This window comes from Kogia breviceps, chromosome 8 (assembly GCF_026419965.1).
Source record: "Kogia breviceps isolate mKogBre1 chromosome 8, mKogBre1 haplotype 1, whole genome shotgun sequence".
NCBI classification, from domain to species: domain Eukaryota; kingdom Metazoa; phylum Chordata; class Mammalia; order Artiodactyla; family Physeteridae; genus Kogia; species Kogia breviceps.
The window spans coordinates 52,098,044-52,170,132 of NC_081317.1; the positions used below are offsets into that span (position 1 = coordinate 52,098,044).

At 39.8% G+C, this 72,089-nt stretch overlaps 2 protein-coding genes, 1 long non-coding RNA gene and 1 pseudogene across 5 annotated transcripts; 3 read left to right on the forward strand and 1 right to left on the reverse strand.

The window, feature by feature from the left end:
- Positions 1–17,330: 17,330 nt before the first annotated feature.
- On the forward strand, positions 17,331–24,309 carry CDKN2B (cyclin dependent kinase inhibitor 2B). The gene is made up of 2 exons (XM_067041412.1): positions 17,331–17,944; positions 20,637–24,309. Exons 1-2 carry the CDS (start codon positions 17,810–17,812, stop codon positions 20,895–20,897), a joined length of 396 nt encoding a protein of 131 aa, XP_066897513.1. The 5' UTR covers positions 17,331–17,809; the 3' UTR covers positions 20,898–24,309.
- On the reverse strand, positions 19,654–31,393 carry LOC136794760 (uncharacterized). Its single transcript, XR_010841958.1, has 3 exons — positions 30,846–31,393; positions 29,588–29,715; positions 19,654–21,763 (listed from the first exon to the last, which is right to left on the reverse strand). It is a non-coding gene; the product is annotated as an uncharacterized lncRNA (long non-coding RNA).
- Positions 31,115–56,046, forward strand: LOC131760950 (cyclin-dependent kinase inhibitor 2A-like). 3 transcript variants are annotated; one of them, XM_067041413.1, is made up of 3 exons: positions 31,115–31,174; positions 53,272–53,578; positions 55,815–56,046. In XM_067041413.1, exons 2-3 carry the CDS (start codon positions 53,275–53,277, stop codon positions 55,838–55,840), a joined length of 330 nt encoding a protein of 109 aa, XP_066897514.1. In that variant the 5' UTR covers positions 31,115–31,174; positions 53,272–53,274; the 3' UTR covers positions 55,841–56,046. The 3 variants fall into 3 exon arrangements, with proteins under 3 accessions (XP_066897514.1, XP_058927085.1, XP_058927086.1); XM_059071102.2 differs by lacking the exon at positions 31,115–31,174 and adding an exon at positions 31,709–31,796; XM_059071103.2 differs by lacking the exon at positions 31,115–31,174 and adding an exon at positions 49,897–50,025.
- A 13,939-nt stretch (positions 56,047–69,985) lies between these two features.
- The window catches only part of LOC131760808 (LLGL scribble cell polarity complex component 2 pseudogene), a 5,318-nt pseudogene continuing 3,214 nt past the window's right edge, over positions 69,986–72,089 (forward strand).

The following is a 72,089-nucleotide window of genomic DNA, read 5'->3' on the forward strand; positions in this document are numbered from 1 at the left end:
TCTCTTTTCAAGAAGAGCTTTGAGCTTTATGTCTTTAGATCAAGAAAAATAGACTTGAAAATCTACTTTGAGAAAACTGATTACCAAAGTTACAGCTCATGAACCAGTGGGAATTAGAATTCAGGAGACTGCATAGAGTGGAAGGTCCTAGATGGGAAATATTACTTTCTATACTCAGATTATCCACTATCCATTTTGTAATAGAAGGAAGTTTTTGCTTATTTGAATCATGGGGTATTAATACCACAATATTCAGACCTTAGTGATCACATACAAGGTAAAATTTACTTATAAAAAGACAAAGTCAGAAGTAAATACATGAAAATGGAAAATTATAAGTAAATATTTGAAAACAGGCCATTGAAATTTCTCTAATAATATACAGATTAAATTTAGAAGAGATGTCTTCCCATTGCTCTTCTCTGCCCTCATAGCCCTGGAACATGACCACCACTAGCAGTAGGTGTGTGCCTCAGTGGCACATACCATACTGACTACCACAGAGTCTTGTGGGTTGGGGTCTACACCAGATGGGAGGTGCCATCATAGCATGGCCACCAACATTCTCTCTTCTCTGAATCCTTTAAAAGTCCTGGCCAGTATTCCTGCAGAACATCCAACAATCTGGATTGGTTAGACTGTCTCGTCTGTGATTAGATTCACATCAAACGTTCCATCAAAAACACCACGTAGGGCTTCCCTGGTGGCACAGTGGTTGAGAGTCTGCCTGCCGATGCAGGAGACGCGGGTTCATGCCCCGGTCCAGGAGGATCCCACATGCCGCGGGGCGGCTGGGCCCGTGAGCCATGGCCGCTGGGCCTGCGCGTCCGTCCGGAGCCTGTGCTCCGTGGCGGGAGAGGCCACGGCAGTGAGAGGCCCGCATACCGCAGAAAAAAAAAAAAAAAAAAAACGCCACGTAGATGAACCTCAAACTGTACTAACAAAGTATACATCAAAATCAGTAACATTGTTTTATAAACATTATCTAATACTTCACTGTTAAATTTCAAGTGCTAATTTGAGATTAGGGTGCCAAATTTAAAATTCTAAAATTGCCTTTATATTGCTTATGTTTCTGCTATCTCTTTACTTGAATTTGTTTTGAAACTTTCATTTCAACACTGCCTTGATTATAACCACATCAAACACAATTTGAGACTAGAGTGTCAAAATTAAAATCCAAAAACTGCCATCATAATGATACTGCATTTTGGTTTATGAGAATTTTTTTAAAACTTTCATTTCAACTATGCCTTGGTTTATAACTGTATCTAGTTCTTCAACACTGAATTATGAGTACTCATTTAATATGGGAATAGCAAAATTAGAAACCCAAACCCAACATGCCTTATTCTGGTACCTAGGTCTCTTTCTTGAAGCTTTTATTTTAACTCTACCAAGGTTTCTCTAAGATGAATAATAATTTTGCCTTCAGTTTATGATTTTTGTTTAAATGGTTTTATTATTGATTCACTCATATAATAAAAATTCTTTTTAAAGTCTTTATATGATGTAGGTATTGATTTCTCATAAGCCAGACCTTGTATGTTTGAGGGTGGAGTATAAAATATGAAGTATATTCAGTTTTAAAATAACCTCTTTTAAGTGTTATTTCTATAATTTGATTAATTTTACAACAAAAATTGCTACTCCTACTAGAATATAAGAGCCATGAAGATGGGGATCTTTTACTATTTTGTCAGTGATATATCTTAAGAGCCTAGAAGAGTGCCTGGCACATAACACTCAATAAATATTTGTTGAGTGACTATTAGATGAATTGAACAATCAAAACAGACTTGCACACAGAAATGAGCAACCATGAAGAAAAGCATTCCTCATTCAGAAAGGGCATTATTTTTAGATAATTTTCTAATAATATTGCCTTGCTCACTATTTTTTTCACTTAGTAAGAGTGCATATATAAAGAGAAACTTTAGAAGAAACTCTTATCAGGGATATTATGTGGTAAATGCCTTCTCTTGACATTGTTTCTGAGTGTTTTCTATGTAGTTCTCTGAATTTTCTCAATAGATTATTCCAAGTTTGAATTCAGTAGATTATTCTAATATGAATTACAGGCATACCTCATTTTATTGTACTTCACTTTATTGTGCTTCACAGATATTGTGTTTTTTATAGATTGAAGATTTTTGGCAACCCTGCATCAAGCAAATCTATTGGCACCAGTTTTCCAATAGCATTTGTTCACTTCGTGTCTGTGTGTCATATTGTGGTAATTCTCACAATATTTCAAGCTTTTTTATTATTATTATATTTGTTATGGTGATCTGTGATCAGTTTCTCTGATATTACTGTTGTAATTGTTTGAGGCCACCATGAACTGTACCCACAGAAAGAAGGCAAATTTAATAGATATATGTGTGTGTTCTGACTGTTCCACTAACCTGCACTTCCCTGTCTCTCTCCCTCTCCTCAGGCCTCCCTATTCACTGAGACATGACAATATTAAAATTAGGCCAATTAATCACCCTACAATAGTATTCAAGTGGAAGAAAGAGTTGCAGTTCTCTCACTTTAAATCAAAAGCTAGAAATGATTAAGCTTAGTGAGGAAGGCAGGTCAAAAGCCAAGACAGGCCAAAAGCTAGGCCTCTGCACCAAACAGTTAATCAGTTTGTGAATGAAAAGGAAAAGTTATTGAAGGAAATGAAAAGTGCTACTCCACTGAACACATGAGTGATAAGAAAGTAAAAGAACCTTATTGCTGATATGGAGAAAATTTTAGTGGTCTGAACGTAAGATCAAACCAGCCACAACATTCCCTTAAGAAGCCTAACCTAGAGCAAAGCCCTAACCCTCTTCAATTCTATGAAAGCTGAGAGAGGTGAGGAAGCTGCAGAAGAAAAGTTTGAAGCTAGCAGAGGTTGGTTCATGAGTTTTATGTCTCCATAACATAAATGTGCAAGGTGAAGCATCAAGTACTGATGTGGAAGTGGCAGCAAAATACCCAGAGATCTGGCTAAGATAGTTAACAAAGGTGGCTGTATTAAACAACAGATTTTCAATTTAGACAAAACCACCTTGTATTAGAAGAAGATGCCATCTCGGACTTTCATAGCTAGAGAAGAGAAGTCAATGGCTGGCTTCAAACATTCAAAGGATGAGCTGACTCTCTTGTTAGGGGCTAATGCACCTGATGACTTGAAGTTGAAGCCAGTGCTCATCTACCATTCTAAAAATCCTAGGACCCTTAAGAATTATGCTAAATCTACTCTGCCTATGCTCTATAAATGGAACAACAAAATCTGTATGACAGCACATCTGTTTACATGTGGTTTACTACATAAATATTTTAAGCCTGCTACTGAGACCTACTGCTCAGAAGATTCTTTTCAAAATATTACTGCTCATTGACAATGCACCTGGTCACCTAAGAGCTCTGATAGAAACATACAATGAGATTACGGTTGTTTTCATGCCTTCTAACACAGCGTTTATTCTGCAGCCTGTGCATCAAGGAGTAATTTTGACTTTAAAGTCTTATTACTTAAGAAATACATTTCATGAGGCTACAGCTACCATAGACAGTTATTCTTCTGATGGATCTGGGTAAAGTAAATTGAAAACCTTCTGGAAAGGATTCACCATTCTAGATGCCATTAAGAACATTCATGGTTTATGAGAAGAGGTCCAAATCTCAGCATTAACAAGAGTTTGGAAGAAATTGATTCCAACCTTCATAGATTACTTTGAGGGGTTCAAGACTTCAGTGGAGGAAGTAACTGCAGATTTGGTGGAAATAGCAAGAGAACTAGAATCAGAAGTGGAGCCTGAAGATGTAACTGAATTGCAGCAATCTCATGATACAACTTTAACAGATGAGGAGTTGCTTTTTATGGATGAGCAAAGAAAGTGGTTTCTTTTTTTAAAATTTATTTATTTGTTCACTTTTGGCTGTATTGGGTCTTTGTTGCTGCGCGTGGGCTTCCTCTACCTGTGGCGAGCAGGGGCTTCTCCTGTTGCGGAGCACGGGCTCCAGGCACACAGCCTTCAGCCGTTGTGGCTAGCGGGCTCTAGAATGCAGGCTCAGCAGTTCTGGCACACGGGCTTAGCTGCTCAGCAGCATGTGGGATCTTCCCGGACCAGGGCTCGAACCCATGTCCCCATGTCCGCACTGGCAGGAGGACTCCCAACCACTGTGCCACCAGGGAAGCCAAAAGTGGTTTCTTGAGATAGAATCTATTCCTGGTGAAGATGCTGTGAAGAGTGTTGAAATGACAGCAAAGAATTAAGAATATTACATAAACTTTGTTGATAAAGCAGCATCAGGGTTTGAGAAGACTGACTCCAGTCTTGAAAGGAATTCCACTGTGAGTAAAATGCTAGCAAACTCCATTGCATCTACAGAGAAATCTTTCATGAAAGGAAGAGTCAGTGGACACAGCAAACTTCATTGTCGTCTTACTTTAAGGAATTGCCACATCCACTCCAATCTTCAGGAACCACCACCCTGATCAGTGAGCAGCCATCAACATGAAGGTAAGACCCTCCACCAGCAAAAAGATCATGACTTGCTGAAGACTCAGATGATGGTTAGCATTTTTTAGTAATAAAGTATTTTTTAAAAAATATTTATTTATTTATTTTTGGCTGCGTTGGGTCTTTGTTGCTGCACACGGGCTTTCTCTAGTTGCGGTGAGCAGAGGCTACTCTTCGTTGTGGTGCACGGGTTTCTCATTACGGTGGTTTCTCCTGTTGCAGAGCATGGGCTCTAGGCGCGCGGACTTCAGTAGTTGTGGCTGATGGGCATGTGGGATTTTCCTGGACCAGGACTCAAACCCGTGTCCCCTGCATTGGCAGGCAGATTCTTAGCCACTGTACCACCAGGGAAGTCCCTTTAGTAATAAAGTATTTTTAATTAAGGTATGCACTTTGTTTTTTCAGACATAATGCAATTTAGCACTTAATAGACTACAGTGTAGTGTAAACATAATTTTTATATGCACTAGGAAACCAAAAAATTTGTGCAACTTGCTTTATTGTGATATTTGCTTTATTGCAGTGGTCTGGAACTGAACCTACAATATCTCCAAAGTCTGCCTGTATATTTATATCTTGGGAACATGTCCTTATATACAAATAATCAAAGAAAATGTTAAGACTACAATTTTTTAAATAAAAAAGAATTAACAATGTAAAGAAGTGTAAAAAAGTCTTCAGAGTGATTAAGCAAATTTAGGGATGGAAGAGGTGGTATCAACATATTTTATCAAATTTTTTTGCTGGACAAGTTTCAGAATTACTATAACATCTACTATTTTTTTCTGAAAAATAAATGAATCTTCCATGCTAAAATTGTAACATAAAATTTCACTTCTACATTTGTCAGTATAAATTATTCTACATTTAAAATTTGCACTCCTGTCTGAGCTCTAGACTAATATTGAACATCTTTCAGCTCTTTCTAATATTGAACATCTCCACCCTGGATATATCACCATGTCTCAAGTTCAAGCTCTCTGAACTCAAACTTGTGATCGTTACCTCAAATTGCATCCTCATCCAGTGTTCCCTGTTTTGGTAACCATGATCACCAACCTCTTCAGCTGTACAAACCTGCATAACATCTTCCTCTCCTTTATCTTCTATCTCAAGTTTATTGCTAAATACTGTTGGATTTATTCCTTAATTATTAACTATATCTTAAAGCATTCTACTTCTCTCCATCTTGCATACACTTTAGTTCAAACTACCAAAATCTCTCCTCTGAACTCCCAGCCTGCTAGTATCCGCTCTCGCTTCTTCTCCAAACCATTCTCCAATGTGCATCTAAAGTGATTTTTTTCTTTTTTTATGTAACTGAAAATCTGATCACATCACTTCAATGTCTTCTCCTTTTCTTAAGATAAAGATAAAAATTCTTACCATGGCCTATACTGCCCTACAAGATCTTGCTGTGCTTCTTTATCCAACCACAGTAGCCATACTCTCCTCCTCCATCCCTATGCTTAACCATAACTCCTTCAATATGTCCATGTTTTCTCCCACCTCACAGCTTGCCAGATGCAGTTCTTTCAGCCTGGAATGCAACTACTACCCCATTCCTTTGATTAGTTAATACCAACATAATCTTGCAGATCTCACCTCAAATATCCCTTAATTTCCTTGACCACCAGACTAAGTCACTTCCCTCATTATGCATTCACAGAGCATCCAGGACATTTACCTAATGGCAGTTATCATGTTTCGTAGTTAATACTCTCTGATTTGTTCATCACTTACACCTAGCACATAGTATCTGATATTTAGTATGGACTCAATATCAAATTTCTTAATGGATAAGTAAAATATTTTACAGATAGCTAATAGTTCAAGATTTTATTTTAGCATTGTTACTGAAAATATGGTTGAATTAAATGTGGATTAAGAATGTATTTTTACCAGGACATGGAAGCAACCTAAGTGTCCATCAACAGATGAATGGATAGAGAAGATATGGCACATATATACAATGGAATATTACTCAGCCATAAAAAGAAATAAAACTGAGTTATTTGTAATTGAGGTGGATAGACCTGGAGTCTGTCATACAGAGTGAAGTAAATCAGAAGGAGAAAAACAAATACTGTATGCTAACACATATATATGGAATCTAAGAAAAAAAATATGAAGAGATTAGTGGTAAGACGGGAATAAAACACAGACCTACTAGAGCATGGACTTGAGGATATGGGGAGGGGGAAGGGTAAGCTGTGACGAAGTGAGAGAGTGGCATGGACATATATACACTACCAAATGTAAATTAGATAGCTAGTGGGAAGCTGCTGCATAGCATAGGGAGATCACCTCTGTGCTTTGTGACCACCTAGAGGGGTGGGATAGGGAGGGTGGGAGGGAGGGTGATGCAAGAGGGAAGAGATATGGGAACATATGTATATGTATAACTGATTCACTTTGTTGTAAAGCAGAAACTAACACACCATTGTAAAACAGTTATACTCCAATAAAGATGTTTTAAAAAAAGAATGTATTTTTAGGAAGATATGAACATGTTGGTATTATTTACATCACACACACATAATATATTGGTAATATATGAGAGGACGGCTTCATGAGAGGCAAGAAAGTTAAAAGCAGCAAGAAAAAAAGAGTCCATCAGGATACAAAGATGCAGAAAGAAACTACAGTCAGATGAAGACTGAGATTATTGTATCTAGCAACAAGAAAATCATTGGTAACCACTTGCCAAGTGGTTACCCAGATTCTGAATGAAAGCCAGATTACAAAAGATGGAGGAGTGAATGGAAATAGAGATAACATTCCTCTTCCGAGGAGCTTAAATTTTGAATATGTAGCTTCTCTATCAATGCATAAGGTAATGATTTAATTGTGTCTGTGCTGTGTGATTAGATCTACAAGAGCAACAATTTCAGATGAGAAAAAAAAATCCACTTTTCATTTCACAGTAACTCATGAAGATGGAGGCTTGAATGTAGGGCTGGCTCCACAGCATATCATATTAATCAAATCTTCAAGCCAATTCATCCTGCTGAGATATTTGTATATGTGCTTGTACAGGCACATGCATTTTTTTAAACAAAGAAGCCTCGTAAAATTTTTTAAAACGTTCTAAAAAATTACTACATTTTATAGAGAGGGTTTTATGCCAAGAGCCCTGGGGGGTAAATATACTTTAACAGAAATGTATGAATCATGGATTTCCCTGGTGGCACAGTGGTTAAGAATCCACCTGCCAATGCAGGGGACACGGGTTCGAGCCCTGGTCTGGGAAGATCCCACATGCCGTGGAGCAGCTAAGCCCGTGTGCCACAACTACTGAAGCCTGCCCGCCTGGAGCCCATGCTCCAGAAAAAGAGAAGCCACTGAAATGAGAAGCCCACACACCACATAGAAGAGTAGCCCCTGCTTGCCCGTGCGCAGCAATGAAGACCCAACACAGTCAAAAATAAATAAATAAATTTATAAAAATGAAAAACAAATGTATGCATTATACCTAATGAAAGATTAGTACTAAACATAGCTCAGAAATAACATATCTCTGAGGAAAAAAAACACAAATTAAATATGTAATTTATGCCAAATAACAATCTTCAAAAGAAAACTAAGATAAAGTAAAATTCTCAATTCACTGATCTTTTTTAGCATATTTCAAGAAATTAAGTAACTATCTCTACTTTGAGAAAATGTTTTTCAGGTAACTCAACCTCTCATCCCCCCTCCTGATATTCCATCTACAATAGTAAGAGTTTTGAAATTCACCAGGTCCTAACATTAAAACTAGACATCCAATATAAGAGAAAGACAGAGAACTTCATGTCACAAGTAATTACTGACTCCTATATTGCTGTATTATTCAACATATCTAAGTTGAGCAGTAAGTCCTCTGGACATTCATGTAGGTGAAAATGTATGTAAATATTCTGATCTAAGAAACTAATTATGTTTTATTTATAAACACAAAGGCTTAGAAATACTATGACCAACTGAGTAGCAATAAGGTCCCCAGCACTCAGGTTGTGCTTTTTAAATACCATTTCCCACTAAAAAATAATCAGTGCTCCTTTGAGAAATGGTTGATACCACGCATAGTGCAGGAAATGTACCAGATAAGAGTGGAATATATTGTCATACCAGAAATCAAGGATTCTGTCAAAGACTACTGAAGTCATTTTAAAAAGACTCAAGAGCCAACTTGCAGGAGCTCCCAGTGGCCAAAGATAGGGCTTGAGCATCAATAGGAATGATAATTATAGTAAATTGAAACACACCAATTATGTTTAAATGCATATGTTTACAATAATTTAAAAATCAGTAATCACCTTTGGAAGAGGCTAGGGACTCAACTCACCATTTTGAAAACTTGAAAATAAAGTATTCATTCTGTCTCTTATATATACCTGAGGGCAACCAAGTAGATAATAAAGAAAATTTTCTCTTTGTAGAAGTATTCCAGCTAGTGGATGAAGAAGTGTTGATAGGATTAAAATATCACCATTTTGCAACCCCTAAGGAAATATTAGATCTAAGAAATAATTATCAGTGGCTGCTGAAGTCATAGAAAAAGAGACAATCGATTATGTGCCTCTTGGTGGAAGTTTACAATTCTACTTATGAAGTATTTTTGCCAAAATATCAAACCTGAGTCACATCCAAACTCTAGATCTAAATAACAAATGATAAGAAATACAAGTGACAGAGAAAAATGCTACATGTCATCATGAAGAAGCATTCTGTAAAGTCCAGACTTCAGAAAACTACAGAATTAACAAGTCAATTCCTGCAACAAATCAATTGAAAGGGAGAAGAAGAAGGAGGAGGAGGAGGAGGAAGGGGAAGGAGAAGGGAAAGGGGAAGAAGAAGAAGAAGAAGAAGAAGAAGAAGAAGAAGAAGAAGAAGAAGAAGAAGAAGAAGAAGAAGAAGAAGAAGAAGAAGGAGAAGGAGGAGAAGGAGAAGGAGAAGGAGAAGGAGAAGAAGAAAGAAAGAGGGGAACTGATAGATTAGAAGAGACACAAGAGACTCGTAAAAATTTCAATCAATTTCAATGTGTTGATTTTATTTTCATCCTTATTCATATAAATAAATTATTAACAACAGTTTTTAAAAGCAATGAAAAGTGATATGTGTAAAAATTGGAAGAGACTCCATATGGACTGAATTGTGTCCCCTAAGATTCATATGTTAAATCTCTAACCCCCAGTACCTCAGAATGACTGTCGTTGAAGATAGGGCCTTAAGGTGATTAGGTTAAAATGAGGCCGTGGGGGGTGGGCCCTAATCCAATCTGACTAGTGTCTTTATAAGGAGAGGAAATTTGGACACACAAAAGAGACACCAGCAGCTTGCATGCTCACAGGGCGACTATGTAAAGCGGCAGCAGGAGAGAGACCATCTGCAAGCCAAGGAGAGAAAACCAAAACTGAAAAAATAAAATTCTGTTGTTAAAGCCACCCAGTCCGTGGAATTTTGTTATGGCAGCCCTAGAAAACTAAAACAGATGCTAAAATGATATATATGTCCATCATTCAATTAGACTTAGAACCATTTATGGGGATATAGAAGGAGCTATATACTGTGGATCCTGGAGCAATAAATCTCAACTGATGAAATGGAGAGAATCAAGCCTCCTGGTGAGATGGGGGTCATACATAGTTTGAAAAAGCCACGAAAATGATTCTGAATTTCCTTCTCTCCCAACTTAGAATCACTGTCTTAGATCCAACCAACACACACACACACACACACACACACGAGTGAGGACATGATTATGGAACTACTTCTCTTAGTCACTCAACTGATTTTATTCACACTTTTATAGTGAGTTCATATATAGTTTCACCAACAAGAATATAAACATTTTCACTAGGGATCTGAATTATTTATAATATTGAAACTGATTCTATCCCTTCCCTTCTATTAACCTCCTAAATTCCATGACAATTTACTGTTTACTTTCTCTCCCTTCTCACTTGTAAATAATACACCCTATTAAAAGGCACAGCTGTGACTATTCCAAATTTCAATTGCCCACTATGTTCCCATCTATTTCATCTCTTAAATGTGTTTAAAGCATTAACAACAGGTTGTGTTTCACCCTAGAGACAGCTGGGTTTCAGGAAGAGGTAAAACGTTTCATTATCTCACTCTATTGTCCAAGACAAATGTGCTATTGTATTATGTGTGAAAAGTCACCTTTGAAGTCTATTAAGGATATGTTGTGAGGTGAGCCATCTGGAAAACACAGTGTAGACTGAAAAATAATTATAAACTAGTTTATTGTGTTTTCTTTCCAGTTAAGCCTACAATGACAGCTGCTAAAAACCCTATGCAGTGTAAATGGTAGAGGCTCTGAAGCCACACAGGTTAGACTACACCTCCAGCAATGATTAGCTAGTATGCAAGTGACTTAACTTCTCTTTTGTCTTGCCTGTAAAAGTGAGATACGAGTGCATGTTGCATAAGAGTTTTATGAGGATTAAATAAAATAATACTTTTGGGCTTCCCTGGTGGCGCAGTGGTTGAGAGTCCCCCTGCGGATGCAGGGGACACGGGTTCATGCCCCGGTCCGGGAAGATCCCACATCCTGCGGAGCGGCTGGGCCCGTGAGCCATGGCTGCTGAGCCTGCGCGTCCGGAGCCTGTGCTCCGCAAAGGGAGAGGCCACAACAGTGAGAGGCCCGCGTACCGCAAAATAATAATAATAATACTTTAAAACATTCGGAACAGAGTAGACAACAAGTGTAATTTCTCCTCTCATCTTTTAAACATAGAGGATATTTAATATTCTTTACATAGAGAATATAGAAAATCCAATAATATTTGGAAACCAGGTTGAGCATGTTGGTTTTGTAAAGAAGTCCACTGAGCTTCCATGTGGTTTCCTTTAAATTTCAGGGGAGAAAAAGCCCTTGGAAAATCAAGTTTGAAGCTTCCTCAGGAATTCTGTTTGGAGTGGGTTAGGACCACCCAGATTTTGCTTAATAGAGAAGCGCTGTCCGTGGTGCTGGTAACCACGCATACCCCGGCAAAGTTTTTCCCTGCCCAAAGTTCTTTTCCAGTCAATTTGTCTAGTGCAGCTCACATATCTGCCTCTGGGAAGATTATCAATATTTCTGCTCTTTGGGTTTTTTCCTATCTTAACATTCTTTATCTATGTCTCCTTCAACAACAACAACCATTCTCTTCCATCTTATCAACTTCAAATAGTTTTTCTTTCTTAGACACTTTGCCCATACCCACCACTTAAGAAGGTGGCTCAAATATTGGCTCAGGCTATATTTTACTAACCTTTTTGTTAACTTTTAAGGAAATCCAAGGCTCAAAGCAAGAACATAGGAAACAGTTAATTTTCAATGCATTCTTTAGGGACTCTCTTCAGCTGCAACACCTCTAAGGAAATTCCCTTCACTTTTAAAGTTCCCCTCTTTCTTACTTCCAAGGTACCCGGTAGATGTATCTCTCAGTAAAGTTATCACATTAAATTGAAACTCCTTATTTGTTAGTTTTGAGTGTCACTAGAAAGAGATTCTTAAAATCTAGGAGCCTTTTTTATTTTTTAAGCACTGGCCAGCTTGTACCCACTTCACTCTTCCTCTCTTCTCCACCATGTCATATCTACCTATGCTGATAAAGCATGCAGTTTCAGAAGACTAGGCCAGGAAAATTCATTTCAGTTTTTTTTTTTTTTTTTTTTTTTTTTGCGGTACGCGGGCCTCTCACTGTTGTGGCCTCTCCCGTTGCGGAGCACAGGCTCCGGACGCGCAGGCCCAGAGGCCATGGCTCACGGGCCCAGCCGCTCCGCGGCACGTGGGATCCTCCCGGACCGGGGCACGAACCCGTGTCCCCTGCGTCGGCAGGCGGACTCTCAACCACTGCGCCACCAGGGGAGCCCAGAAAGGTTTTTGTTTGTTTGTTTGTGGTATGCGGGCCTCTCACTCTTGTGGCCTCTCCCGTTGCGGAGCACAGGCTCCGGACGCACAGGCTCAGCGGCCAGGGCTCACGGACCCAGCTGCTCCGCGGTATGTGGGATCTTCCCGGACTGGGGCACGAACCCGCATTCCCTGCATCGGCAGGCGGATTCTCAACCACTGCGCCACCAGGGAAGCCCTCATTTCAGTTTAAGGAAAACTTATGATCTTAGATTTCATGCTCAACTGGATTTGTAATTCATGCAGCCATATTTTTATGCAGTCACACAAGTATTCATTTTAGAGTTGTATACTTATATAGTAGTAGTAATAGTCATAGAAATAGTAGTATATTCAAGCACTATTTTCATCCATCCCTACGTCTACCTTTTCAAAAAGCAAATCTGCATGTAATCTGTTGTTTTACATCTGAGTTCTTGAGTACCTTGATTATCCATTGCTAGTAGCCTTTCCTTCAGTTCCTCAATCCTAATGCTGTCTTGTCATAGGACAAAACTCTCATAAGAGTAAATTCTATTCTGATCTCATTTTGGTTGGGAAACCTGAAACTTTACCTAGGTTTCCTCTGTTGTTCTGTTCATGAACTAGGATTCTATTTCATCCTGGATGGCCCTCCTCTGGAACCCAGACATCACTACCTATCTGACCATTGCCAGGAGTGGCTCTGTTTATCATATTTTGTAACCCACATGAGGAATTTATATTTTCCATCCTTACAATTCTAATGTCTGTGGCCTGGAAATCTTGGTTCATATAGAGAGAACAATTTTACCATGAGATGTTGGAAGAGTCCCATTTAAGCTCTAGATGCTGCCCAATCACTTCAGGCTCTTTATGCTAAGAGACCAGTTAGGAAGTAAAGGAGTCATCTCTCCTAAAGAGGATAATCGATCATGTTTATCAGAAAAAGATAGGGCTTCTGAATCTAGAAGCATTCATGGAAAAAGCATTTGATATCCAGGTAATCTACTGGAATATCTCGATATTTATCTGTCCAATTGTGATAGTAAATGGACAAGTTTACCAGCTATGGTCTGAAAAGGGCATGGTTACTAGCTCACAACTCTCAGGAATGGGGGTCTACTTAACCTACTAAGTTAGACACCTAGATAACTAGATGTGCTAAGAGTGAGGGAATCTAGAAAGGGAGTTGAAGAGGGAGACAAGGATTATTAGTAGTGGCTTTGTAACCAGCTGCAGTAGCAAGAGCTGTAGTTGTCTCCCTAACCTTCACAAGTATTCTGACTTGCTGTAGGGGTGAACTAGACTTCAAATTAGAATATACCAAAGGAGAAATTATAGAGCTGAGAAAGAGGAGACTGTTATTACAATAAAAGTGGGAAATACGTTTTTTACATTTATTTAAACTAAAAAAGAGAGAAAGTTCAAACATTTTTCACACACACCCACCCCCTGCCTCTGGTACCACCAATCTGTTTTCTGTATTAATGAGCTTGATTATTTTTCTTTTGTTTCTTGGGGGGTGGGGGATTGTTTTTGTTTAGATTCCACATATAAAAGAGATCATATGGTATTTGTCTTTCTCTGTCTGACTTATTTCACTTAGCATAATGCCCTCAAGGTCCATTCACATTGTCATGAATGGAAAGATTTCAGTCTTTTGCGGCATATATATATATATATATATCAAGTTCTTTATCCATTCATCCATTGGTGGACACACAGGTTGTTTCCATAGCTTGGCTATTGTAAATAATTTATATGTCTTTCTGAGTTAGTATTTTCATTTTCTTCAGATAAATACACAGAAGTGGAATTGCTGGATCATACAGTAGTTCTATTTTTAATTTTTTGAGGAAACTCCAACTGTTTTCCACAGTGGCTGCATCAATTTACATCCCACGAACAGTACACAGGGGTTGCCTTTTCTCCACATCCTCACCAACACTTGTTATTTCTTGTCTTTTTGATAATAGATATTTTAACAGGTGTGAGATATCTTACTGTGGTTTTGATTTGCATGTCCCTGGTGATTAGTGATGTTAAGCATATTTTCATGTACCTGTTGGCCATCTGTACATTCTTTGTAAAAATGTCTATTCAGACCTTCTGCCCATTTTCTAATTGGATTGCTTGTTTTTTTGGTACTGAGTTGTATGAGTTCTTTATATGTTTTGGATATTAGTCCCTTATCAGATATATGGTTTGGAAACATTTTCTCTCATTCATAGGTTGCCTTTCATTTTGTTGATGGTTTCCTTTTCTGTGAGAAGCTTTTTAGTGTGATGTAGTCCCACTTACTTATTTTTGCTTTTGTCGTCAGAGTCAAAAAGTCATTGCCAAGTCCTATGTCGAGGAGCTTACTGCCTATGTTTTCTTCTAGGAGTTTTATGGTTTAAGGTCTTACATTCATGTATTTAATTCATCTTGAGTTAATTTTTGTGTATGGTGTAAGATAGCTGTCAAGTTTCATTATTATGCATGTAGCTCTCCAGTTTTCCCAATACCATTTATTGAAGAGGCTCTCCTTTCCCCATTGTATATTCTTGGATCCTTGATCATAAATTAATTGACCACATAGTGTGGGTTTATTTCTGGGCTCCCAGTTCTGTTCCATTGATCTATGTATGTCTTTATGCCAATACCATATTGTTTTAATAACTGTAGTTTTGTAATGTAGTTTGAAATCAGAAAGTATGATGCCTCCAGCTTTGTTTTTCTTTCTCAAGATTGCTTTGGCTATTTGGGGATTTTTGTGGTTCCATAGAAATTTTAGTACTGTTTGTTCTATTTCTTTGAAAAATGCCATTGGAATTTTGATAGGGATTGCATTGATTCTGAAACTCTGTTGGTTTAAATGCCACTAGGGAGACTTTCTGAAAATCTAGGACCCATATCTTATCCAACTGTGAACTGTGTTATAGGATATGCTGAACTAAGTTTTGTTGAACTAAATTTAATTACTGAATCCATTAGAGGGAAGATCCAACAATACTTCTTTAAAAGGCAACCTGAAAAAAAAAAAAAGGCAACCTGCCTTGTTGCATTTGGCTGTGCACTAAATTTCAGAGTAATCAGGCTGTTCTGCTGAAGATATCCTTGACTGAGCCCATTTGCCACCACACACACCAATATCAGTCTAGTGATTCAGCCCCTCCAGGTAACTGGCAAAGAAGCAATGCCATTCATTTCAAAGACCCTGGCTTCCTACCGTCCATCTTTTCTCTTCCTTCTCCCGTTCAACTGGCACACCTGTAATCCCCAATACACTGTGCATGGGAACTGGCCTCTAAGGCTAGACAAAAACAGCTCATCCATGCTTTTCACCCAGCAGTAGACTTCTATTCTTCTGGCCAGACCATAATAGAATCATCATCAACAAATAAAAAGACAGTTTTTTCCTAGATAAGAGTGGAGGTTCAAATAAGAGTGAAAAGTAGAGGGAAGAGATATGGGGACATATGTATATGTATAACTGATTCACTTTGTTATAAAGTAGAAACTAACACACCATTGTAAAGCAATTATACTCCAATAAAGATGTTAAAAAGAAAAAGAGTGAAAGGTAGAGGAATTAAGAACCTGAAAACTAAGAAATGTGGTGTGGTGAGAGAGAGAAAAATTGTTATTAATGCTGCCCCCTTCCCTTCCCCATCCAGGTTAATTTCAACTCTGTTGAGGCTCAGTCAGCAAATCTTTAGCCATAACCACCACTTCCATGCCACCCCCTACCCTGTCTGTAAAGAGCTCTTCTTTATTCTACAGTAGATTGGGAGGAGGGGAATCCAAGCTAAGATATGCTAGAAGAAACATGTAGAGTCTCTCATTTGCGAGTAAGCAAGCAGTTGCCCTCCCTTTAAGATTGTGTTTTTCAGCACTTTAAACCAAAAATGATGTTATAGATAAGAGCTGTTAAATGTTAGGAGCATTCTCATGTAGCTCCTCACCAAAGTTTTCAGGCAACAGATACATAACTTGTGGTTCTCTTCCTATTTCAGTAGAGCATCACCTGTAATTTTTTTAACCTTAAAAGCAACGCATATGTTAATACAAACTCACTGAAGAAGATTAGAAAGAAAAGTAAACCACTTGGCCTTTAAATCTTCAGAAGTGGGTTTAATGACAGGTTCAGCCTGTTTAATGACAGGTCCAGAACCACATCCCTGTTTTATTATGTTTCATTATTACTGCATAATTTCCTTTATTACCCATGATAAATGGAAATCAAATACTTGCTGAGGTGGGTTTAAATAGGTAAGAGTGCAAACAAAAATAGACTGTTCAAATATCATGAAACTGGGATCTCAGATTCTTAAAATATATATTTTTATTTTTAAGTGAGGTACCAAGCTATAACTCTCAATCTCAAACTAGCTGTGTGTGAGAGATGCTTTTTGGTTTTTCTTGTTTTGTTTTGTTTTAGGATTGTATCCATAATTCAAAGATGAAAAGAATAAAAAGCACATTCAAAGCAGCATTCACAGGATTTTTCACTTAGACTGATTTTTGGCTCATTCAAGTAGGAAGATACCGCCCCCCACACACACACACACAAATTGCTAAGGTTGATGCAAGACGTGAAGCTAGTGAATTTCAAGTACCGCCTGGGGATGAATTTAACCAGCATGACAGGTGAAGAGCTGTCACTTTAAGACATCTTAAGAGAGACGAGGTTATTTTAAATGCCTTTCTCTCAGCCTTTTGATTACACAGGGAGCGACTAACTTCTAGTGAAACCAGCTGGTCCCGGACGGAAGGAATAGAAATCCTCTGCTCCGCCTGCTGGAGGGAGGTGATTAAGAGCTGAGTGCACTGATCCGACCTTTCCAAAAAACGTAGCCTAGGATTGCTGGACACCCCGCAACGAGTTGCGCAGCGGGCTCCGCTCTGCGGTGGCTGGCGCGTGCGGCTGGGCACCTTCTGGGCTGCTCTTCCTGGCCCCTACCCTCGCGGCTGTAAAGTCAGCTGCCTGCCGGGCCTCCCAGCCAGCACAGTGGGACATGCCCGAACAGATAGGGGGCGGAGCCTAAGGTGGTGGGAAGCACCCAACCCGACTGCCCAGCTGGAAACGAACTCAGTCCCTGCCGGCTCTCCACTCCGCCGGAGTGTAGCTCGGCGGTGAGGACGCTGCAACGCGCCCGCACTCTGCGGCCAGTGGATTCGCGCGACGTTGCGGCTGCGCGAGGGGCCTTTTCCTGGGAGCCATCCGGGAAAAGCCCGGCTTAACTACGGGCCTTTCGGCCATTGGACGGACCCCCCAAGCCGTAAAAGGACGGCGAAAGGGGACTGAAGCTGAACTGAGCTCTTTCCGAGTAGGGAGAGCCCGCTAGGGCGAGGTGGAAAGGGGGGGTGGGGCGTATTAAGAAGCTCACGGCCAGCGGTGGATAATCCGGGACACTTTGCCCCTGGGGGCTGCGAAGTGAGCAAGGAGGACAAGGGCATGCTCAGTGGTGGCGGCGGTGATGCGGGCCTTTCCAACGCCGCGGCGCGGGGGCAAGTGGAGGCCGTGCGGCAGCTTCTGGAAGCCGGTGCGGATCCCAACAGACTCAACCGCTTCGGGAGGCGCCCGATCCAGGTAGCTGGGGGCCCCGGGCCTCGCCGGCAGGGGGCGCACAAACACGGCGCCGCGGCCTCCGTGGGAAGCGGCTGGGGACTCAGATCTCCACCTACTTAGTTAGACCTCTGTCTCTTGCTGGAGTATTGAGCTCAGGTGTAAAGCAGGTTTTCACCCACAAAAAACTCTAAAGAAAGGTATTGGAAACCCCACTACTTGTTTGGCTTTCTTTTTAATGGGGGAAAAAAGACCAATATCCCCTCTCCCATTTAATAAGAGATGCAAGGGATAGGTTCAGCTGGAGAGGAAAGGGGAAATGGAGAGGTTATTTGGGGAGGAGAACTGTTTTGTCTTATATGTTTGTCTTTCAACAAACAGCGATCAACTTTCAACGATAGAGATAATTAAATTACAAGGTACACAATTTGGATTGAATTTAAGGAATCATACAAAATCACAGCACATGAAAAAAAATCACCCTGAATCTTTAAGCTGTGATGTGAAATGTTGTATTCTTTCCTCATACAGACGAATTGATACAAAGAAAAAAGACAGGATTCCTCAACCACAATACTTAATTCCTTTTATGTTAGCAGTGTCTCTTGACTGTTACATAAGAAAAAATGTGCTTCTATATATTTTTATTTAGTTATACTGAATGCTTGGATTACATAAGCATTGCTGCAGCTTTGTTAAATGGCAAAGGGTCTTCATAAATAATTAGCCTCTTCATTGTTAAAATTCATTTATTCAATATGTTTAACTATTAATCCCACTTTAATTAGTGCTAAATATATTTTTTAGTTTCTTTAAAATCTAAGGTAATGTTTTGTGTTTTACTGTTGACTATTATGGTCATATTTAGTATTCACCTCACAATCACCTTCCAGAACCAAGCCGTTATTAAGGAATCTTGTTAATTGTGTAGATTTTAAAGAAAATATGTATTCATTCATTTTGAATTCATAGAAAATATTGGAAGAAATGACGGATTGTTTAAAGCAGCAACAATACGTAAAGTAGCTCTTAAAAACTTCGAATTATATTAATTGTAGAAAGAGGTTTGTCGTTTTTAATTCACCGTATTCTGAGATATTAAGAACCACTTTCCCCCCTCTTCTCTATGTATGAAATGCCCTTTACATCACTAATAGAAATCATATCATGGTTTCTAAGGGAGGAAATAGATGTTTTTAATATCCATGAAACAAAAAAAAAAATTTGCTTACTATCTTTTGATTCCGTGGTACATTTTAAAACATAAACTCACAAGAACATATAACATTTTGTATATTTAATTATCAAAAATTATTTTATTATATTTGGAATCTTAAAAAACATGGTTCTGAAGAACCTAGGGGCAGGACAGGAATAAAGATGCAGATGTAGAGAATGGACTTGAGGACACGGGGAGGTGGAAGGGGAAGCCGGGACGAAGTAAGAGAGTGGCATGGACATATATACACTACCAAATGTAAAACAGATAGCTAGTGGGAAGCAGCCACATAGCACAGGGAGATCAGCTCGGTGCTTTGGTGCTTTGTGACCACCTAGAGGGGTGGGATAGGGAGGGTGGGAGGGAGACGCAATAGGGAGGAGATATGGGGATATATGTATATGTATAGCTAATTCACTTTGTTATAAAGCAGTAACTAACACACCATTGTAAAGCAGTTATACTCTAATAAAGATGTTTAAAAAATAAAATAAAATAAAGGAAATCGGAAACTTGAATGGATAAACATTTTTAAAAATTTTTTATTGTTAAAATAAGAAAGTAAATACTTGCATAATATACATGTACACAAATGGATACTATAGGATTACTGCTCCAAAACATCCTTTTTCTAAATTATGCATTGCTCTGATGTGACTGCTAAGATCCAAGCTCTTTTTTAGATAGCGAAATGTTTACTATTCAACATTATAAAATCCTGTACAATGTAAATATGTTTATTTTACATTACCTCAAATATATTATCCTCTAAACGTTAGCCTTTATCTATAATGTTAAATATTAAAAGTGGTGAACCATTCATTAAAAACAAATAATTTGTTTTCATCATCTTATAAAACTATGCATGACTTTACTTCTTCCCTTATCTCCAATTTTGGCTCCAATTGTGGGACTATATTCCCTTTATGAGCAGAGACATATATAACAGTGAAAAGCAAACGCCTTCCACAGGGTATTTACTGCAAGAACTAAACAAAGTAAACCTTGTTTCAGACTTAGTTGTTTCTTATTTTCTCTCCTAAAGCACTGCTCTAACTTCTAAAATAAATATATCAGCTGACTGCCTAGTAAATTTTTTAGACTGGGATTATGGCTGGGGTAGAGGGAAGAAAAAGGAAAATAATTTAAGACTTTAAAAGTCTTTTAATTCCACCCATAAATCATTTAACAAAATAGACTCCCCCGTTTCAATAGAAATTTTAAAGAACTCTCCCACAACGGCGATAAGCAGTTTATCATCAGCTCTTTCTTGTCTTCCCACTTTTGGAGAATAAAATGGAACTAATTAGGGCTGAGTAGAGTATAATTGGGGCTGGGGCAGGGGGTGGGGGGGATGGTATTGCGTCAGCAAATGAAGCTTAACTAGACTCCTGAGGCTTGTAAGGGCGTCCGCACGGGCTGGGGGCTCCACAAATAGTTTCTTTAATCCTGCCCTTGCCCCCACCCCGGTCCTGACCGCTCTGCTCTCTCTGGCAGGTCATGATGATGGGCAGCGCCCGCGTGGCCGAGCTGCTGCTGCTCCACGGTGCGGACCCCAACTGCGCGGACCCCGCCACCCTCACCCGACCCGTGCACGACGCCGCCCGGGAGGGCTTCCTGGACACGTTGGTGGCGCTGCACCGAGCCGGGGCGCGGCTGGACATGCGCGACGCCTGGGGCCGCCTGCCCGTGGACCTGGCTGAGGAGCGGGGCCACCGCGACGTCGCCCGCTACCTGCGCGCGGCCGAGGGAGACTGATGGCGCATGCACACAGCCGCCCCAAACGACTTTTCTTTTCTCTCCAGTTCCCCATCCCAACTTAGTTCAATGAGGTCTGCAAACGTGAAGCGGCAGAAGTCTTCCTGGGCGACCTGATTCCCCGCAGGGAAGGAGAGGCAAACCGGGAAGAATTTTTTTTTTTTCTCTTTTTTTCTCTGGATGCAGCCCTCGACGCTCACCGTGAAGTGAAACGCAGAGAGGTGGGGCAAATGGATTTCCAGCGAGATTTAGGAGCCGAGTGTGGAATTCCCAGGTTTATTTTTCAGGGTTTTCTGGCGAAAAGTGGCACGTGAAGAAATCCGCGAAGGAACCCAAGTGCTGCGAATCTTTACACAAAAGATGCTAGGGCGGAGTGGGAGGCGGCGGTAACTGGCATTCGGGTGGGAGGCAGGTGATAACGTTCGCCCCACTGACCTTGAAGGACCCCCCCCTCCCTGTAAGCCTCCGCTTCAGGCGTTAGGCCCTGGGGATATGAGGGCAAAGCTGAAGACGGGAGGACCAAGCAATGATGACGGTCGTCGTGGGCTCTTTCTTTACAAGCTGCACGGAGCAGAGCAGGTCACGTGCAAAACGTTCCATACTGGAAGCCTTGGGGACTCGCGCCCAGCTCCACCGGATAGTGACGGGGAAGAGAGGACCCGGAAGCCACCTCGAACTTGCCGGCTTATTATAAAGTCCCCAGGGCAAGGTGGTTCTGAACAGCTCTCCGAAAGGGGCACTCGTTTGCTGTTGTTAAATCAAGGTGAGATTCTTGCGGCGTTCCAGCAGTCCGCGCACAGACTGAAGTCGGGGATTGTAGCGAGAGCAACTGTAGGTAGGCCGTTAACTGTAACGATTTGTTTTATCTATGAACGGTAGGATACAGAGAGACCCCTGTAAATTGCCACTTGAAAAGATTTCGTGATATTTTGTACTTCTGGGTGGTTCTTCAGTAGCAGTCTTACTTACGGAGACTTTAAATAACAAAGTAACTCGTGGCCCTTGGGAAAGAGGTAAGGAAGAACTACAGCTTTTATACGAAGCTATGGCACAGTGGCAACGCCCAGATTACTTTGATCCTTAACCTATTTATTTCTTTGTTAAATTTTCTGTTTCCTTTACTACAGTCTCAGGGGGTCAGACAATGAAATATTACAAATGTTTTTTAGAAGATCCATGCACTTACCCAGTAAATTATCTCGGGATATTTCCCAAAGGGTTGCTAAAAGAGTAGATTGAATATAAAACTGTTGAAAATATATGATGATGGCTCGTGGAATGTCTTAATATCTGCTAAACAAACTAAAGGTGTACTGTTTGGGGATTTAATTTCCAGTGTTGCTTGATACATTACAGCATTGGAATAACTGATATTTCACTGTTTTAATGTAAAAAAATTGAGATTGGACTCCAAGATTTTGGCTTAAATCATGATTCCATTCCTAATTTAAATAAGTTGTGGAATGTGATGACAACCTGATATTAAGGGAAACTAAATCAAGAAAATGTGGTTGGGTACTATAGGGTTCTGTGAGATCCACAGCCATATATATATATTATATATATATATTTGGCAAATATATATATATTTGGCAAAACCAAAACATCATACATTATTGGAAAATCAAGGACCTGGTTGCACTGAAATAGTAATTTATGAATACATGTAAAAGTAAATTCAGATTTCAAATCCACCTGGTGGGCAGATTTGGTCAATGTGTTTTATCAGCAGCACAAGTATATACTGTTAAATCTGTTTAAGATTTCACTTTGAAGGATACATGCAAGCAAATATAGCTCTATATACATGAGCCCTGCTTCTGGCTCTATTTTGCAATTACAGAAAAATATACATGTTAATTTCTGTATCTAAATCTAAAATATTACCAAGGTTTGTACACATCTTACTACCTGACCTTCATTGCAAGATCTGGAAGTGAAATAAATTCAGAATTCAATAATGTATTCATTTGGCCTCATTTTATATTTCCTTTTTCAGCCAAGTGAATGGATGAGAAAACAAGGATGATTTACTATGAAAGCAAAATCTATTTTAAATTTCCTGTGTTCTAATGAGTAAATTTAGTAATTTCAGATATAAGGAATGAAATAAGATTCAAACAGAGAGCTCAAGATCCATACAGCTCCAAATGGCTTTGGGAAAGTGAAAGTGTGTTCATAGGAATGCTTTATGATATTTTATTTCTATAGTATGACAAAAGCAATATGAATATGGTGTCCAAGACCAGATTAGTTCATTTTATGAAGCTAGGTAACTGACCTTCAGCAAATAAATAAAACTAATTTAACTTAGACCAACCACATTGAGATTCTATATTGTCCTTCCTTTATGGGAAATGTTAAAAACAAACTACTTGTGTGTTAATATGTAATAGTGAATAGGGATTTTTTTACCACCTCTGCAAGTATCAATTATTTTTAAAAAAACAAAAGAAATGCTTATTTTCCTTTTATGCTTTATCAGAGGCTGATTATTTTTATGATAGCATGTAATTTTTCCAACGTTCAAGTCATTGCCACTCTACCAAAAGAAAAGAAAAGAAAAGGAAAAAGAGCAAGTAGAATTAGTCATCTTCAAAAATGATAGAAGTAATCTTGGAAGCACTCTTGTGGACTTCCTTCTGAAACAAATGCGAAAGCTGGTGTCATCTACAGTCTGCTTTGGTATTTATGTCAGCAGCTAATCATAACCAAAATGACTACTAAGTTTTTACTATCAACAAACTATTTCATTATCTTGTGAAAACTTGAAGAATAAATTTTAGGTTGGCATAATTTCACAGTGTTCAATTACCAAACTTAAAAAGATGGAAAGGGGGAGAAATATATAAGAAAATAAGAACATTTTAATTTTAAAAATTACTTGAAGGAGCAACAAGAGTTGAATCACAATACTTTCAATATCTTCTCTTCTATTTATAATCCCAGGGAAGAAAGAGGGAATGAAGCAGAGAGAAATTAGGACTTGATTGGAAGGTAGAAAACCTGGGTTCTGGTATTAGTTCTTCAACTAATTCAATATATGACCTACTAAATCCTATGACATGATTAGCCCCAATTTCCTCTTCTATAAAAGATGGGAGTTGGACTAGATTACTTTTAAGCTCCCTACCATCACTAAAGTTTTATCGCTTTATATTTGTTGCATACATGACTGTAATGGGGTCTTATATTTTATTAGTAATGATTTTGCCATTTTGCTTGTCTGAGCCAAGAAAAATCTATATAAAGGAATAGAGAGAAGAGATGCATTTTAAAATTCTGGAGCCCTGGGGGGTGGGGGATCTTCATAAGCACCACCTCCACCAGTTAGTTGAGAAGTTACCAACAAGTTTGTGGAAACTAGCACAGAAAAGATGATTTGCAAAATAAATATGTAGTTTAATTTTAAGCTCTTTCTTACTTTGTCTTACCTCTGATTTTTTTTTTCTGTTGCATTTTGCATTTCTCTCATGTGACTCATAGCCACCAAAAGAATTAACTTCTTTAAGTGAGATAAGCAGGTAGACCCAATAAGTTTATTAAAATAATGCTGAAGTAGGTGTTTACAAACTAATGTAAATGCTCTGAAAGAAACAGTGTTTTTTAAGTAAACGTATAACAAGTGATACTGACCTAAATGGGGCTGGTATAGGAGTTGGAACCAAGGAAAAATGTTGGGGTTATTGGAAGGAATAGAAAGTGCAAAGGCACAAGAATGCTAAAATATGTAGAAAAGACATTAGAAGATGAATAACTCTCTGTAAATAGCTGCTGTGGAATTTACAGACCCATTTCTAAAGGTCCGTTCTTTCTGGTTTGTTTCCATTGGATTCCATGAAGTTTTATGTCCCTAAATGTTGCCTGGGTGATAGTAGGAACCCGCTGGTCATGCAAGAGCTCTGTATCACCTCAATATCAATACATGTTGATTTATATTACTGTGATTAATATGTAATCCATGCCAGTTACAGGCCTGGGAATATTTCACAATATTTCACAAACCCCACCAGTGTGTAGACCATAAGCAGTTTGTATTGGTTTTATTTGATTAATTCTGTTAAACTACTGATCCATCTTCCACAAAACACCTCCATTCCTCTCCTCCTTCTATTCCTTTTGTTACTTTCTTTTCATCTCATTCTCTGCCCTCCTGAAGTGGCTGACTTGTATTATAATTTGAAGTTTGAAATCAATATAAACCAAAGATTTTTCTGGGGAAAAAAACCTATGAAGATACCCAGACTGTCTCACATCTACATTTTATTGGAAATTTACAGAAGGAACCCCAAACACCTGTTAATGCCCTTCTCATTCAGAAGCCCCTGACATTAGACCTCCAGTAGTCAGTGCTGGCACATAAAATGTTTTACAACAGAGTTAAAGTGAAAACTTCAAGACCAATTACAGTAATTAAACCATGGCTCGTTTCCCTTTCAAATTTGGCCTTCTCCCAAAATGCATAATCTATTTGTCTATCTTCTCTTTGGAATACTCTATATTATGAAAGGATTGGTGCTACTTCCTTTGAACCCTTTCTTGTGTGACCTCAGGGTCTCCGTTTCATTTTAACCAAACGCCACTCTACCTTCTTCTCACTTTACAAATTTCTTCATCCCCTTCCCTTAGCTGAAAACTGGGTCTCCCTGAGAATTCCACTTTCTTCTGACCAGATAATAGGTACTGAGCTGTGGATAAGAGTGGGAGTCAGAACCAGTCATGAGTGTCTGCTGTTTGGGTGGCTTTCAGTATAGTCCTAAACCAGATAGGTAAAGGTTATTCATTGTTCTTCAGTTTTCACTCATCTCATAGTATAAATAATTGCATTTTTGTTTTCCTTATCAAATTAAGTTGTAAATAATTTCAGTGTGTGCCATTATGTATTTTATAATATGTTTATAAGAGATAACATATAAACATAAAACAGTAAACATTTTTTCTGTTCACAAAGCCACAGCTAGGTCAACAGATTATGACAACACACGGAGTTTTCTTCTGAAGGGTGAATGTTGGAAATACCTATATCCAATGGCTTCTCATTCTGTCTGTGGGTTATGAGTACTAAGCTTTATCACCTTTCCTAGGGCACAGCAGTACGCTGTACAGTCTCCTATATCTGCTCCCAATATGCCACCTTAGAGTTATAAGCTATAAACTTGCCTAAAATATTTTGTCATCCTCTACTACTCTCTAATGTCTAGACTGCCTTGGACAGTTAGAGATATCATATATGGATCCATTCCAGAGCTGCAGGAGCCTTTTGATGTTTAAATCCCACCTTGAACAGAAGAATTTAATGTCATCCCCTTTCTAGGGAAAAATTACATGACATTTCATTTTATATTCACCCTCAGGTATTTATTATGTCTGTACAGTGATGGTGCTGTCCCCATCAGTCATTTGAGACCAACATATAGGGAAGTTGTTCTCAACCCTGGCTCTCAATCATTCATGTTCTAAATTTTGAATTCACTGACCAACTTCAGGACTACAAAATTAGAATCTCTAGTTTTGGAGCCAAAAATTTCCATAGTTGTTACTCTGAAATTCTTTTTCATGGTAAACTTTCAAACAGTACAGAAAGTAAACAGAATTAATATCTCCTGAAACCTCCCTATCCACCATTCTCACTATCCAGGAGTAACCACTATTTTTAAAAACATTTAATCAACTTCCCAGAAATATAGGCACACATAGCAGTAAACAGCCCTGCCCCAACACACACATTTAGGAAACCATTCTGCAACTTGTTTTTTTTGATAGTAGATCTTTGACAACTTGCATTAGGAAATAAAGATGCACTTCATTTTTTGTATAGCTGCATAGTTTTGTATTTTATGGATAAACCCAAATTTTTTAAAACCAGTCTCTTATTGACAAACATGTAAATTATTTCCTTTTTTTTTTTTTGCTACTACATATGCTGCTATAAAGAACCTTTTTTTCATCCTTGTATGAGCAATCTGTAGCAATTTATAGAAGTGACATTGCTGAGGCTAAAGGTACATCTCTCTTTTTCTCTCACACAAACACACACATACTGTATATTTCTGCACATATGTGTGTGTAAAATCTTTCTATACTTATGTGTGTATGTGTATATCTTCAATAATATATATACATGTATATGTGCATATATACTTTTCATACTTAGATGAGTTATAGGAGTGGAACTGCTGAGTCAAAGGGTAATACATATATATATGCATATGTAATATGTATTTCTTCCCATACGTATATACACACTAGATAAACAGTATACATATTTCCATACATCTATTTATGTATGTGTATATTTGCATATATAAACTCAGTGGAATTGCTGAGTCAAAGGGTACGTATATGCACATACAGTTTTAATAAATACTGTAAGGTTGCCTTCCAAAATGAATGTACCAAGTTACAATAGCATGTGAGAAGATTGTTTTCTGACAACTTTGCCAATGTTGTCACTCTTTTTATTTTTGCCACATCTGTCGGTATATGTCTGTTTTTGTTACATTTCTTTACTAACCAGTAAAATTGAATATATTTTCATAATTTTTTGACCATTTGACTATTTGAATATCCTCTACTCTAAACTGCCCATTATATTATTTGCTAACTTTTCTACTGGGTTATTTTTTTACTCATTTATGTATTTATATATTCTAGAAGTTAATATTTTATATGTGTTCAAATAATAGTTTTAAAATCTTCTAGTGTTTTGTGTCTTATACCTTTGGGGTTTTTAGTTTGAGCATGTGCAATATTAGGGAAGTTTCTCACAGAATTTTGATAATCAAGTGATACTTGAGGGAAAAAGTTAGTGTCCTAGGACATCACAGCTAGAGGGTAGTTGGGTGGCGTGGCACAAACAAGGTATTAGTAAAATTCCCTCTCCTACCTCTGCCTGTGGGATGAATTTGCTGATCCAAAATAGAAAATCATTTAAAAGTATATAGAAAATAATTTTCCTCCATTCAAAAACTCAGATCTGCCAAGTCAGTTTTTAGGCCAAAGGAAGAGAGCAAAGAAAAGCTCTGACATTCAGTGATCCTCTTTCTGTAAAAATGACCCATCAATAGTTCACTTCCTATTGACTCTGTTTAGTACAACAGAAGGGGCACAAGGCTTTTAGTCCAAAGACCTTCTTAATGATTCCAGCCATGACAATTACTGGTTATAAAGTATCTAAGATTTGAGTGCCTCTAGGCCTCAGTCTTCTCACCTGTAAAATAGGGTAGTAATCCCAAATTCAAAGAGCCGCTGTGAGGATAAGTAATACAAGCGAAAGTGTGCACAAATAACACTGCTCAGCTTTTGATCATACTGTTCTTGAAGAACACAAAGCCAAAGTCATCTGGAATTCCAAACATGTTTGGAGTGCCACAAATTAGTTGTGTTGCTAAAGATTCATCTTCATAATTGTATTTTGCTTAGTCTAATATTAAAATTAGATAGAATTCCCCTGCATACCACAACTAACAAAACAGAGGTGTTGGGTAGCAGGGGAAAACCAAGATGGAATTTAAGTTTAAGTTTTAAATTTTATATTCATTGAACACAGAGCTTACTGTATAGTAATCTTACTCAGTGCTCTTACTCAAATGGCATTCCTCTGAAGTGGGTAACTCCCCTTATCCCCAGAACAAGTTTGGGCGGAGAGGAAATGGTTATAGGTTAAGCTATACAGGCCCAATTAATACAGACAGATCCCAGAATTTAAACTTGGTTGGAAAACTGAGGCTCAGCAGACCTTTCAGGCATAATAGGATAATGTGAGGTTTAATTTTATGTGTTAACTTGGCTAGGCTGTGCTACCCAATTATTTGGTCAAACACCAGTCAAGATATTGCTGTAAAGGTATTTTTTAGATATAATTAATATTTAAATCCATAGACTTTAAATAAAGCAGATTATCCTCCATAATCTGTGTGGGCCTCATCCAATTAGTTGAAGGCCTTAAGTGAAAAGAAGTTGCCCAAGGAAGAAAGAATTCTGTCTCCAGGCTGCCTTCTGACTCAGAACTGCAACATCAACTCCTCCCTGGGTCTCCAGCCTGCCTACTTGTCTTGCAGACTTCAGACTTGCCAGCCCCACAACTGGGTAAGCCAATTCCTTAAAATAAATCATACAAATGCACTCGCGCGCGCGCGCACACACACACACACACACACACACACACACACACACACACAATTGGTTTTGTCTCTAGAGAACCCTGACTAATAATTTCAAGAAATGTGTAATACAGGTTTTCTCACCCTCACGCACCATGGTTTACTGCCACAGCTAGTAACTCTGCCTGGGTCCAGGAAACCCTTCTCTCTTCCACTTCTCCAGGGTCCTTAAGTGATACTGTGCTGAAACTGGGCAGCATTTCCCCTCAAGGATACTTTCTCTGATCCCCCACCTCCTAAAGTACCCCTCTTCTGTTTGCCATAAAATGAAATCCCCTCACTATAATTGTATGTTTTTACTAGTCCATCTCTCTCCTATGAGGTTTTTTTGGGGGGAGTGGAGGAGGGGAATCATAGGTGTGGTGCAAGACAGAGCAAGACTGGCCTTCCACAGAGTTTACATACTAACTTCTGACAGACAAACAAGTAAACAATTACTTATGATAACTTCTGTATGGTAAGTGCTTTAGGGAAAAAAAAAAAATACGGTGCCTGGAGGAAGAGTCTCTGAGGGGGTGGGGGGGATACCTGAGAAGCGACCTGAAGGAGTAGGAGCTAGCCTTGTGAAGAGCCAGAAAGTGCATTCATTCTGTCACAGAGGAGCGGCAAGCAGCCTCAGCATGGAGCCTGGGTGTTCCATAAATTCTGAGGGAGTCCTACAGGAGAGGGGAGAGGTGCATTTGTAAAAGTTATTTAGAGTGGCTGTTTAAGCCTGGTCCCTAAGTCTCACTTCAGCCGTCGGGTCTGGAGGCTACATCCTGTGCGGAGGTGAGGGATGGGGAGTGGAAGCAGCCTGCGTGCCGCTGGACCCGGTCTCTCAGTTACAGTACGGTGGCTTGCACCATCCAAGATAGTGAGAGGCTTGGCGTCTGCCTCCTCCAGATAGTGAGAGGCTTGGCGTCTGATTCATAGGACCTGTCGTCTGTCTCGTTACGGATCCACTCCTGCAGCTCGGCCAGTAGGCTCGGCCAAAAGTAAAAGAAGCCACTTCGAAGCATACCACCTTGCAGGCTCCGAAGGCTGGGCCTAGTCCCACATCCTCTCTTACACGCCGGGCCAGCCAGGCCGCGCCTCCAGCCCTAGAGGCTCTTGGCCCATCGAGACTGATTACAGGCCCGGGAAGTTGGGGCATCGGGTCAGCACCGCCCGCCTGAAAGAGGCGTCCTGGGCTCGACCACTCGCCTTCGGGGAGGCCGGCGAACCCACGCCAAAGCTCCATCCAGCCCGACAGCCGGGACCCGTCAGTCTGTGCTCTGGAGCCCGGCTCCTGCGTGTCCTCAGGCCGCCTCGGTGTCCTCGACTCACCCCTCCTTTGTGCGGCTCTTCCCTTTCCTTCGACCGCTTTTCCTGTGCCGAGTGGACCCCAGCAGCGCGGGGGGGTGGGGGGTGTCCAGAAAGAAAGGGTCAGTGATGTGGAAGAAAAGAGGGGGAAGAGGGAGGAGGGGAGGAGAGAGGAGAAGGGACCACGCTGAAGAGTCAGGCAGCAAGAGGAAAGGGTGTCGGAGCGCCGGGCGGAAGGAGGAGGAGGAGGAGGCTGCGGGAGGAACGACCAGTGGACGCGGGGACAACGGGAGAGCGGGGAGTAGCCGTGGGGGAGGGGAGCACCATGGCAAGAGGAAAGAGGAAGAAGCGTTCAGATGCTTCGCTGAGCGGGATGTTAAAACCGAAAATAAAAATTGCCCGGTGAATGGACTGCGGGCCTAGCCCAGAGCCCTCCGCAACGCGGGGAGCAAGCAGGGGAAGGGGCGCCCCGATCCAGGAGGGGTTGGGGTTCGGCTCCGCCTACCTGGTCCGGCGCGGGGCCCGCCGCTCCAGCGGCGCCAGCGCCACGCAGTGTCCAGATGTCGCAGCAGTTTCCTTTAATTTCGCTCGTTTCCCAAATCGAGAAGTGGAGCATAGCGCCATTTCTTTAAAAACTGACATCCAGCCTCCTGAATGGCGGATAGACCCATGAGATAAATTTGCTTTTTTTTTTTTTCTTTCTTTTTCTCTTTTAAATAATCCGGTTTGGAGAAAGGAAGAACCCCCAGCGTTGGGAGCGAGGAATAAAGGAAGGGGTACAGGGAAGCAGGGACACGAGCTGGACCGCGGCGGTTCCTGATATGGCAGGGTCAGGTGACGGATGTTGCGAGGGGGCGGGCTGCCTGGAGATGCGTTGTGGCGTCAGGACCTTGAGCTGTCACCGCGTGGGGCGCCCGCGCGGAGGGTGGGAAGGTGGCGGCGCGGGCGGGGGGGGGCGCGGACAGGGCGGGAAAGAGGAGGTGGGCGGGAGGGAGAGGAACCTAGGACGCTAGCTGCCCGCGCGCGCGCCTCCAGGCTCCTCAGCCCGCCTTTCCCGCGCGCGCTGGGCGCAGAACGGTTCTGGGCTCTGAGAAGGTGGGGGATGAGCGGGAGCGCGCAGGGAAGGCGGGTGCGCGCGTGCGGGGCGGGGATGGGCTGGGGGCGGCGCGTGGGTCTCAGTTTGCTATCGGGGGGCGGGCGCCGAGCTGCCTACCTCTGAAGTCAAAAGGCGGCGCAGCGGCCGCCAAACTCCGCGGCGGCAAGAACATGGTGCGCCGACTCTTGATTACAGTGCGGATTCGGCGTGCGTACGGCCCGCCGCGAGTCAGGGCTTTCGTCGTGCAGATTGCGCGGCCACCGCGTGAGTGGGCAGCGCCGGTCGTGCGGGCCGCTGCGGACCTCGTGCTGATGCTAGTGAGGAGCCAGCGCAGAGCGCAGCAACCGCATCCTAGACCAGGTAGGAAAGGCCTCGAAAATCCCGGGCGCAATCGGCCCTTGGGTGATTTTGTTTGATGTAAGCTAATACACAGATAAATCATCTCCGGACGAGGTTGGAGGAGGTTGTTTCGGGGTGGGTGGAGGCTCCTTCCACTTTCTCTCCATACGGGTTACAGCTACTTAGAGGTGCTGTTCTCCCAGTTTGTGGAGCCCGGAGCCGCCTTCACACACCTCCTTAATCCCGTGAAGCTCTGGGGGAAACCGGGAGATTCTAAACCCACTTTAGAAGTCAGTCACTCCTGAATTTCCTGAGTGGGAATCAGTAAACACACACACACAAGGTGTATTTCTAAGGCACGTTATTGCGCCCTGGAGGAAAGTATCACTAACGGTCTTAGTTTTCTGGAGGCCGCCTTTTTTCTCCCCAGTCTTCCTGACTGGTCAACTCTCCCTCCTTCCAGTAGTGGAGGTTCCAGTTTGAGGGTGCGGGCTCGCACAGAGTTTGAATTCCCGAAATAGTAACATTGATCTTGATCGAAGGATCAGTAACTGCTAAGAGGAGCAATCACTTGCTTTTGCAGTCAGTGGAGAGTCAGACTTTCGCAGTGAGATGGAGGTTTCTTCTTTAGCGGCCTGGTGTATCTAAGTACTTGGGACAATGCCCGTATGTTTAGCAGGAGGCAGAACTACAGTGGGGAGTCTAAGGATCGCACCGATCATATTTTAGTCATCTCAGGCCCCAATTAACAGGCCCCAAATGAGGCCTACTTCTTGAAAGACAGAATTCTAGGTAGTTTTGTCCTCACATAAGATAAATCTTTACATAGTCGATGTAATTTCCTATGACGAGGATAGTTGAAATATATATATAGCTACAGTATATAGAGTCCTAATTAGAACTTGGGTAATGAATCCAAAAACAATTTAATGAGGCTTCATTTGTGTGACCTTCCTTGCGGCATTATTTCCCCAGGAATATGTGTTTTGAAAAAGCAAAGGTCAGCAGATGGGGAATTTTTTTTTATTGTAACGTTAATAGACATTTGACATGTAAATGTAAAACTGTTAACACTATCAGTGTTTAATCAGGTGCCTCAATTTCTATTGGCAAAAATCTACAAACAATTTATAGGGAAAATACACATTTTCTTTTTCATATTATTATTAAAGTTCAGGGGGTTTTTTGGAATTAGTAGAAGGAGCTTGTAAAGAATTTCAAGGCATGTTGCTGGTCTTGATTTCAGTTCATTTTAAAACATTAACAGAATCCTTTTTTTAAAAAAACTGTGCTTTATCCGTACCAGCAAGCATTTAGCCACTATGATGTGTTTTTGAATATCTTAGTTTTTAATATTATTCTCTATATAAAGTTATTTTATTTAAATTATTAAGTTGCATCCAAAACTCTATAGTAACAAAGTAGAAAAATTTAATCTATGTAAATACTATAATTATGTGTTTTCTATTTTAGGAATACATAATATAATATTGTGATTATTTTAAGTTAGAGAAATATTCATTTTATAATATATTGTATAAGTGTTAAAAATATAAAAATGATAGATTCATTGAAAATAGCCATTTATTTCTTGTTATTTAGGTATAAATCAATTTTTAGGAATGAAAGTTATTTTTAAATGCATTGACTATATAAAAAGCCCAATTTTCAGCAAATATCTGAAGACAGAACACATGACGTAGATAGAATAGAATATGTCTTGAAAACATGTGCAATTCTCCAACTTCATATATGAAATTTTACACATATACAAACATCTGGAAGTATTAATTATAAGTGACATGTAATTATATATTTCACATTAATATATATTATGTCTATGGTTATACTGATTTAAGAATATATATGGGTAGTAATTACGTTGGGACTCATACAATTCCTTGAGAGCAACAGTGCTAAAAACTAACTTGTATGAATTATTTAATACTAACGCAGACCTGTAAGGTGTTATTATTTTAACATATTTTTAGAGTTTTGCAAACATGTTCATTATGACTTTTTTTATATAACTGGAAACTGTATATATAATAAAATTCCACTTTACTAGTTTCTTATCCACATGTGCCTGATGAATTACACTAATTGACTCGTTACTTCTACCTTGGTGTGTTTACAAACGTCATATTTTTCTGAAATTAAATATTTATTTGTTTACTGTTATGTGGGAACTCTTAGGGTTTTACCCCTCCTTTAACAGCATAGTGTCCTCTCAAGGTAAGCACTATACGGTTAGCATAAACCATTATTCCCAATGTGTACATGATCCCTAGCTTGTATTATGTTCTAAATGAACAATAATTCTTTCAGACATCAAGACTTAATATTCACTTACTTCTTTGGGGACTCTTGAATTTTAAAAAGTCCATTCTCATCCTAAGGTAACAACACAGCCTATTGCTATCTATGTCCAACAGTATTTTACATGTCTGCTAATTACATGTTAGTTCATCACAAGTAACTAACATGGTAGGGTTAAGCTAAACCATTTTCCCAACATGTGAATGACACCTGGTAGTAAAGCGATCTACATCATCTCAAAAATACCTTCTTAAAGGAAGGCTGAACATTTGGCCCAGTGTTTTTGCTCTTTTAAAACCTTTAGTCCTTTTTGAGAAGCATGACAATCTCACTTGCCCCAGTCCATCCTAAAACACCCTAGGCCAGAGAATCCTTCTCTCTGCTACAAAATCCAACCTCATAAAGAGTTTTTATGGTGCTTTATTTCTACAGTTTAAATAATGTAAACAATGGGTATAGTTTCACTTTCTAAACATAAAATTATAATATTGAATAGCTTTTTAACAAAAAAACTACAGTTTTCTAAATTCTGATTTTCACATACCTGATGACTAATATTGTATCTGTTTATTGACTGAAGATTAATGCACTTTCCTAAACACCTCACTGGCAAGAACATTTTTACATTATGTATCAAGAACTTGTAAATTATCCATATACTTTTATTAAGTTTTTCTATATGTAGGCATTATTTTAAGGAAAGAAAGATTCTGACAGAGCAATACAAACAGATAAATAGTAGCAGGAAATTGAAAATTGCCTAAAATTCTAGGAATCACATTGTTAAATTATGTTCAATTATACCTACACTATGGAATTATGGTCTGAAATATTTCAGATCTGGAATATAATAGACAATCATCATGTTTTAGAAGAATATTTAATAGAATGTAAAATTATTACATTATAATGTTAGGTGACTTCCTTTTTTTAAAAAAATAGCAAGATTTAAAGCAATAAACAATTCTTATTCTTGCTTTTCCTCTCCGTCTCTCTCTCTTTCTCTCATTCTTTCTCTACACATAAACATACATACACACACACACACACACACAGCAATGTATCAAAATATCTATAGTGGCTTCCTCAGGATGGTTGGTGATCTTTATTTCTTCGTTACACTTTTGTGTCTTCCAAAGTGCTATGACCATCACCAGTTTTAAAAAAAAGAAAAAAAGTTATTTTCGTACAGTACAGATGAACTAAGAGCTTACTTAGCGTTAGTTGGGGAAGGAGTGAGAAAGGGTGAGGAAAATAAGTTGTACACGTATCCTATATAAGAAGGTGGCTTTAAGGTCTGGAGAAAGTCTGAGAGGGTTCTGACTTCAGACTGTAGGGCACGCTGTGCCTATTCACAACGTAGTTCGTTTTTAAATAAATGATAAATGCGTGGCTATATCTGTTTCCAAGGCGCCTGGGTGTTAGGCCTCTCTGGTCCCATCACTTGCCCCTCCTCAGGATCCCCTTCTCCCACGTCCTCTCTGGACGACTTCAGGTTGGGGCTCTCCACTTCCCAGAGCTGGGCTAGGGTCGCAGCGGGTGTCCCCAGGACCGCAGAGTAGGAAGTGAGACTCGAAGTTGCTCGGACCTCGCCTCCTTCATCTCTCAACTCTAACCACCCTCCTTGACTCATCCCTCACCCTCTCAATTCTTAGAGATGCTTCGGATGCCGGAGATTTTATTGGCCGCTGGGGTAGGCCCACTTATCACCGAACTCCGCGAACGCACCCACCCCTTCTATTTTTAGCCTCCTCTGGGCCTCGCCCCTCACCCCAACTATTTCCGCAGGTAATATTTCATTAGAGTAACAGAGCAGAGCAGGGGTTAAACGCAGAGCAGGATGGGGGCTGCCCTGGGTGAGGAAGGGGTGGGGACAGGAGGAGTCTGAGTGGGCTTCATGGTTTCCAGAGGGGTGCAAGGTATGACAGGGGACATCTCTGGGTCACCTCCCCCAGCGTGAAACTGACTAGGCCTTTTTTTCTGGAAGGGAGGGAGCGGGATGGGACAGGTTCACTCCGAGGCACAGAACGAGATCGTGAGGTGCACTTCCAAGACTAGGCGGCTATTCCATTACCTTCCAGGATAGGTGGTGACCAGAGTATTGAAAGGCCTCGTTTTCTTTGTTTCTCTGTCTGGGGTGCAAGGTGGTATAAATAATGGCCCGTCATATTTTTCTAGTGATGATGTCTCTCAATGGTTTTCTTCTTAGACCGAAGCTTTCCTCATGTTTGAAAACTTTCTCCTTTAGTCAAGACATTCAAATAAAATCATTTATTAGAATGAAAAAACATCACTCAGTATTAAAATAAGGTCAACTTCTATGTCAGTAAGCCAACCGATGGAGAAAACCTTAGGAATAAATAAAGGCTTTGTTCAGTAGGAGAAGGAAGGTCCTTTTAAAGACTGCTCCATCTTAGAAAATGCCCACCAATCTGGGGTCTCTGCAGAGTAACCATATCCTAATTCATGGTATTTCACTGTGTGTTCAGCAATCCCATGTGTATTGACAATTGTTGAATTTACTAAATGTCAATAACATTTGTTTTTTAAAGAAAGGAGGATTGAAGAAAATCTCTGCCTGTCAGTGTAGTTTTATATTTCATAAACCCTGGAATAATTGTTGCAGTTGGGTAGAAGTACATAATCAGAAATAAGTAATAAAGGAGAAAAAAATAAAATGTCAACTACAAGATTTAAAGTTACAGTGCCTCAGAGGTCATTTGAAAAAGCATAAGTTGATTTTTATTTTTTATCACAAATGACTTTTTAATTCTTCTTCAACTAGCTCTCAATTTTCCCCTTTACCTTCCAGAAGAAAATCTCAGAATTTATTTAAATGGTTGCAAAGCCAGTAGGAGTTTTTTCTCAGGTAAAAAAAGTTTTGTAGATTGTAGAGGTTCAGAACTATATGAACAAAGACATGTAGTCTCTTAAACAAATTGCAACTAATAAAATTGTGCAATCAGAGTGGTGTTAAATACATATGGCCTTACTTTCTTAATTTAAGCATGAGAATAATGTGACGCCAAAGAAATAAGGCAAACGTTATCAGCAGCATCCTAACCTGGGCTGCTGTTTAAAATACATATTTTTGGAGCTCATCCTCAGAATATCTGATTCAGCAGATTTGCTGTGGGTCCCAAGAATCTGCATTTTAAAGCACTTAAGGGGGATTCTGTTAGGAGGTGGCTCCATGGGACAAATATGGCCAACATTGCTTTTTTAAACCTTATTTTTGCTCATTTATTTTTGAATTGAGGTTCAGCCTTTTAGATAAGATTTAAAATTTTAGAATCACACTTTGGGTGCCAGGAAGGACACTGAGAATCTGAATAAATCATTGGAGGAGCTATTTTACCAAATGAAGGAGACCCTTTATTATTATTATGTGATCCTTCATCTGAATTGGAAAAGATTATCTCTTAGATGCCAGATCTCTACAATCAGAACACATTTTGGGGCCAAGAATGTAAGAGGATACACTTGTGCATTAAAGCTTGTAGCACCAGCCAGAAAATTTCCACAAAAGACATCACCTTTTTGAAACACTACATACACTTACTGTTGTTTACATAGGATGGATGGTCCTCGATAGATAGAGTAATAAGTAATAAGGGATTTCTTTTATTTTACTTTATCTTCCAAACCAGAAACCAGGCAGTAAACATAACAACGTAAAATTATGTAAGAGAAGAAAAAGAAAACATAAAAGTATTCCACAGATTTAAATTATATTTATTTATGATCAAGGCAAAATTGCAGTAGAACGTAGCCATAACAGAATAAAGCACTTATAGACAAAATGATGGGTCTTTGTGTCTATAAAAGCACATTGAGGAGGGGGAAATATATAGAATAATGTAAGCTAAAGAATAATTTGCTGTTATAAGTAAAACTAAAATATTATGCCTTCCAACTTATAATCATAATTTTTCTGCTTTTAAACTATATTTTTCTAATGTTACACCTATTACTTTGCTTATGTATTAGGGGGAAAAGCTTACGTTTTACTTTCTTTTTTTGAGTGCCACCATTTTCTTGCTCTGAATCTCTCAGGCTGCCAGACCATCTGACTCAGCAATTGTACAACTCTTTCAACCAATTTAAAGAAACAGCAACTATCCAAAAACAATGAATCCCCCCAGTTGCAAATCTTTCCCAACCTGTAGAACTAGCAGTATATTTTAGTTCTGAAATAATTGTTAAATGTACATACAACATGGGACACTTTGAATTTTACTCCATTCAGTTTACATGCTGAATAATTGAAACTGAATATATTTTATGTAACACAATTTTTAAAAGAAGCTTATTGAAACTTTCTTCTAAAAGCATTTGGTCAAGTTTGCTTTCTCTTTTCCCTCAAAATAATTATGAGGAGCTTAACAGTAATAGAGCACATCAACTTACATTATCTTATTTAATTGTCACATTATCCTTATGTTTTAGGGATTTTATTCTCTCATTTCATGGACTGGAGACTGAGGCTCTGATAGGTTGCATGGTCTGTCAAAAGTCATTGACTAGTAACTCATGCCAAATTGAACTAGGTGTGTTTCTCTTGCTCCAAATGCCCTAACTTAGCCCTTTATAACTGCCTCTTGAGTGAATACATGTTTTATATATATATATATATATATATATATATATATATATATATACACGCACATATATATACCTATATGTGTGTGTATATATATGGTTTCAGTTCCATCTCTTATAGTTAGTTGTTGTTTTGTAAATTGCTTAACTCCCTTGGATCTCTGTTTTACTCAGCATCAGCCACATATGTTCTAGCAAATATATATTTGATTAGGTGAATGAAAAGTTCTGAAAAATAAGGCAGTTTAATAACTGAAGTCCTAAAAGCCATTGAATCTCATAATAAAACAAGAAAATTAATTTCTTTCAGAAATTCATTTCTTTCCCAGAATAAAACTAATTCAAAACTCCCTTATAAATTAAGTATAAAATATTCACTTACACTTCAATTTAAGAGCAGTAAATAGGAAACCTATGCACCAGCATAGGAATCACTTGAAGCACGAAGTAGAAATGTCACTTTCTTGGAATATATGATCTGTGATTAGATTCCATTTCCTTTACTTACTAGCTGTGTGGTATTAGGACTAAGTGCTTAAAGCTCTCAATGCTTCCACTTTCTTATCTGTAAACCTAAGGTGGTACCCTATAGTACTCATCCATTAAGAACTAGATAAAATAGTATATGCAAAGATATATTGTAAACTTTCAGTTCATCACATACATTTGTCAATTATTGTTAAAGTGCCTAATTAAACTAATCCTTAAAAGCACATTAGTTTACTTTTATAGTAAATGCCTTCTTAACTATAATTTAATTATTTAGAGTAGCTAGAAATTCCTCAACTCCATTTTAAAGAATATGCATATCATAATAAAAATATATTTATTCAAATCCTTGGCATATTCCAAGGTGTCAGGTAAATCTGTACAAAAAAATCAGTGTAAAAAAATCAGTGTAAACTTGTACAGAAGCCCTATATGATGGCCTTTACAGTGTGATTCTAAATTTTTCTAGTATTCGTAATTACTAAATAGCTATTAAACGATAGTCATGAACTTGTTTTCTAAGAAAAGAAATTAAATTAGTTTTAGAAAACTGAAAAATGTTATTAACTAGCCTTCAATTTATCAAAAAATTCAATAACTCCAAATAATAATTTCTGGAGGGAGCACTGAGATAATGGGCTCTCGATTCCTTCAGAACAGTTGCTGCAGTCTGAATATCTGAATCAATAGTTTCGGCACAGAATTTTCCAAAAATTCCTTAGTGTGAAGAGTGTGCATGCGTTCGTGTGTGTGTGTGTGTGTGTGTGTGTGTGTGTATGGTGGAAGTAAAGAGGGGAAGAAGCATTAAAGTCATCCTCAAAACCTCCAAAATGTCTGCTTTGGAAGGTGGCCTGCAGCTATTCTTATTCACATTTAGTAGGATATTAAAGAGACAAAATATGTTAAATATACTTCCTTAGGCAAAATTGACTTAGGTATATAAAATTAGTGCAGAGAAACATAAAGTATGCTCTGTTATCATTGCCTTTAAAAAATGAAGTCTGGGAGTTATCATCTTAACCATAAGAAAGAGAAATATAAAACTATACCTTCAACCCAGAGACTCAAAGGAAAACATGAGTGGGAATGTTAAATCTGTAAGTGAAAGGGGCTAAAACATGAATAGGAAGCATTTTCTGATTTATTCAGGATTGATGTATATCATCATGAACTTGATTCCTTCCAGAGGAGTTTAATCCCATATTGGGTGAAGAGTGTGCCTCCAGGAAGAGTGATCGAACACAGAAAATTTTCTTATGATCTTTTACAATATCAGAGGATAGTTTGGCTTCAGAATTTTCAGAAGTCCAGGAAAGGTAAAAGAAAAAAAAAATGAAGATAACAGACTCTAGAGCTCCAAGAAGGTAGGCTACTCTTAAGGGATAGTTGTGGGGAGGGTGGTAACTAGGTCTCCCTTTGAAGAGGAAAACTTCAATATAGATGTTTCCCCCAAATTAGAGCATCCTAAATCATCGTTAAACCCAATCAATCAACCATGAACACTCAACTTCCACCAAGAGTGAAAACTGAACACAATATTACTGTTCTGTGAGTTTCACTTTCTCAAGGCAATAATAGCACATACAAGCATCAGCAGGATAGGCAGAAATGGAACACTGTATGTGTTCAAGGTTAGCAATTAAGAGAGCAACACGTGTTTGAAAGGAGAAAATCTGTGCAATCAAGGAGGTAAACGAGGGAGGTTGGAAATAGAGGTTTAGAGAAGGTAAACTTTATAATTTCTCAATTTTGCCTATAGTTTCCCCATTTACTTTCTACTTGAACTGCACTCCAAGGAATGGTTGTGGGTCGCAATGAATGCAGAGGAAACATTGAACACAGTGACACACTCCATTGTCACTTCCCATGATTTCATGAAAGTTTTTGTGGAAGTACTTTTATTATAACACAGCCAACTTTATTACAAAGAAGCTCTGTTTTCATGGGGTTAGAAGTCAAAGAAGACAGAGTTAATCACACCTTTTGGAAGGGAGTTTGCTAGTTCAAACCACAGATACCTGCCAGAATGTATAGTAATGAGAAAAAAATACCCAAGAGGAAATTGACTTTGATGGCCTAAATGAATAAGAAGATAGTAAATGTCATATCCTTTAAAAAAAAAGTAAGTTCCATTTATTGAGAGCCCACTGTGTGCCTAGATTTTTCTATATCTGACGTTCTTTATTCCTTATAATAACCCTATGAACTATGTTTTATTCCCCACTTTGAGAGGTGAGGAAATGGAGGCCCAGAAAGTTTATGTAATTTATTCAAGTCCGCAGAACTGGTAAATGAGGGATGAGGGCTACCTGAGTATGAAGACTGAGATTGTCCCATTACCTATGCTGCATTTGTGTCTTCTCCAAGATTATTATTTAAGGCTGTGGTTGACATCCTCACCAGCCACATTTGTCTCAGCCAGTGTAAGTAGCTGTGGCCACAGAAAGAACATGAAGAGAGGACTGGGTTTAAGACCTGCAGGAAACACTTATTTGCTGGGTAACCATGGCAATGCACTACCCCTCCATTTCCTTATCTATAAATCATAGGTGTAGCTTTTTGAAAAGCAATTTTTCAATATGTGTCACAAGACTTAGACTCTGAAAACCTGCAGTACTATTTGTTGTAGCAATTAGAAATACCTTAAATATATGACAACAGGAGCATCAGTAGGTAAAGCTGGAGCTTTTTTCCCCCATTGGAGTATGTTGTAGCTATTAAAAGTAGTGTTTATAAAGCAATTTTGGAGAATTTGGGAAAATGCTCTAATGATGAGTGAAAGGAGAAACTCATTTCAAAATTGTATTATATCCACAAGAACTGAGCAAGGATAAAAGACAGGAAGGAAATATTTCAAAATGTTGTTATTGTTTCCGTGTAGTATAATTTTTCATTTTCTTTATGAAGCTCATTTCTTACATTTTTTTACATATGTGAACTATAATCAGGAAAAAATCATTCAAAATGAGGGGACTGGATTAAGTCACTCTGAGGGACTTCAAGATCCAAGTTTCTATCACTATGTGTATTTATTATCCAAGAATAATCACACAGAAGCACAGTAATTCCCAAAGGTGGAAATCCTGTCACCTTGGTCCAGAATTTACAACCTGCCTGATGGCACAGTTCTCAAAGAAAAGGAAGCATTGCTGAGTTGTCCACCATGTCCTGTTCAAATCAATCAGCAGGGAAACATAGTGGGGAAAGTGTGCACCTCTCAGACAGAACTGGGAACCTTGAGCTTGAACTCCATCTCCTTGTACCTTATAACTTAAGCACTCTGGGTTTCTTTTTTTCTAATTAATGAAGAAAGGATACTACTCTCTATTCCACACGACAGTCGTGGGATTACAAATGACATATGTAAAGCTGCTTAATGCTTATCACATAGTTGGGGTTCAATAAACGGTAGCCATTATGATTTTGCTGGCAACTCTGAATGAATTTTCTATTGTTTCTGTTTCTGTCTGTCTCTCTCTCCTCTAATTATATGATTTACTTATTTTTTCCCTCAGGATGAGGCTAATTCTAATTCTCCATATCTGTGCATGTAAACAAATTATGCACATATGCACACAAATACATACTGTATCTATTGATATATATATATACATACCATATATATATATAAAGACACACACACACACACACACACACACACACACACACACACACACACACACACATAGTGCTAGTCTTTTAGTTTTTTTCAACTGGCCAAGTAGCCACAAATAGGCATAAGTAATTCAACAAAAGAAACTTCTCAACAAACAAAAACAGACATTTACAAAACAATTGAGTTAGGGAGTGATTGTTTTCATGAGCTTCAAAGATTCCTCATTTCACAAGATTCCACTCTAGAGATATTTTTAAGAGTAAACTCCTTACATAGATTTAAAATTACATTTGTTTTGCACACAATTTAGAAAAGATATCTGCTATATATCAAGTTATCCTCAAAATTATCTTGGGAAGATGATGATAGATACTACAGATTCTATACCCAGTTAATACTTTGGAAAATAAGACTGAAAAATTAAGACTTACCTATAATTATGTATCAGGTTTATAATAAGTTAAAGGGATTTTGAGTTTTGTGCTCTTTGCCCAAGTGCTGTTTGAGCAGGAAGATAAATTTTACAATAACTCTGAGTGAAAGTGAAAAGAGCTATCATAGAGTTCCTAAAAGAGTGCCTTATTCATAGCAGATACTCAATAATTGTACTGTATTGAATTTAGTTAGAGAATAGTAAAAAGGAAAAGAAAATATCCTCCATCTTGAATTTTCCAAAGATCTAATCCCTGTGGGCACATTCCTGTGTCTTAACTAACCTATGACAGAGGTCTGCTCTTTTTCTCAGAGGTATCCCTTTTTTGTTAAAGTTACCTTTTATCCTTGAGGAAAAATAAATAATTTAAGGAAAACCTTGCATTCGTTGCCATTTTTCACCCAAGAAAGTCCTTTTTTCCCATTTAAAATACCCAGATCGGACACTGAGCCCTCAGAATTCTTACCCAGGGGCACTTTGAGGAGCACTTTTCTTAGCTGAACAACAATCTCTTGAGGCACAGTTGTTATTATGCCCACTTTGTAGATGCAGATATCAAAGCTAGAATAAAGTATTACTTTCTCAAGGTAATAAAGTTGGTGGCAGAGCTAGGCCTGTGGTCTTTACTTTGGTAACTCTGTATTAAAAGGGGTACATGAAATTATTCTTCCGTTGCTTTAGTCTTCAAATAATCCTCTACCGCACCCAGCATTCCACCCTAGAGCCCATCTATTCAGGCTTAACCCAGCTATGTCCAGAAGCTCCATTAACAGAGCATACCTGCTCTGATAAGCTATTTCCTAAGGGGGTCTTGTTAATTATTGGATCCTCTCCAGACCCTGAAATACAACATCTTTTTCCTGGTAACACAGGTCAGAAGTGTCAGTTGTCAGAGTGCATCCTCCTTCTCCTATACTGTTAATGTAGGCTTCCCTAAAGTGTGCATTCCAATTCCAGACCAACTTCCTCCTCCAGAGAATCAAACATGTTGATGGTTGTTACCAATTTACCCTCTTGACTAAGGACCATTCTTTTTTTGTATACACAACTTAAAGCCAAGTGCCTGACATATAGTATGAACTCAGTTACTCTTTGTCAAATAAAGTTATGAATGATGGTTTTCAGAAAAGCAATGCTCAATGCTTATTTGTCTAATAAAATGTATTATGTTTACTTAATTAATTATATGGCTAATACATGCATATAGTACAAAATCCAAACAATACAAGTTGTAGAGTGTGACAAGAAAATCACATGCCCATCCCAGTTTCCCATTTCTTTTCCCCACAGTTAACAGACTTTTCTATATCTGTCCAGAGGTATTCTATATATTTTTTATTTTTAACCTCAAATTATATTTTGAACAATTATTTTATAACAATACTAATATTAAATATGGTAAACAGATGTATGCTTTTGTGTGTATTGCCTCACTTGATATAATAACCTCATGAGATATAAAGGTAGAGTAAGATAGAGTCAATTTTAAGGATATGGACATTGAAGCTAAGAATAGCCTCAAAGGATTTCACAATCAAAAAGCATGTTGATAGACAGTCAAATCAGGACTGTCACTTGGTCCCAGTTCAGAGCTGTTTATCCAATACCCTTTATTTTCCTGCTAAAATGATGTTAGTTGACATATGATGTATTTGCATATCATGCATATCATACCTTGCCAATCCTGCAGTGCCTTGTAAGAACCAGAACCTAATTTCAGAATACTACCTTCTCAAATATCTTTCTTTCTCTTTCTGGTGATGTGTTAAATTAATGTTCACATCTAGAATTACTATTCTTGGATTTGTAGGGTCACAGGAGCACCATCATTGTAAGGCTTCCTTTAATTTAAAGAGTCAGGTGCACCTGTAGTGTCACCTACCCTCAGCTGGGTTCTCCAGGCTGATGAAAAGCCTTCTAAGTCCGACTTAGCCCATCCCTCTTTCCTCATAACAGATATCCTAAACCTTCACCACTCTCACTTCCTAACCCACCATCTTATCATCACTGAAAACAAGCCAGCCTCTTTGTTCATGGAAGGAAGTGTTTCAACTTCCTCCCTGCCCTGACCTTTTCTCCCTTCTCAAATCTAGCTGAATCTCCCGCATCCAAATTTGTGATGACTCCCTGTGCCTTATATTCCTTTGCTTCTTTACTTTTTAGGTGGCTCAGGTCCTCAGAAATACCCTATTTTGCCTATGTCCTCAGTTTCTCTTTTTTTTTCTCTCCTAACTGTTCTTCCTGTCACCTGGCACTCTTCCTTTAGGGTACATGTGTGCTCAGGCCTCTTGCACCTCCCCTCTGCCTCCCCTCACCACTCACTGCCTTGAGCTGTCACAGCTAACCTGTGAAAGAGTAGCCTGCACAGAGTGTCCCCACTTCCTCAGCATCCCACTCACTCCTGGTTTTCCTCCTGACAATCTGAGCAGCACTTAGCAGACGCCTTTGCAGGCTTTTCTTCCAAAAGTTTATTTTTCCAGTTTCTCACCATGCATCCCAGTAAATTACTTTCAGTTTTCCCAAACTTCTTTGCTCTCACTTCTGCCTGGAACATCTTTCTTCTTCTTTTCCATCTTTATACTCCTACACTTTTCAAGACTAAGGTGAGCTTTCAGCATTCGTGAAGACTTTGCCTAAGCCACCAGAATGAGTTTGGTTCCATTTGCATTTTCTTGTGTCATCCTCTGCTTCCCTTTGCTCTTCTACACACATTACATATAATGCATCATTTAATCCCTACAACAGCTGTTTGCGGCGAGTACTATTATCCCAGTTATACAAATGAAAAACCTGAGGTCCAGGTACATTAAGTTACTTTGTTATAGAGCAATTAAGTGAAAAGTCTAGATCTGAACCCAGGCATTCCAACTCAAGCCCATATGTTTAACATCTTCTACCCACCCCTTGCACTTAATACTCTACCCTTAACCTGTGAGTTTGTTGAATGAACATTCATTTTTTAAATGAATAATCTTAAAAAACTGATCAGAATTGAGACAGATTTTTATTTCATAGTATAGATTTTCAAAACTGCCAAAACAGCACAAACCTAAATAAGGCCATGACATCCTCAGGGAAGAAAAGAAGAAAGAAAGTTTGAGGAGGGTAATGGAAATAACCAAAAATCTTTAGAATTTTTGAAGCTTTTTGACATACATCATCTTATTTTATCAATCCATGAAATATATGATGACTCCCTTTTACACATGGGGAATCTCAGACTGGCATAACCAGCACCAGGATCCTGGGCTTTATATTTTATTTCTTCTGAGGGTTTTCCCCTCAGGTCTGAGCTGATATACATGAGTAAATTGGGAGTTTGTTAGTTCTTTAAAAGAAAAACTAGGAAAGCTTTCATACTATTATTAACTACTTATTTACACAAGATTTCCAGTGGAGTATGGGATCAACTTCCAGAACAAAGGGGCCATACTCAAGGATAACATAATCTTTGGGGAACTCAACTGTAAGGGCTGGAGCTAATGCATACATGTCTAAAACCTGCTCTTGATGAAAGTCAATCTCCATGTCTGTATATAACGCATCCAAGGGATGTTTTTATATGGTTCTATCACCCATTTCCTCCAGTAACCGTCCAATAGAGAGGTTAAAGAGTTGCATGAGAGTTTAAAGAGTTCCTGATGTAGGAATCTATAGTTGAATTTTAGAGGAATTTCTGAATTCCCTAAAAGTTATATATGCCAGTGAACACACTTTTTAAATAAAATTGCATACTTTATTTTTTGAGGAGAGGATATATAGCTTTCAACAGGTTCTCCAAAGGGCCTACTCTCCCTGCCTGAAGATTAGGAACCATCTTTTTAGTGATGAGAACTAATTTTGATATTAGTCCAAAAAGCCAGACATATTACAAGGGAAATCTGTTCCCTCCATCCCATCACCACAACGGCTATTTTCCCCTCCCCCATGATACAATACCTTAAGCTACATTAAAAGAATTTTATGTTCTCTACCACAGTTTGAATTTTCCACACCATTGTTGCCCTAATGATTGAGAGGTGCCTGGAGGAAAATATAAATGGCACAGTGATGGAATTTTATAATGGATTTGATACCCCATAAGTGTTTTAATTGGCATCACTTAAAACTTCATGTGAGGGGTAAGATGGGAATGGAGACGCAGACCTACTAGAGAATGGACTTGAGGATGTGGGGAGGGGGAAGGGTAGGCTGTGACAAAGTGAGAGAGTGGCGTGGATATATATACACTACCAAACATAGCATAGATAGCTGGTGAGAAGCAGCCGCATAGCACAGGGAGATCAGCTGGGTGCTTTGTGACCACCTAGAGTGGTGGGATAGGGAGGCAGGGAGGGAGGGAGACGCAAGAGGGAAGAGATATGGGGATATATGTATATGTATAGCTGATTCACTTTGTTATAAAGCAGAAACTAACACACCATTGTAAAGCAATTATACTCCAATAAAGATGTTTAAAAAAAAAACTTCATGTGTTGCCTAATCTAACAGCAACTGAAAGTACAGTCAGGTATTCTGGGCCTTCAGGAGGAGTCAATTCTGTGATACGGAGTGAAGTAAGTCAGAAAGAGAAAAACAAACACCGTATGCCAACGCATATATATGGAATCTAAAAAAAAGAAAAAGGTTCTGAAGAACCTAGGGGCAGGAAAGGAATAAAGACACAGATGTAGAGAATGGACTTGAGGACACGGGAGGAGGAAGGGTAAGCTGGGACGAAGTGAGAGAGTGGCATGGACGTATACACACTACCAAATGTAAAATAGCTAGCTAGTGGGAAGCAGCCGCATAGCACAGGGAGATCAGCTCAGTGCTTTGTGACCACCTAGAGGGGTGGGATAGGGAGGCTGGGAGGGAGAAGCAAGAGGGAGGAGATATGGGGATATATGTATATGTATAGCTGATTCACTTTGTTATAAAGCAGAAACTAACACCATTGTAAAGCAATTATATTCCAATAAAGATGTTAAAAAAAAAAGAGGAGTCAAGCAGGTACTGAAACATAACTTTCAAAATAGAGCTGGGTTATGTAGTAGACAGATGAAGCATGTGATTAAGCCATCTGCAAAGCCTGAGCAACCCAGTCTTTTAAAAAAGTATATGTGTGTGGTGTGTGTGTGTGTGTGTGTGTGTGTATACATATATATATATGTAATAACCACAGGATAAATTAGAACCTTGTTGGATTTTCTTTTGCTTATTATCCTCTTCATTCTGTTAAACTTTTCATTAAATATGTCGGTTTTTGGAGGATATCTATCATTGTTTCGGTGATTAAGGTCTTCTTGCCTTCCTTTTTATGTAATATTGATAATTCTACCCAAAGCATTTTCGTCTTTGTGTCTCATAACAGGATTGCAAAAGAATCCTCAAAATGGATAATTTAAAAGCTAACAGGCATTAGCTTAGGATGTGTGACACTGTTCTAAATACTTACGTGTATATCAATTCATTTAAAACTCTGAACAGCCCTATGAAGTATGGACGACTCTTATCCCCCCATTTTATAACTAAGAAACTTTTAAGGTTTTTCCAGTAGGAAGGAGAGGTGTAGGGGGCGGGACAGAAGCGGCGCCAGGACAGTGTGTGAGCCTGGTCTCTGAATCAACTGTGAATGCAACTCTGCCCCTAGAGCGCTGAACACTTTTTCTGGTCTAGGAGGAATTATTTATTAAGAACGGAGCCTATAGCCCAGTGACTCCCTTGCCACTTTCCGATCTGCTTATAGGCAGAAATCTCCACCATCCCTGTTAAATAGACCTCATCTTCTCGGAGCCATCACGTATACTAGGCACTAGTACCAGGCATTGTGTAAGCCTCGGAAACGCTCTCTCCCGACATCCGTTTTCATGTGTGTGGAGGGAGGGAGGCACAGGCTGGCGGGTGAGCCGAGTCTCCAAAATGAACGTTTGAGCTAGGATTTCTGGCATAGCAGAGCCAGCGCGCGATATCCAAGTGCTCAGTGTTGGAGGGGGAGTGTGTCGTCTGAAAGAAGGGAAGTCTCGTGGTGGGATGGGTGATACCGATCCTCGGCTCTTACCGCGAGGACAGGCTGGCCGTTTCTTCTGATTAAAAGAGGAAGCAATACTTTGCCTAGGACACTAAACACACTGGTTCGAACTTGGCAGTTAGGAATCCCGTGCAGCTCTCTAATGCCAGGCAGGGTGTACACGCGAGGAATTTCGCTTTGGTGGAACGAACTCGCTCAGAGCTGCGCGTGCGCCTCTGCTGGGGGTGGGGGCGCAGCGCGGGGAGGAGGGCGCGGGGGACGCGGGGAGGGGGGCAGGTGGGAGGGCCCTGGGCGCCCTCCAGCCGGGGCTCCGCCGCGCTCCAGGGGCGGACCGCTTCCGGCCGGTGCCCGCGGGCAGGCGGGCGGAGGACTCGTGACTGCGGAGGCATGAAGTGGGGCCCCTTCAGAGGTGTCTCATTTGCAGCGCATTGGGAGCAAAAGGCGCCTCCTGGAAGAACACGTGGAGGGCGCTCTCCGGGGTGGAAAGAGTCCGCGGGAGGAGTCGAGGAGCCGAGTCTGGGGGCCGCTTCCGCGGGCCCCGGAGGAGGGAAAAGGAGGGGCGGGCTGCTCCCGGGCGGCCGGGGCGGGCCGCCTGCACTCCAAGGAGGCGGGAGGGGGAGAGCGAGGGAGCGAGGGGCGAACGTTGGGGAGCAGCATGGAGACCTCGGCTGACTGGCTGGCCACCGCCGCCGCCCGGGGCCGGGCTGACGAGGTGCGGGCGCTGCTCGAGGCGGGGGTGCCGGCCCACGCGCCGAACCGTTACGGTCGGAGCCCGATTCAGGTAGGTAGGCAGGCCTGCCGCGGGAAGGTGGCGGGGGAGCGGGGTGCGGGGGATGGCGGGCGACTTAGAAGGACGAGGTTGGCCAGTGGATCGGAACCAGGTAAGCGTTTCTTGGTAAAGGGGAGACTTCCTGGGGAGTTTTCAGACCGAGGTCGGAGTCGGAGACCTCCTCTGGGCGACGCCCAGGGGGCTCAGGAAGCCACCGGAGGACTGAAAGGCACGTGGAGTTCAGATCTCTAGACTGGTATGAAGATCTAGAGGGGAGAGCCTATTTGTGTTCATATAAACCGAGGTATGTTCTTCATCAGATGCGAAATTGACGAACGTTTGGTGTAAGAGTTTAAAGAAATGGAAGATTTGCTGGACCACTTAACCCCGAACTCACTGAATGGGGAATGGAGCTGATCATCTTCTTTGTTGGGAGTGGGGGGAGGGATTTCAGTGGAAATCTCCTGCTGTGTATGTTGGAATAAAGGTCGATTGAAATTTTTCAGAAGTAACTACACATCGTGTTTATTTTTTTAACCGAGTAAGGAAAATATATGCTTGTTAGGAAATAGACATATCTGAAGAAAAACGTTAATGTAACCTTGCCTGAAATAATGCTGTCAATTTAGTTAACCACTTGGGGAGGATCTCCTATCATTTTGGGTATTTTAAACTTACTTGATATAGGTTAATTTATTTGAGAGTTTTCAATTCCTCAGAGTTTAAAAATGTCATTTCTCCCCTCCGCAATCCAGTTTTGTGTGTGTGAGGGTGTGTTGAGTTCGTTTTTCTGTTGTTTTTCGCCTTCACTAACTTCCTAAATCTGAGGCTAAAGACACATTCTGCCTGGAAGTCACTACCCTTGTTTTACGCCCAGTTTTGACAATGATTTCTGATTCTGAAAAACAAAATTTATATGAAGCAAATGCACATTGCAAAAACTCCATCCTAACAAGACAAAGGAAAAGTAACTCCACTTGGAACTTAACAGGTTTCACAAGTGAATCTTCCTTTCCTGAAACTATGCTACATAGGATAAATTTTACACACTTTTAGGTACAGATATGAAAATAAAACTAAAATGCCTTCAAGTTTGAGATTATTTGGGATTTGAAATGTGGAGAGATTTGGGGAGAGAAAGGTTGAATGATTGTAGAAAAGGAGTATTGAGTCCTTTTTAAAAAATGCATGCCTGAGTCATAATTAGATATTTCTAAAATTTTGCCAGCACCTTGCAGACTGGGCGTTCAGCCTTCAAGTTCTAGAAGGTGTTAGATAAGACCTTATTGTTTAAATACAAAAAGAAAGTTGGATAATTAATTTTAAATCATTTTTAAATAGGATAAAAGCATAGACAGAAGGGGGTATGATTTTATTTTGAACCCTAACCAAATTTGTGTTTAATAGAAAAATACTTAGTTTATAGAAAAATTTTAATTACTAAATTAAATTTAGGTCATCAAGTTGACTTAGGCACCCTATAAATATTAGTTTGTTTAAGTTTCTTTTTGCTTTGGATTGCTATTATTTAAATATTTAAATGTTATGTTACTTTTCAACCTTTAATACTATGGCATATAATAAAAACAATTTTATGACTAAGGTGAAGGACTTTATTTATCCAACCCAACTAATATATTTTCACCTGCATTATATACAGGCATGGAAGTGTACAGACATGTACTAACTCTGGCACTTGCAGTAGAGCTTCCAAAACATTATGACATCATCCTTAGGTGTGGTCCCTTTGTTTTGGAAATTAACCCATAATCTATTAGAAATCTAATAGTGTAAATAAATAGTTAATAATATTGTGACAGTTTCACCAGTTTTTCTTTTAAAACAATTCTTTCTTCTAATGCACTGCATTAGTTTTCCTTTCTTTTTGTAGCTGTAAGTTGGTTCACTTATATTTTCTCTCTGTCTTTTTGAAAATTAAATCAGTTTCACTTTCTCCAGGACAGGAATCAACAAACGTACTGTAACTTGTTATGATTCTGTTATGATTGGTTTGGACAGATTAACTTGTATTTAATACAGAATGTAACTAAAAATAAGTAATTCCTCTTTATACAGTCACTATGGTCTAACTAATATAACCAAATAGTGGTTACCCTAAAAAAAGAATAGTCTACCACCACCGCCCACCATGTAACACTCAAATTGTAAGGTTGCTGTGATTGTGAACACCATTTCAAAATTCCTCTTTGGTAATGGCTTTGTATCAAAGATTATTTAGGAGCCAAATGAGGTGAGCTCCCCCTACTTAGTGAACTCCCAGAGTGTAATCTTGGAAGGTGTCTGAGTTTCCTATTTCTGCTATAACAAATTACCACAAATTTAGTATCAACATAAATTTATTATTTTATGTTTCTGGAAGTCAGAAGTCTAAAATGGATCCACAGGGTTGCACTCCTGTTGGGAGTTCTAAGGAAGAATCCATTTCCTTGTCTTTTCCAACATCTAGGGCTCTTGGCCCCTGCATCTTCTCTCTGACCTCTGCTTCCATTCTTATATCTTCTCTCTGACTGTGTCCTTTTTATAAGGAAACTTGTAATTAAGTTGAGCCCACCCTGACAATACAAGTTAATCTCCCTCAAAATCCTTAATTTAACCACATCTGCAAAGTTCCCTTTGCCATATGAGGTAATATATTCACAGCTTTTGAGTGTTAGGAAGTGGACATCTTTGGGGGGCATTATTTAGTTTACCAGAAGAAGGAATTTTAGGGTTGGTTAGACAAACTTTCTCATTTTATTCTTAAAGAAATTGAAGTTTAACGTTCAGGGAAACCAAAGGTACCTTAAAGTTTTGCAAGAATTAAGTTTTTGTCGGTTTTTTTCTTTTTCTTTTTTGCTTTTAAACAATTACCACTTTCTGGGCTTGGATATACAGCAGTGAACCATACAAAATCTCCGAGCCTTACATAATTTCTTATCAAAATGAGGAAGAAAATACAGGAGGTTAGGCTGTAGTGAAAGCCAGTTTGTTCCTCACCCTTTTGCTGTTGTCTGTGAGTCTGGCAGTTTTCTGTGCGTGGCTGGAACCCTGCAGAACGTTGGAGAATACAACAGAATGTGTACAGAAAAATGGAATAGGTAGGTGAACTGGCTAAGCGAGTTGGTAACTGAAAGAAAGTAGTAACTAGACACCTGTGGCTTGTAAGGGCGTCCGCAAGGTCTAGGGGCTCCGCAAATAGTTTCTTTAATCCTGCCCTTGCCCCCACCCCGGTCCTGACCGCTCTGCTCTCTCCGGCAGGTCATGATGATGGGCAGCGCACGCGTGGCCGAGCTGCTGCTGCTCCACGGTGCGGACCCCAACTGCGCGGACCCCGCCACCCTCACCCGACCCGTGCACGACGCCGCCCGGGAGGGCTTCCTGGACACGTTGGTGGCGCTGCACCGAGCCGGGGCGCGGCTGGACGTGCGCGACGCCTGGGGCCGCCTGCCCGTGGACCTGGCTGAGGAGCGGGGCCACCGCGACGTCGTCCGCTACCTGCGCGCCGCTGCAGGGGGCACCGAAGGCGGGAGCCACGCCCGCGCAGACTCCGCGGAAGGTCCCGCAGGTGAGGTGGCTGATCCACGAGTTTGAACTCAGCTTCCGCAGTCCAGCGCACTCACTTTTCGGAAGAGAAAGTTGGGCCCAGGAGACTAGGGTATTTGGTCCTACCTCAGCTCACCCTGCTAACCCGTGGGACAACTCCAGTCTCCCGATCGCGCTGCCTCGTTAGGGCTACAAACGGGAAATAGCCCAAGATGGACTGTCGCACGTTAAAGCCCATCCCATAAACCGTGCCTCCCATCCCCTAAACACTTGAGAACCAGACGGTGGAAAATTGAGCTCTCCGGAGGCTAGAGGCCTAGTGGCCCCTCTTTCTGCAAATTAGCTGGCTAGCTGCATCCTTTCAACGACCCCCAGTTTCCCCATTAGTTTAACAAGGTCGCTGAACCAACCCTGGATTTCCAAAGCCAACTGCGCGTGGCATCATCTGGCAGAGATCTATCATTCCCAGCTCTATTGCAAAACTCTACTAAATCCGACCTTCCGCTCTATGCGGTGGAGTTTTTCAGAGCTCCCCCAGAGGGTTCTGAGGGTGACTGGGATGGAGACCTCGCCAACTCTCGCAGTCTGCACACTGGGATTTGCTGCACTCTCTGAGAAACAGAGACACTCTCTTAAGCTTTTCCCTCTCTTAAGCATTCTGTTATGATGGATGTGTGGACCTCCTTGCCTTTTCCTACTACCACAAGGACTTCTTTTTCCTTGGCCCATTTCCCCCACCTCACTCCTACCTGCTTAAAGTACCAACTTTACTCTGACTTTTTTTCTGAAGGGGGAATCATTTTATCTACCTATCTATCTACCTACCTACCTATCTATAGCAATATAAGAAATTATGCAAAAATTTAAGGTAAACCATGTCTTCGAAGAGACTGAAATCTATAGTATTTTGGCTCAGAACTGGGGCACTAGGCTCCCTGTGCCTTAGGGCAGCCTAGGAGAACGGAGTGGAAAGGAGATGTCTTGAGTGCTAGGCCTTGGGCATGAGAGGCACCCATATCTCCTTTAGCCTTCCACCCTCTCCTCCAACTGAAGCTTCCGTATGGAATGCGGCATAGGACTAGGGGCCAATCACAGGGCTGTTGGGCGCAGCAAGAACTGGGAGGAGCTGAAGAGGAGAAGGATTTAGATGATCGAGTTGGGCCACAGACAAATGAATAATCAAACCTAAGATATTTAACCCAGGTACACACGATCCCTCCCTCCTTAACTTCCTCCCTCCCTCCCTCCCTTCCTTCCTATTTTTTTTTAAGTTCCTACTTGCGTGATCAGCCCCGTTCTAGATCAGACACAAAAAGTGAATAGGACAAAACGGGAATCCTGCCCTCATAGAGCTTACATTCTGGGAAGTAGATTTTTAAGCAATATAAATATTTCGAAGAGTTGAGTTTGTAAAACCGATGTGGTGGATAAGAGTGAAGTGTGAATAGGCGGGGAGACTATCTTAAGATTGGTCAGAGAACCTGAGGCATGAGAAGAGATTAGCCACGGGAGGCAGAGAAACTCGAGTGCAAAAACTTACGTGAAAAAGAACGTGGCAGTTTAAGAGGACCCAAAGGCCAGCTGGAGCGAGTACACAACGAGATCAAAGAGGAGGGCAGAGGCCAGATAACGACGTAGTGGCCCTGTAAGTCAAAAAAAAACCCGGATGTTAGATCAAAACCTGGATTTTGTTCTAGAAACGTTAGGAAGCCATTAGCAGGTTTGGGAGATAGGGTCTGGGAAAGAAGATACAACTGGAACGGAAGGTTCTCACACTGCGGAGCGCCCCTGAGCCTGAGGTGCTCTCTGGTTATGCGAGTTCGCAGAATCGCTGTGCGACAGGCGCAAGAGATACCTGGGGACGTTCGAAGGGCAAGGCGACCCCTTCACCTCCAGTCGCCTGGCATTATGTGTGGCAAACAACTTGGTACTCGTTATAGACCTGCTTGGTTCTCACAACCCCGCAGGTTGCGCGACTGCTCTCTCCCTGCCCTCGTCGGGCGGGTCCCGAGCGCGGGAGCGGCCTGGCGAGCCCGGAGCAGCCTAGCGGGTCAAGCGGACGCGCTGCGAGATCGGGAAGGCTCGAGAGTGCGGCGGCGGCTGGGAGGGTCCAGACTCCCTAGACAGACCCTGTGCTGAGAGTTGGTGGAAGTTAAGATGTGTCTGCATAGCCAGTGGGGGGCTGCGAGAGAGGAGGGAGGGGTCGCACGTCTTTGACTTCTGGTTTCTAATGTCTTTTTTCTTTCTGCCGTCTACAGACAGTCCCGCCCTAAAGAATCCTTGAAATCTAGAGACACTTCGACTACGTATTTTGATCTTCAGTCGTCGAAGTTTGAATTCAAGAACTACCCCACCATATCTAAGTCTTCCCTGCTTAGTTCCAATTCATCAAATAACGCTTTTTAATAATTGGAACTGCCTCCCCCTTCCTTCCCTTAAATTTTGCTATAAAATTTAAAAAATAAAAAGCGACACTGTTCTTGTCTTTTCATCGGGTTGGAGTTTTATGGATCCAGTACTCGGGCTCTGGGAACACATCTAAGCGGGCACTTCCCTCTTTCGAGCCTCCCACCCGCCAGGCGCTGAGGTTATTACAGCCATTTTGTGAACTAGGAAAACGAAGCTTAAATGGATTACGTGACACTTCTTGTGTCAAACTGCCCACAAGGGGCGGAGCCAAGGCGCAAAAAAAATTTAAAACAAATAGGGTTCTTGCCGTTCATTCAGTCAACATTTATTGAGCACCTATTACGGCACCTTACCAGGGTTATAGTTGTGTGGGGTGGGGAGCGGGAGGAACAGATGTCCCTGGACAGGGCCAGGGACATCAACTAATAAGCACACAACACAAAACTAGAAATTTTAAGGCCTATTTCATTGACTCGCAGATATAGCATTGTTTCCGAGACTCACCATTGTTTCACATACCACTTAGAAAGAAAAACGCTGCAGGTACGAGTACATACCATAGATTGATAAGACACATTCGGATTTCAGATAATGAAATGTCAAAAGCTGGGACTTTAGATCGATGAAAAAGGGTAAAAAGTGATAAATGGAAACTCCAGGGAGACCTCAGATTGAGACTTCCCTTACTTACCCGGCTCCAGAATCTGAGCCCCGTAAGTAAGGTTTTGGGTATTTTGCACAAAGCGTCACAGCCAATAATAGGTGAAGGAGCCTGCAGAACGTGACCCACAACCACGCGCAGAGTTCTGCATCCCGCTGGGGCCTGCGTGAGCTGGCCCTCCAGGCCAGCCCAGCGCTCCGGAATTCGACGACAGCGGCGGGCTGTGAGGTTGTGGCTCTGACTGCCACCCAAGCCAAAAGCAGCTCCGCGCTGCTTTGCCAGAGCAGGGATGTTGCAGGAACGTAGCTCCAACTTCAGCTGGGGCTGCCTCAGTCTCCGTTGCTTATTGAGGTGAAGTTCACATAAGATTAACAATTTTAAAGGGTATAATTCAGTGGTATTAGTACACTCACAATGTTGTGCAACCATCGTCATTTATCTAGTTCCAAAACATTTTCATCATCCCCAAAGGCGACCCCATACCCATTAAGCATATTTATTAGATCCTCCCTGTCCTCAGGCAACCACTAATCTATTGTCTCTATGGATTTACCTATTCTGGACACTTGATGGTAAGTGGAATCATACAACATGTTGCCTTTTGTGTCTGTCTTCTTTCACTTAGCATACTTTTTTTTTGAGGTTTATCCACGTTGTACCATGTTGCACTCCTTCTTATGGCCGAATAATATTCCATTGTTTATCTTCTCATCTGTAATGAACGTTTGGGTTGTTTCCACCTTTTGGCTTTTGTGAATAGTGCTGTGAACGTTTGTATTTTTTTGAATACTTTTTTCTATTTCGGGGGTATATACCTAGGAGTGGAATTGCTAGGTCATATAATAATATGTTTAACTTTTGGTGGAACTGCCAAACTGTTTTCCACAGCAGCTGCACTATTAAACATTCCTACCAGCAATGTACAAGAATTGCAATATCTCCACATCCTCAATAGCACTTGTTATTTTGTGTTTTTTTTTTTTTTAGAAGCCATCCTAGTGGGTATGAAGTGGTAACTCATTGTGGGTTTGATTTACATTTCCTTAGTGACTACAGATGTTGAGTATCTTTTCATGTGTTTATTGGTCATTTGTATATTTTCTTAGGAGAAATGTCTCTCCAAGTCCTTTGCCCATTTTAAAACTGGGTTGCTTTTCTTTTTGCTGTTAAGTTGTACGAAATCTTTGTATATTATAGATACTAGATCCTTATCAAATATATGATTTATAAATATTTTCTTTCATTGTATCTGCTGTCATTTCACTTTACTGATAGTGTTCTTTTCTAAAAAATATTTATTTATTTATTTATTTGGTCGTGCCAGGTCTTAATTGCTGCAGGGGGGCTCCTTAGTTGTAGCAGTCCCCTTAGTTGCAGCAGGCGGGCTCCTTACTGGCGGCACATGGGCTCCTTAGTTGTGTCATGCAAACTCTTAGTTGAGGCTTGCATGTAGGATATAGTTCCCTGACTAGTGATCGAACCCTGGCCCCTGGCATTGGGAGCGTGGAATCTTATCCACTGCACCACCAGGGAAGTCCCGAGAGTGTCCTTTTACTCACAAAAGATTTTAGTTTTGATGAAGCCGAATTAATTTTGGGTTTTTTTGTTTGTTGCTTATGCTTTTGGTGTCCTATCCAAGACTCCATTACAAAATCCAAGGTCATAAAGGTTTACCTCTACGTTTTCTTTTTTTCAACTTTGTATTTTATATTGGAGTAGAGTTGATTAACAATGTTGTGTTGTGTTAGTTTCTGGTGTACAGCAAAGTGACTCAGTTATACATATATCTATTCTTTTTCAAATTCTTTTCCTGTTTAGGTTGTTACATAATATTGAGCAGAGTTCCCTTTGCTATACAGTAGGTCCTTGTTGAAGATTTACCTTGATGTTTTCTTCCATGACTTTTAGAGTTTTATAGCTCACACTTAAGTCTTTGATGCATTTTGATGTATTTTTTTGCATATTGTGTAAAGTAGGGTTCTACCTTCCCTTGCAAGTGGACCTCCAGTTGTCCTATCACTATTTGTTAATGAGACTGTTCTTTGTCAATTGAATGGTTTGGGATTCTTGTCAAAAATCATTGAGTATAGATGTATTGGTTTATTTCTGGATTCTCAATCATATTCCACTGAGATATATGTGTATTTTTAATGTCTGTTTCACACTGCTTTGATTACTGTAGCTTTGCAGTATGTTTTGAAATTGGGAAGTGTAAGTATTCCATTTCTGTTCTTCTTTTCAAAATAATGTTGACCTGTTTCAAGTTTGTATCTGGGTTCCCTTGCAATTCCATGTAAGTTTCAGGATCAGCTTTTTCATTTGTACCAAAAAAAAGGCCATTGGGATTTTCATAAGGATTGCACTGGATATGTAGATTACTTTAGGTACTTTTGCCATCTTGACACTATTAAGTCTTCTAATTCATGAACACAGGATGTCTTTCCATTCATTTAGGTCTTCTTTAATTCAACAATGTTCTGTAGTTTTCAGTGTACATGTATTGCACCTATTTGGTTAAATTTATTTCTAAGTATTTTATTCTTTTTGATGCTACTGAAAATTGAATTTTCTCAGATTCCTATCTGGATTGTTAGTGTTTAGAAATACAACTAATTTTCATGTGTTGATCTTTTATCCTGAAGTTTCACTGAATTTGTTTATTAGCCTTAATAGTTTTTTGTGGATTCTTCATGATTTTCTATATAAGACCATGTCATCTGCAAAGAGGGGTAGTTTTACTTGTTTCTTTCTAATTTGGATGCCTCTTGTTTCTTTTATTATTTCCTTAATATTTATTTATTTAGGCTGCACCAGGTCCCAGTTGTGGCACGTGGGCTCCTTAGTTGTGGCATGTGGACTTCTTAGTTGTGGCATGTGGGATCTAGTTCCCTGACCAGGGATCAAACCCAGGCCCCCTGCATTGGGAGTGCAGAGTCTTACCCACTGGACCACCAGGGTGCCTCTTATTTCTTTTTTCTTGCCTTATTGCTCAAGTTAGAACTTTCAGGACAATGCTGTTTATTCAATTTTGGATGGAAGGAGCAAAAGCAGGCATTCTTTTTGTTACTGTTGTTCCCGGTCTTAGGGGGAAATCTTTCAGTCTTTCACTATTGAGGTTAGTTGTAGTTTTTTTTTTTTTTCATAAACACCCTTAACAGATTGAGGAAGTTCTCTTTATTCCTAGTTTTTTGAATGTTTTTATCCTGAAAAAGTGTTGGATTTTGTCAAATTATCTTCTGCATCTGTTGAGATGATCACGTTTTTCCTTCATTCTATTAATAATGTATATTACATTGATTGATTTTTGTATGTTGAATCCCTCCTGAGATAAATATCATTTAGTCATGGTGTGTAATTCTTTTAACATTTTGCTGGATTCAGTTTGCAAGGATTTTATTGCGGATTTTATGCATCTATATTCATAGGGGATATTGGTCTGAAATTTTCTTTTCTTGTGATGTCTCTGGTTTTGGCATCAGGTAATGTTGGCCCCATCAAATGAGTTAAGAAGTGTTCACTTCTTTTCTATTAGAAGAGTTTGAAAAGGACTAGTGTTAATTGTTCCTTAAAAGTTTGATGCAATTCACTAGTGAAGCCATCTTATCTGGCCCTGGACTTTTCTTTGTCAGAAGGGGGTTTTGTTTGTTTGTTTTTTTGTGGTATGCGGGCCTCTCACTGTTGCGGCCTCTCCCGTTGTGGGGCACAGGCTCCGGATGCGCAGGCTCAGCGGCCATGGCTCACGGGCCCAGCCGCTCCGCGGCATGTGGGATCTTTCCGGACCGGGGCACGAACCCGTATCCCCTGCATCGGCAGGCGGATTCTCAACCACTGCGCCACCAGGGAAGCCCCTGTTTTGTTTTTTAAACTACTGATTCAATCTCTTGTTATAAGGCTGTTCAGATTTCCTACTTTTTTTTTCTTGAATCAGTTTTGGTGGTCTGTGTGTTTCTAGGAATTTGCCCATTTTATCTAGGTTACCTAACTTGTTAGTGTACACTGTTTAGAGTTTTCTCTCATAATCCTTTTTATTCCCTTAAATTCGCTAGTAATGTCCCCATTATGCTGTGTTTAAGTCATCTTTTTCTTGATTGAGGATTCACTTGGATGCTACAAACGTTCAGCTATTTCCCAGAGTTCCCACAAACTCAATTCTGACACTTAATCTTTTTGGGGTTTCTGTGTAGGGATGGGCCCGTGCAGCTTCCTATTCTGCCATTTCCACTGACGTCCCTTCTAATTTTTGTTTTGTTTTGCTTTCGAGCAGAATGGCAGAATGCCTCTGATGTGCCAAGTTCCTTCCTCCATACATCCTCTGTGACTGGGACACAAGTCTTCCATGCCCCGCCTTCCCACTCTCTGGGTTACCTGTTCCCCACCACTCCTCTGAAGCCCCCTCTAACAGTCAGCTACTTCCCCTCCAAATTTTCTCCACCTCCCCCCTTTCTCTTTTTTGCACTGTTAAGAGCTGGCTCTTCTTTCCTCAACTTTCTTACACGCACGCACACCCTGCTCTTCTTTGGAAATTCCTCAGGCGCAGTCATTCCCCTGCCGCTTGCCAGCAGGCTGGAGCGCCTCAGCGACAGCACGGGCCCTCACTTGTAAGCCCCAAGGGCCTCCGGCCAACCAGAGCTCCTATCGAACCTGCGCTCGCAGAGCAGAGCGTGCATGTGCGCGTCTCCCGAGCACGCAAAGCGCCGGCGCGGCCGGCCGCTTGCGCCGCCGGAGCGACGTGGAAGTGAAACGCGCGGGGCTGGGCCGGGAGCCCCCGAGAGCGGGCCGAGAAACTCGGCGGCTTTCTCTGGTTTAAAAAACAAACAAACAAAGAAAAGAGAGAGCGACGAGGGTGAAAGAAAGGGAGCGAGGAAGAGGAAAAAGGGAGGGGTTCTAAGCTAGACGGCTGGGGCCCTGAGGCCGGAGGGGAGGCTGCGGGAACGCAGCTCGGCTCGGAGGCCGCAGGCCGGGGCTTTCCCGTAATAACGGACGAAACTTCGGAGCCAGTCAGCCGTGGAGGAAAGAAAAAAAGGTACTGCCGGCCTGAGGCATTTTTCTAGCTTTAGTGGGGAGCGCGCCGGGTGCAGCGACCTGGGAGCCCGAGGCCCCAGAGAGTAGCCCTGGATTCGTCCGCGTCTCCCAGGTGCCCGCGTAGGCCGGGCGGCCGGCGGGAAAGGAAGCACCTCCTCACAGAACTCACGTACCGGATTTAAGCAATAACGTTCGCGCAATAAGCAAACATATTTTAAAGTGAACATTATTATTCCATTTTTTTCTATTTGAACTTTTCTTTGAGTGAACTGTCTTACAATAATTTACGCTGTTTTCTGAAATCTTAATTGTCTTTTTCTTTAAATAGCTGACTAAATCATTGGGTGTTGCCCCAGTTCTGTCTGTAGACGGCTTGCTCTTAGAGAATTGTTTCTCTTGAGGGACCGCAGCCAAGGAGCAAGTCTGCATTTACGTTTTATGCCTATGGACTGCTACCTGAAATTAAGTTATCTCCTCTGTTTATTAATATCTTTAAGGTATTTATGAGCAAACAGAATAATCATTCCCTAACCTCTGTCTCCATTCAGGTGGATAATGGAGCTCCCCGCAACCCTGTTTACACTCCAGTTTACTAGAAAAAGATATGTGAGAGCTGAGGGGGAAGAATGTGAGGAGTTCTTTCTCCGTAAGTAATCTTATTCATTAATTGACTCAAGAGATAAATATTGAGCACCTCTTGTATGCCAGGCACTGTACCAGGCAGTAGGACTACAGGACTCACCATCTCTAAGGAAAGATAAAAACAAAACAGAAGGTACTGGTATTGTTCATGAATCTACCAATGTTCTAGTTACCTTCTGAGAAAATCTTTCCCCTCATACAAAGACAGATTTCTTAATGGACTGAAATCACATCTGTTTTCCAACCAAGCCAAATAGCTTTGATTTGGTAAAGATTGCCAGAAAGGTTTTTGTAATGAATAAGAGAACAAATCAACATGTTAACTCTACCCAGAAAAAGTTAGTGATAGTATTTTTTCTTTAATGGAGGTGAGGAGAGAGAGAGAAATAGTGCTCCCCTCACTATAAATCATATAATGAAATGATTTTTGCTGCTGTTGTTGTTAATAACTCAGATGAGAAAACTGTTGTCACAGATGAAATTTGAAGTTAGCAATCCAGGAAATACATCTCAGGATCCTTCTGCCTGCTAACCTCTAAGTCACTATTAGTTGCTATATAATTTTAAAGCTATTTTAACATGTAAAAAGGTTTTTTTTATCAGTTGCCATATTTTCAAGCTTTGTATAGGAATAGTAAGAAAAAATAGATTTGGCCTTAGAAATCAAGGAGTCTATCTTTGTAGCTGGGGAACTGGGGAAACTAGTTTGCACAAAGCTAAATAGTAATGAAATAAAGTGTTTTCCTAAGGAAAACACTTGAGATGAGATTGGGGGGGAAGAAGAAATGGGGACAGTGTGCTTCTTTTTTGCCAGGAAAAGTACCTCAAGTAAATAGTTCTCTGGAGGAGGCAGTAGCTACACCACAGAACCAAAGGTGGAAATTTCTGGAAAGTGCCCTCAGAAAGTGAGCTAGGATTGTGAGGGGTCGATCAGCTTGAAAGGAGTGATATCTTTTAAATAGAAGAGCAGAATTAATAATTTCCATGCCCAGTCCTACGTGAAGTAGACCAATCACGTATAAAGTAAAAGAGAGGGGAATAGTTTTCACAGTTTCAGTTGAAAAGTAGTACAGTTGCAGGAAATGGGGAGTTGATGGAACTGCAACTTGCCCCTGGGCAAGGTTGAAGAAACTACCTTTGGGTGTCAAATGCAAATGAAATAGATTTTTTCTTTTCTTTTTTCCGTCTTTTCCCCCTTGTATAAGAAAATGTTACCAAGTGTTGGAGGTGGGGTACGAATAAACATTGCTTGGGGAGAGTGAAATTATATAACATCTACAGAGGAAAATTATCAATATCCATGAAAATATTTCAAGGGACATCGAATTTATTCAGCAATTGCTCCTCTAGAAATTATTCTGCAGATACATTTGCACATGTGCAAAATGGCCCATGTATAACAATAGCCATTGTAGCTTTGTAATAACAAGATATGAGACAATTTCAGTGGCCATAAATGAGGAGGGATTAATTAAATTTTGAGGTTTCTCTAAAATTAATCATGTACAGCTATGGTCCAGAATGTAGCAGATCTAGCAAATACTTAATGATTTCCAAGATACATTGTTGAGTGAAATAAGAGAGGTACTGGACAATGTATGTAAAATGCTTCAAATTAAACTTTAGAAATATTTGTGTGCTTGTATGTACATAGAATATTTCTGGAAAGACACACAAAAAGTTGTTGACTGTTGTCTCAAGGGAGGGAAGTAGATGTACTGAATACAATTTACTGCCAGTTTTAAAAGTAAGTGTATGAATATCTAACACAAGTAAAACAAATAACTAATAAGGCAAGTCAAGTACTGGTAGAAGGAAGTTGTTTCTTGAACTGACCACATTCTGTTTTGTAAGAATTCTGCAACTGTCAAAATTGCATTTACAGGAAGAGAAAAAAGAAAACTCCAGTAAATCATTCAGTTAGTCCCTTATCTAAGCCTTAATTTCCTCATTTGTAAAATGGGTATGAGGGTGACTACTTTGCAGGCTTGTTGTCTGGATCAAACATAAAGAATATTAATTATTATACATGCTAGCACGTGCATGTATATACGTGCATGTGCGCTCTCTCTCTCTCTCTCTCTCTCTCTCTCTCTCTCTCTCTCTCTCTCTCTCTCTCTCTCTCTCTCTTCGGCATTTTCTCACCAGCATGGGATTTAGCATTAGCAATAAGTGCCATCCCTTTGGATTTCATTCACTAAACAAACATTACCTATCAAGTACTGTGCTGGCTGCTTGGATACAGTGATGAACAAGACAAAATTGTGCTTTAAAAAATACTATGCAGTTTATACATGAATGTGTCTGCATTCAAATGATATAGAACAGAATTAATGTTTCCCTTTGCTGCTACTGTTTTCCCCAGAGGTAATTGCTGATATCCTCATAAAGTTGGGGGAAATACTTTATGACTTTGGTGCATGTTGTTTCCCACCTTAAAATAGCATCACACGGTACATGCTGTTCTATAACTGTCTAAAATATCAATATGTCTTGGAGATTTTTGCAGAGAATCAGAAAGGTTCTCCCTCATTCTTTTAAACTGCTGTAGGTAGCCTATTGTATGGATAAGTGTACGATTTAGTTAATCATTCCCCTAACGATGGACACTTAAGTCATTTTCTATTTTTTACTAGTATAAAATAGGCTATTAATGCTTGGTTATATATGTTACAAATGTTTTCTGCCAGCTTGTTGCTTGTATTATTACTTTATATATGGTATTATTTAGCCTACAGAATTTTAAAACTTTGATGGAAGCAAATGTATCAATTTTTTAAAAAGATGTCTTAACAACTTTGTTGTCTTAAGGCCTTTTACACACCCAAGATTATGAACACATTCTCCTACATTTTCTGTTAATGTTTGACATTGACATATTTTGTTCACCTGGACTTTCACTGTATGTGAAGTTGTGGTAGGCAGTATAATGCCCTTACCCCCAAGATGTCCATGTCCTAATTCCTAGAAACTGTGACTATATTAAATTCAAAATGGAATGGAAAAATGGAATGAAGGTTTCAGATGGAGTGAAGGTTGGCAATCAGCAGACCTTGAGATGATGGTATATTAGTTTCCTATTGTTGCTACAAGTTCTGTTGCTTAAAACAACACACATTTATTCTCTTACAGTTCTGGATGTCAGAAAGCCAACATCAGTTTTCACTGGGCTAAAGTCAAAATGTTTTCACGGGTTTTTTGGAGTCTCTGAATGGAAAGTTCCTTTTCTTGTTTTTTTCATCTTCTAGTAGCCACTTGTATTCTTTGGTTTGGGGCCCCTTCCTCTATCTTTGAAGCACATCTCTTTAATCTCTGCTTCTGTCATATCTCCTTCACCTCTCTTTCATGAAATCTCCCTCAATCTCCCTCTTATAAGAACACTTGCAATTATATCTAGAGTTCACCCAGATAATCTAGGATAATCTCCCCATTTCAAAATCCTTAATTTAATTACATATGCAAAAGTTCCTTTTTCCATATATGGTAGCAATCATAGGTTCCAGGAACTCAGGCTTGGATATCTTTGGAGGACATTATTCACTCTGCCATGTGTAGAGAGATTATCCTAGATTATCCAGATGGTCCCAGTGTAATTATAACTTATATAAATGGAAGAGAGAGGCATAACAAAGAACCAGAGAGCTGGCAGTGTGAGAAAGACTTAGTCCAATGGTGATGGCTCTGAAGATGAAAAAAGAGGGCAATAAGCCAAGTAATGTGGAAGGCCTCTAGAGAGTGGAAAAGGCAAGAAATAAATTATCCTACAGAGCCTCAGAAAGGAACACAGTCCTGTTAACACATTGATTTTTAATCCAGTGAGACCCATTTCAGAGTTTAATTTTAGTAAGAACACTTAGCATGAGATTTTTCCTCTTAGTAGTTTTTTAAGTATACAATACAGTATTGTTGACTATAGGATAGATACAGTGTTGTAGAGCAGATCTCTAGAACTTATCTTGCTTAACTGAAACTTTATGTCTATTGATTAATAATTCACACATCCCCTCTCTCTGGCTCCTGGCAACCACCATTACACTTTTTGATTCTATGAATTGGGCTATTTTAGATACCTTGTATAAGTGAAATCATGCAGTATTTGCCTTTCTGTGACTGGTTTATTTCACTTAGGATAATATCTTCAAGGTTCATCCATGTTGTCACGTATTGCAGAGTTTCCTTCTTTTTAAAGGCTAAATAATAATCCATTGTATGTGTATGCCACTATGACTTTATTCATCTGTTGATAGCCATTCATGTTTTTTCACGTCTTGGCTATCGTGACTGGTGCTGTAATGAAGTGTAATGAACATGGGAGATTTCTTTGAGATCCTAGTTTCAATTCTTTTGGATAAATACCTAGAACTGGGATTGCTTGGTCATATGGTAGTTCTATTTTTATTTTTATTTTTTGGCCACACCTCACAGCATGCGGGATCTTAGTTCCTCGACCAGGGATCAAACCCATGCCCCCTGCATTGGAAGTGCAGATTCTTGACCACCAGGGAAGTCCCAGTAGTTCTGATTTTAATTTTTTGAGGAACCTCTATATTGTTAACCATAGTGGCTACACTATTTTGCTTTCCCACCAATAGTGCACAAGGGTTCCAATTTCTCCACATCCTAACCAACACTTGTGGTCTTTTTTTATTTTAAAATAATAACCATCCTTACAGGAGTGAGGTGATATTTCATTGTGGCTTTGATTTGATTTGTATTTCCCTGATGGTTATAGACTCTGGAGCACTTTTTCATATACTTGATAGCCATTTATATGTCTGCTTTGGAGAGATGCCTATTCAAGTCCTTAGCTCACTTTAAAATCAGGTTTTGGTTTTTGGCTGTTGAGTTGTAGGAGTTCCTTACATATTTTGGATATTAACCCCTTATAAGTTATATAGTTTTCAACTATTTTCTCTGAGTCCATAAATTGCCTTTCCACTCTGTTGTTTCTGTTGCTATAAAGGAGCTTTTTAGTTTGATGTAGTCCCAGTTGATTTTGCTTTTGTTGCCCGGGCTGTTGTTGTCATATACAAAAAAATCATATTCAAGACCAATTAAGCTTTTCCCCAACATTTTCTTCTAGGAGTTTTACACTTTCAGAATTCTTCTTTAAATGTTAATCCATTTTGAGTTGATTTCTGTGTATAGGATAAGATAAGGGTACTATTTCATTCTTTAGCATATAGATATTCAGTTTTCCCAACACCATTTGTTGAAGAGATTATCCTTTCCCCATTGTGTATTCTTGGCACTTTTGATCATGTATGCATATGTTTATTTCTGGGCTCTCTAGTCTGTTCCATTGGTCCAAATCTCTGTCTTTATGCCAGTACAGTACTGTTTTCACTGTTGTAGCTCTGTAATATATTTTGAAATCAGGAAGTGGAGTGCCTCCAGTTTTGCAAGATTGCAAGATTGCTTTATCTATTCAGGTTCTTTGGTGTTTCCATATGAGTTTTAGGATTGCTTTTTCTACTTCTGTGAAAAATGCTGTTGGAATTTTGATAGGGGTTACATAGAATCTGTAGATCACTTTGGGTAGTATGGACATTTTAACAATATTAATTCTTCAGTCCATGAATATGGGATATCTTTCCATTTGTTTGTGTCTATCAACATCTTATAGTTTTCAGTGCACGGGTCTTTCCCATCCTTGTTTAAATTTATTCCTAAATATGCTGTTGTTTTTTATGCTATTATGAATGAGATTGTTTCTTTAATTTTCTTTTCAGATAGTTCAGTGTTAGTATATAGAAATACAACTGATTTTTGTATGTTGACTTTGTATCCTGCAAATTTACTGAATTTATTAGTTCTAACAGTTTCATGGTGGAGTCTTTAGGATTTTCTCTATATAAGATATTGTCATTTGCAAACATGGACAGTTTTACTTCTCTTTCCAGTTTGGATGCCTTTTATTTCTTTTTCTTGCCTAAGTGTTCTAGCTATAATTTCTAGTACTATGTTAAATAGAAGTAGCAAGAGCAGTTATCCTTGTCTGTTACTAATATTAAAGGAAAAGCTTTCAATTTTTTACCATTTAGTGTGAGGTTAGCTGTGGGCTTGTCATATATGGCCTTTATTATGTTGAGGTAATTTCCTTATATTCCTAGTTTTTTGAGAGTTTTTATCTATTGAGATGATTGTATAATTTTTATTCTATATTCTGGTATTGTGTTGTATCACATATATTGATTTGTATATGTTGAACCAACATCTTTGCATCCCAGGAATAAATCCCACTTGGTCATGCATGATCTACAGTCCTTTTAAAAAGCTGTTGAATTTGGTTTGCTAGTATTTTGGTTTTTTTTTTTTTTTTTTTTTTTGCATTTGTATTCATCTGGGATATCTGCCTGTAGTTTTCTTTTCTTGTAGTGTCTTTTTCTGGCTTTGGTATCAGGATAACGTTGACTTCATAAATGAGTTTGGAAGTGTATACTTCTCTTCAAGTTTTTGGAAGAGCTTGAGACAGATTGGCATTAATTCTTTTAAAATGTTTGGTAGAATTCATTAGTGAAGCCATCTGGTCCTGGGCTTTTCTTCCTTGGGAGATTTTTGATTGTTGATTCAACCTTCATACAAGTTATAGGTCTGTTGAGACTTTTTTTGTTTTTTTGGCTGTGCCATGCAGCTCGTGGGATCTCAGTTCCCTGACCAGGGACTGATCCCAGGCCACAGCAGTGAAAGCCCAGAATCCTAACCACTAGACCACCAGGGAACTCCCTAGACTTTGTTTTTCTTTATGATTCGGTCTTGGTAGGTTGTATGCTTCTAGGAATTTATCCATTATTTCTAGGTTATCCAGTTTGTTGGTGTATAATTATTCATACTGGTCACTTATGAACTTTTAAATTTCTGTGGCATTGTTTTTAATGTCTTCTCTTTCATTTTATTTTGTCATCTCTTTTTTTCTTAGTCTTTCTAAGAGTTTGTCAATTTTATTTACCTTTTCAAAATATCAGCTCTTTGTTTCATTGGTTTTTTTCACTTGTTTTTCTATTTCACTTACTTATGTTCTGATCTTTCTTATTCCCATCTTTTTGGTAACTGTAGGCTTAATTTATTCTTTTTCTAGCTTCTTGGAGTGTAAAGTTAGGTTGTTTGAGATTTTTTTTCTTTTTTAATTAAGCATTTATGACAATAAACTTCCCTCTTAGTGCTGCTTTTGTTGAATCTCATATGCCTTGATATGTTGTGTTTTTATCTCAAGGTATTTTCAAATTTCCTTTTAAATCCAATTGTTGTTCAAGATTATTGTTTAATTTCCACATTTGTTAATTTTTCCAGTTTTTTGTCTACTATTGACTGTTAGTTTCATTCCATTGTGGTCAGAAAGGATACTTGGTATAATTCTAATCTTCTTAAATTTGTTAAGACTTGTTTTGTGGCCTAAATGTGAGCTATCCTGGAGAATGTTCCATGTGCACTTGAGAAGAATGTGTTCTGCTGCTGTTGGGTGGAATGTTCTATACAGTAAGTCCCCGACATACAAACGAGTTCCGTTCTGAGAGCACATTTGTAAGTCCAATTTGTTCGTAAGTCCAACAAAGTTAGCCTAGGCACCCAACTAATACAATTGGCTATATAGTACTGTACTGTAATAGGTTTATAATACTTTTCACATGTATAATACATAAACAAAAAGTAATGAAAACGTTTTTGATCTTACAGTACAGTACCTTGAAAAGTACAATGTACAGTACAACAGCTGGCGTACAGGGGCTGGCGTTGAGTGAACAGGCAAGAAGAGTTACTGACTGGAGGAGGGAAAGGAGGTGGGAGATGGTAGAGCTGAAGGATCGTCAGCAATAGGAGACGGAGGGCAAGCTGCAGTTTTCACTCACACCTGATGATGGCACAGGTTCTGGTTCCTTGCTGGAATTAATTCTGTCTACCCTCTTGAAAAAACGAACCAGTGATGTCTGGGTAGTAGCTCTTTTTTTCTCATCATAGATGACATGGTAGCACTGGATTGCATTCTGAATGGCTGCTACAATGTTCGTGTACTGTTCTACATTCCGGTCTTATGCCTCAAAAACTAACAGTGCCTCCTAAAATAAAGAAAATCCCCTTGCCATTTGCTGCATTGTGAATCTCTTCGGTTCTTCAGTTACTTCTTCTTTCTCTTGTCTCTCTTCGTCCTTTCTCTGGGCCTCCAGTTCCATCAGGTCTTCATTAGTAATCTCCTCATGTTGCACAGCGAGGAGTTCAATGAAGTCGTCTTTTGCAGATCTAGCTGAAATAAAGATACTATACTACTGTACTCTGTACAGTACTGTACAGTAAAGTACACAGAAGCACAACTACTTGTAGAGGATGCATGCACGTGACAATGTATGCCAGACAAGTGAACTAACTTATGTGATTGGATATGTGAACACACGTTCCCGTCTTTGAAAGTTTGCAACTTGAAGGTTTGTATGTAGGGGACTTACTCTGTATGTGTGTTAGTTCCATATAGTCTATAGTTTTTTTTAAGTCTTCTGTTTCCTTTTTGATCTTCTGTCTGGATGTTCTATCCATTACTGAGAGTGGAGTCTCTTACTATTATTGTCTTGTCTTATATTGTTTATTTCTCCCTTCAAACTGTCAGTATTTGCTTTATATATTTAGGTGCTCTCATGTGTGTAATATATGTAATTCTTATATCTTGTTGGTAGATTGGTACTTTTATCAGTATAACATCCTTCTGTCTCTTACGACAATTTTTGACTTATAATCTATTTTGTGTGGTATAAGTATAGCCAACCCTGCTCTATTTTGGTTACTATTTCCATGGAATATCTTTTTCCATTCCTTCACTTTCAACCTGTGTGTCCTTTTTATTTTATTTTATTTTTAAAAATTTATTTATTTATTTATTTATTTATGGTTGTGTTGGATCTTCGTTTCTGTGCGAGGGCTTTCTCCAGTTGCGGCAAGTGGGGGCCACTCTTCATCGCAGTGCGCGGGCCTCTCACTATCGTGGCCTCTCTTGTTGTGGAGCACAGGCTCCAGACATGCAGGCTCAGTAGTTGTGGCTTACGGGCCTAGTTGCTCCTCAGCATGTGGGATCTTCCCGGACCAGGGCTCGAACCCGTGTCCCCTGCATTGGCAGGCAGATTCTCAACCACTGTGCCACCAGGGAAGCCCATGTGTGTCCTTTTTAGACAGCATATAGTTGAGTCTTGTTTTTTTAATTCGTTCAGCCACTCTGTCTTTTGACTAAAGAGTTTAATATGTTTACATTTAATGTTAATTACTGACAGAAAAAGATTTACTGTTACCATTGAGTTCATTGTCTTGATAGGTTTTTTGGTTTTTTTGTTTTTGTTTGTTTTGTTTATTTGCTTTTTGCTCTGTAAGATCCTTTTGTGAATCATGGTGGAATTACCTGTACCAGATATTTTAAAGATGCAGAACTTTATAATCATGAGGTGATTTCAGTGATCTAGAAAAGCTTTCCAAAGTGAACTTAGCCAAAATTGTATTTAATCTTCCTTAAATATAGACACATTTTAGTTATTGGGGAGAAAGTCTGTTGAAATATAACAGGAAGTATTTGGATCCCTCTCTACTACTCCTCTGCCCTGCCCCCTATAGCTTCACATAGCCCAGAATCCATTTACTTTTGTTACAATAGCCATTATACTGTATATTCTTTTAAAGTGGAAGCTTTGAAGTTGTAATAAATGTATTGTATCATACTACTCAGTTTGTTCAATTCAGTAAGCATTCATAGAGCATTAGGCATCCCTCTAGGTTAGGTACCAGAGAGCAGTAGCTTTCAAACATTTTATACCATGCAAAAAAAAAC

Coding starts and splice junctions, on each gene's coding strand:
- CDKN2B (XM_067041412.1), top strand. CDS start 17,810: ATGCTCAGTGGTGGCGGCGGTGATGCGGGCCTTTCCAACGCCGCGGCG. Junction 17,945..20,636: donor TCGGGAGGCGCCCGATCCAG/GTAGCTGGGGGC, acceptor TCTCTCTGGCAG/GTCATGATGATGGGCAGCGC.
- LOC131760950 (XM_059071103.2), top strand. CDS start 49,900: ATGGAGACCTCGGCTGACTGGCTGGCCACCGCCGCCGCCCGGGGCCGG. Junction 50,026..53,271: donor ACGGTCGGAGCCCGATTCAG/GTAGGTAGGCAG, acceptor TCTCTCCGGCAG/GTCATGATGATGGGCAGCGC. Junction 53,579..55,814: donor CTCCGCGGAAGGTCCCGCAG/GTGAGGTGGCTG, acceptor TGCCGTCTACAG/ACAGTCCCGCCCTAAAGAAT.